The sequence below is a fragment of the Silene latifolia genome, chromosome 2 (genome assembly GCF_048544455.1).
Source record: "Silene latifolia isolate original U9 population chromosome 2, ASM4854445v1, whole genome shotgun sequence".
In the NCBI taxonomy this organism is placed as follows: domain Eukaryota; kingdom Viridiplantae; phylum Streptophyta; class Magnoliopsida; order Caryophyllales; family Caryophyllaceae; genus Silene; species Silene latifolia.
In genome coordinates this window covers 47,002,498-47,074,586 of record NC_133527.1, presented here as the reverse complement: position 1 = coordinate 47,074,586, position 72,089 = coordinate 47,002,498, and the positions used below count along the sequence as shown (strand labels likewise).

The 72,089-nt window shown below is 38.6% G+C and overlaps 2 protein-coding genes across 2 annotated transcripts; one reads left to right on the top strand and one right to left on the bottom strand.

Annotated features, from left to right (window-relative positions):
- Positions 1-39,246: 39,246 nt before the first annotated feature.
- LOC141640731 (uncharacterized) lies at positions 39,247-40,724 on the bottom strand. Its single transcript, XM_074449414.1, has 3 exons — positions 40,645-40,724; positions 39,755-40,404; positions 39,247-39,626 (listed from the first exon to the last, which is right to left on the bottom strand). The coding sequence occupies exons 1-3, from the start codon at positions 40,722-40,724 to the stop codon at positions 39,247-39,249; spliced, it is 1,110 nt and encodes a 369-aa protein (XP_074305515.1).
- A 7,724-nt stretch (positions 40,725-48,448) lies between these two features.
- Positions 48,449-50,995, top strand: LOC141640730 (uncharacterized). The gene is made up of 3 exons (XM_074449413.1): positions 48,449-48,722; positions 48,837-49,717; positions 49,811-50,995. The coding sequence occupies exons 1-3, from the start codon at positions 48,449-48,451 to the stop codon at positions 50,993-50,995; spliced, it is 2,340 nt and encodes a 779-aa protein (XP_074305514.1).
- Positions 50,996-72,089: the final 21,094 nt, after the last annotated feature.

Below are 72,089 nucleotides of genomic sequence, written 5' to 3'. Positions count from 1 at the left end.
TCTATCAACTAAAATGCAATATAATCTAAATGCAACTCTTAACAAAACATAGATACACAAACCGCAGCAACAAAATAAACCACATCCTCCTTGACATGTAAGCCCATCCGCTTCCACCACCGTTATCACAACCCCTACCACCACCGCCACCACCACCACCACTACCCCCACCACCACCACTCCCGCCACCACCATTACCAAGCTGACCTGACTAACACCACACCACTACCACCACCATCCCACAAACAACACCGGCTACATCACCCCCACCACCGCGAACGCCACAACCACCACCACTGCCCCCTACCACCATCACGCTGTTGTAACAGTCACCACACCACTAACAGTCATCATGATCGAGAAAAATCGACCAAATATTAGCACTTAGATTTCTCGTTAACTGTTACCTGACAACGACAACTTCGCTGAACCTTCGCCTTCGTATTCGCACCTCCAAGAGTGGTAGCACAACCTCCGACCACCGCCAAAACCACCACTCTACCTCTGCCACCACTACGACCAACAACAACACCATCACGCCGCCTTACCCACTGTAACACACGCGAATTTCCCATTTTGACATTTAAAATTTATTAAACCGTTTGATTACTTTATTTTATATTTTTGAATTATTCAATTTAATTAATTTTATGTCAAACACAATTTTTATAAAGGTAATATATAAAAGCTCATTTTTGTAATTAGATTATATTTTTGAGGCATAATTTAGATAAGAATATATGTATACGTATTTTGGTCGGATAATAATAGTGACTGTAATAATATTAGTTCCGTCTCAAGTTAATATAGACTCGAGACATTTTTTTCGTCTAGTTATAGACCGTCACATTTTCACATGTGAGCCTAATCTATTCTCGACCTATCCCGTATCAACAACACATCCCTCAATTTTAGTACCCAACTAAAATAATAGTTTTATTTACCCCACACTCACAAAATATGGACCAATCCAATCATCTTACCATTTTCTTCCTTTTCGAAATACCAGCTGAACAAGCAGCAGTACACCAAGCTCAAAAGAAACCCATTAATGGCGACCTTAAAAACCCAGATTTCTCCCTTATTTCTCAACCAAACTCCATTATTTTTGTACCATTAGCTTCCTCGTTCCTTCCTCATTCTTTTAAGGTAAGAAAGTCTTGATTTTGTAGTAGTTTCGAAAGTCGCCGTCTTATGAAAGTATTCGTTTTCTAGCCTCTTTATCTCCTTTTCTTACTCTTTAATGAAGGTTTCGAAGACCCGTGTGTGGTAAAAGGTTTGCTTGAAGATTTAAAGCGTTTCCAAGGTAACGGTGATAGGTTACTCGACAAATGTCGAATTTCCGTCTTAGTGTACTGTTTCGTGTGCCTTACTTGACAAGTTCAGTCCTTTATGTTGTTTCTCACATGTATGCTTTACTTCCGTCTCAATCCTACTTCATTTCCCGTCTGGAAACTAGCTGAAATGGGCTGTCAAACTCAGTTTGAGATCGTATCTGGGGCTATTTTTGGTCACTGTTTCGGGACGGACAAATTAGTTCCCCGAGGTTATGTTGTGCTTATACTATTCATGTAAATGTCATCATATGTTTATTTTAAATCCTTGCTTTAAATTGTTGTGCCCTGAACTTTTGTTTGCTGAGGTTTTCATACTCTGCTCTATGGGTCAGGTTTAGTTCGGCTTGGGTGGTCCATTGGGTGGTTGTCTGGAATGTGTGGGGCAGGTATGGGAAGTTGGTTTGTGTGGGTCGTGTAGGACTGATATGGGTCGGATATGAGTTGGTAGTGGACACGGTCGAATGTGAAGTTACACTCTTGGTTTTTCCTTCCTTTATTTATTATCTTGCTTGTGTTTGTGAAATTGGGCTTATTATATTTTATTATTGGGCCACATTTGTATTATGGGCACCTTCGATGCCAAGTTTGCTTCATTTAAATAGCTTAAACAACCGTCTCGTATTTTATATAACGTAATCCGTTAAATATTGTTCTTTATATATATGTATTTCTCTCACATGATCAAATTGTTGGATTTCACATGATTATATGTTTGTTTTTACATGGGTATTAAGTTGGGTCTAACATATCTTGTTTGTTGGGCTTAATGTGATTTAATCGTTGGACTCCTCATAATTTGTTTATTGGGCTCATAAATGAGTCACTTGGACTTGGTCACATTCTATCCCGTATATTTCATATAACGTAAATTATTCATTATCACTTGTTATATTTTATTTAACCATCATGTGAAATTATGAAATGGAATATTCATTAATTTAATACAAGTATGAGATATTTATTATAAGTAGTTACTTGTAGTGATTCGTCCCCTAGATAATGTCTAGTATTGTTCGGTTGTATGAGTCTTGGTTCTACTGGATACTAGGGGTGAGCCAGAGGCCCTCTAGTTGCGATATGATTCGTCGGGAGTGATGTTCCCATCCGTACTTATGGTGATGCAGGCCATAAGTATGAATGTGTCATTAATCATCCCGTCCCTGAGTCACGGTCCTATCGGATACTAGGGGTGAGCCATAGGCCCTCTAGTTGCGATAAGGTCGTCAGGATTGATGTTCCCATCCGTACTTATGGTGAGATGCAAGCCATAAGTATGAATGTGACATTAATAACCCCGTTCTATGTGCTTGTTTGTTGTACTTGTTTGTTGTATTTGGCCATATTTTAAAGGTAACCGCTGAGCCAGATACTTGTTCGTTGTGTCTCGGACATGTTTTAAAGGTAATCTCTGAGTCGGACACTTGTTTGTTGTATTTGGACATGTTTTAAAGGTAACCGCTGAGCCAGATACTTGTTTGTTGTACCTCGGACATGTTTTAAAGGTAACATGTGAGTCGAGTACTTGTTTGTAGTATTTGGACATGTTTTAAAGGTAACCGCTGAGCCAGATACTTTATGTGTTGTGTCTCGGACATGTTTTAAAGGTAACCTCTGAGCTGGACACTTGTTTATAGTATTTGGACTTGTTTTAAAGGTAACCGCTTAGCCAGATACTTTATGTGTTGTGCCTCGGACATGTTTTAAAGGTAACCTCTGAGTCGGGCACTTGTTTGTAGTATTTGGACATGTTTTAAAAGAAACCGCTGAGCCAGATACTTTAGAGATCGTGCCTTGGACATGTTTTAAAGGTAACCGCTGAGCCAAGGTACTTAAGGACATGTATCTCGGACATGCTTTAAAGGTAGCCTCTGAGCCGGATGTTTTGCTTATTATGTGATGTTAGTAGTCCCAATTCATGAATTGTATGTTGTTTGGTTTTCAAGTTGGATGTATCATATGCCTTGTCTATGATTGACTACGGTTGTTTTGAATGTTAGTCTCATGTCTGAGGTCTTGCATCAAATGGTTATATTTATGATGTTCTAATATGTTCTTGTATATCTGTGTTTCGACATTTTGTGGCTGGGAGAACCTTGAGTTACTCCCCACTGACTGTGGCGTTCATGTTTACATGAATGACAGGTTGTGAAGACACTTACGTGGGGAAGACGTGTGGGCTAGCGAGAACTAAACCCTTGGACCTTAGTTTGTTAGTTTAGAAACCCTTTATTTGTTTATTCGTGGGATATCTTTTCCCCGCCTTCTATACTTGGGTTGTAATAACCTAAGTTTGTCTATTGTAGTACTTGTTTCATTTCATTTTTGGCACCCGCGTGTTAATCTTTAACTAGTAGTAAAAAAAAGGTTTAAAAATATCATAAATTTCCGCTTTAATTTATTAGTTATATTTTCCGCTTTATCGCGGGGTGTCACAGTTGGTATCAGAGCATGTGTTGCTCCCGACGCACACACGTGTACCCCAAATTTAAATGTGAACTTGACCTTGAATAATGAATGAGAGATGGTAGACTTAAAGACCTAAGGTGGTAGTCTGTAGTGTGTTTGGTCTTTGTTAGGTTCTAACATGTTGTTGATTGCCATTTAATATTTGTTGTGCCCTTGGATCAATGACCGTGAGCTTACCTACATGAAGATCAAGATTTGGTGCCTATTGCCAGAAATTGAGGATTTGCTCAACTTTGAAGAACGCTTCTACTTCCTTGAAGATGTTTCTCATTCTTGGTGTACCTTGTCTTATTCCTTATCTCTTCTGTTTATCCTTCTTCTAAACTCTCTTCTATTTTACTTTGAAAGCTACTCTTGTACTCCTAACTTGTCCTTTGTTCCTTGCTTATCCTCCCTTAACGCCTTTTGATGGTACTCTTTCTCGTGAGGAATGTTGACCTTGGTTGGAAAATTTGACTTTTGAGGAGATTGTTGTGTTTGACCCTTAAACCTGGTTTTGAGAGGATTTGATGTTGAAAAAATTTAGGTAGTGCGATGAGACATACTTGATGGTTCTTATACCTAGATCCTTGATAAAGTGAGTATATTTGATTGGTGGATTTTGTGTGTCAAGTGTGAGTTGCATTGGTTACTAAGGTTATAGAACTTGGCTTTGTTGTTTATGTTTGGGATACTAGTGCTTAGTACTTGACCTAAGGTGAATGAAATTGAATGGTGGATTTGAGGATGTAGGATTGACTAAGTACGTCGAGTTTGTGATTGGCTTTCGTAGTTGCTTTGGATAAGAGGGTTTAATGTATATGTTACCATGTGATAAATGCTAATTGTGGGTGTATTAGTTGGTTTAAGTGAGTGATATTGATTACTACTTGAGGTATAGTATGAGAGTGAGAGTAAGATACATTGTTGGGAAGTCTTAGCACTTGTTTTAGTAACTAGAAAGGATAATGGTATGGTTGACACCAATTGTTAGGTTAAAGAACATAGTTTCAATTTATGGTTTTAGGAACTTTGAGGTGGTAAAGCGTTGTTACAACTAAGACCTTGTTTCTTGAGAACTCGATGGTAAGTAAAGTTCTAGGATATCGGATGTGAAAGAATATACCTTGAGATGTTGATGACCATAATGGATTGGTGACGTGATTTGATTTTAGCTGGCTCTTGAGAGTTCTTGAGTTGAGAGAGACTTAGTATTAAGAAGTCTTTGTTAACCCTATAGTTTTATAAACCTTAAGGTTGTATTGAGTACTTGAGATGATGGGATGATGATGTAGTTGAGCGTAGTTCCACTTTTGGGAATTCGTAATAAGTAAAAGGATAGAAGGACTCGAGATCCTATTGATTTTTTAGACTTTGGGTTGGCTTGTTACTACCTTACCTTATATGAGAACCTTGTGGAATATTTGAGGAATCTTTTCTGGGAATTTAGAGCTTAGTATTCGGATCCTTGATTGGGGATTTTACCATTTTGAGAAACCCGTGGTTGACACTAGTTGGATATGAGTATAGCTTTGTTGGAACTTTGACCCTGATCTTGTGGAAGTCGTTTGTAGATGTTTGAGGTTTTGCAGTTGTGAGATCACACTTATAGTGAAGTACCTTGTTTCATGGAATTGCTTAGGATGAAGTAACATGAGTGTTTTGAGGAAATCCTTGGAAGTGTTGTGATTATGAGTTTTGTTGTTAGGAAGTTTTCGAAACCGTTTAGGATGATGTTGTTGTTCGAGGTTTGAGTACCTGGCGTTTCCTTGTTGTCAATTCATCCTCTTATTTGACCATAAGCGTTACCATTCATACCTCTTTTCCTTGCTTCATCATACTCCTCCTTTAATTTTGATGTTGGTAACCTATAAAACCCTATCTTTTACATCGTTGTAAATGTAACTACAATTCTTACCCTATGAAATTCATCATAGCTCTTTGATTAGTTAAGTTGAATCCTTTTAGCATACTTGTATCTATGATGACTAAGTCACCTCCCTTTTGTACAACTTCTAAACTTTTCAAGCTACCATCTTTGATTCGTTGTTAAGAATCTATATTACTCTTACAAAATTTACCTATTTTAAAAGGGTTGAAAATGAAAATTGATTTAGTTTCCTATTTGTTATTTGAAATATAGACTTATTTATCATGATTTTTAATTGCTAAAACTGTGATTTCTTTAAATTTTATCCAATTTCCATTAACTTTGATCTATTTATGACCTTTTGTGAAAGTTTAATATTACATTTTCAGAAATTTGACTCCCTTTCGAGTTTTAAAAGTGAAACCTTCATTTCTATTTTCGCTTTTGCAAAAGAAAATGTGAGTGAATTACCTTTCTCTCTTGATTTTAACGTTGATCGGATGTTAGAACTCGTTATTGGAGACGTTTGATAACTTGTTCTACGCTTGTCGGCGAATGATTTTTGTTTTAAATTTGTCTTTGACTTGGAAAGTAAGCGTTCGTGTGTGCACGACAAGAGCAACTTCGTTCCATGAATGAGACTTATACTTTTGAAAACTCTTCGTTAATATTTTTGAAAGTGTGTTGATTTTGATTTATAAAAATGATTTGCCTTCGACTTGGTTCTGTCGGAAAATTTTAGTTGAAACTTTTGAAAGAATTTTAATTCTTACAAGTAATTAACCTTTTAATGTTTTGGTTATCGATTTTAAAAGTTCAGTTTTATTCTTATAACCCTTCTTTTCTACCTTCAAGTTTCGAGGACAAAACTTTTTAAAAGATGGGGTGATTGTAACGCCCGCGAATTTACCATTTTGACATTTAAAATTTACTAAAACGTTTGATTACTTTATTTTATATTTTTGAATTATTCAATTTAATTAATTTTATGTCAAACACGATTTTTATAAAGGTAATATATAAAAGCTCATTTTTGTAAAAATACGTATTATTAGATTATATTTTTGAGGCATAATTTAGATAAGAATATATGTATACGTATTTTGGTTGGATAATAATAGTGACTGTAATAATATTAGTTCCGTCTCAAGTTAATATAGACTCGAGACATTTTTTCGTCTAGTTATAGACAGTCACATTTTCACATGTGAGCCTAATCTATTCTCGACCTATCCCGTATCAACAACATATCCCACAATTTTAGTACCCAACTAAAATAATAGTTTTATTTACCCCACACTCAAAAAATATGGACCAATCCAATCATCTTACCATTTTCTTCCTTTTCGAAATACCAGCTGAACAAGCAGCAGTACACCAAGCTCAAAACAAACCCATTAATGGCGACCTTAAAAACCCAGATTTCTCCCTTATTTCTCAACCAAACTCCATTATTTTTGTACCATTATCTTCCTCGTTCCTTCCTCATTCTTTTAAGGTAAGAAAGTCTTGATTTTGTAGTAGTTTCGAAAGTCACCGTCTTATGAAAGTATTCGTTTTCTAGCCTCTTTATCTCGTTTTCTTACCCTTTAATGAAGGTTTCGAATACCCGTGTGTGGTAAAAGGTTTGCTTGAAGATTTAAAGCATTTCCAAGGTAACGGTGATAGGTTACTCGACAAATGTCGAATTTTCGTCTTAGTGTACTGTTTCGTGTGCCTTACTTGACAAGTTCAGTCCTTTATGCTGTTTCTCACATGTATGCTTTACTTCCGTCTCAATCCTACTTCATTTCCCGTCTGGAAACTAGCTGAAATGGGCTGTCAAACTCAGTTTGAGATCGTATCTGGGGCTGTTTTTTGTCACTGTTTCGGGCAGACAAATTAGTTCCCCGAGGTTATGTTGTGCTTATTCTATTCGTGTAAATGTCGTCATATGTTTATTTTAAATCTTTGCTTTAAATTGTTGTGCCCTGAACTTTTGTTTGCTGCGGTTTTTATACTCTGCTCTATGGGTCAGGTTTAGTTCGGCTTGGGTGGTCTGTTAGGTGGTTGTCTGGACTGCGTGGGGAAGGTATGGGAAGTTTGTTTGTGTGGGTCGTGTAGGACTGATATAGGTCGGATATGAGTTGGTAGTGGACACGGTCGAATGTGAAGTTACACTCTTGGTTTTTCCTTCCTTTATTTATTATCTTGCTTATGTTTGTTAAATTTGGCTTATTATATTTTATTATTGGGCCACATTTGTATTATGGGCACCTTCGATGCCAAGTTTGCTTCATTTAAATAGCTTAAATAACCGTCTCGTATTTTATATAACGTAATCCGTTAAATATTGTTATTTATATATATGTATTTCTCTCACATGATCAAATTGTTGGATTTCACATGATTATATGTTTGTTTTTACCTGAGTATTAAGTTGGGTCTAACATATCTTGTTTGTTGGGCTTAATGTGATTTAATTGTTGGACTCCTGATAATTTGTTTATTGGGCTCATAAATGAGTCACTTGGACTTGGTCACATTCTATCCCGTATCATATAACGTAAATTATTCATTATCACTTGTTATATTTTATTTAACCAGCATGTGAAATTATGAAATGGAATATTCATTAATTTAATACAAGTATGAGATATTTATTATAAGTAGTTACTTGTAGAGAGTCGTCCTCTAGATAATGTCTAGTATTGTTCGGTTGTGTGAGTCTTGGTTCTACTGGATACTAGGGGTGAGCCAGAGGCCCTCTAGTTGCGATATGATTCGTCGGGAGTGATTTTCCCATCCGTACTTATGGTCATGCAGGCCATAAGTATGAATGTGACATTAATCATCCCGTCCCTGAGTCACGGTCCTATCGGATACTAGGGGTGAGCCATAGGCCCTCTAGTTGCGATAAGGTCGTCGGGATTGATGTTCCCATCCGTACTTATGGTGAGATGCAAGTCATAAGTATGAATGTGACATTAATAATCCCGTTCTATGTGCTTGTTTGTTGTACTTATTTGTTGTATTTGGCCATGTTTTAAAGGTAACCGCTGAGCCATATACTTTTTTGTGTTGTCTCGGACATGTCTTAAAGGTAACCTCTGAGTCGGACACTTGTTTCTTGTATTTGGCCATGTTTTAAAGGTAACCGCTTAGCCATATACTTGTTTGTTGTACCTCGGGCATGTTTTCAAGGTAACCTCTGAGTCGGGTACTTGTTTGTAGTATTTCGACATGTTTTAAACGTAACCGCTGAGCCAGATACTTTATGTGTTATGTCTCGGACATGTTTTAAAGGTAACCTCTGAGCCGGACACTGGTTTGTAGTATTTGGACATGTTTTAAAGGTAACCGCTGAGCCAGATACTTTATCTGTTGTGCCTCGGATATGTTTTAAAGGTAACCTCTGGGTCGTGCACTTGTTTGTAGTATTTGGACATGTTTTAATGGTAACCACTGAGCCAGGTACTTTACAGGTCGTGCCTTGGACATGTTTTAAAGGTAACCGCTGAGCCAAGGTACTTAAGGACTTGTATCTCGGACATGCTTTAAAGGTAGCCTCTGAGCCGGATGCTTTTCTTATTATGTGATGTTAGTAGTCCTAATTCATGTATTATATGTTGTTTGGTTTTCAAGTTGGATGTATCATATGCCTTGTCTATGATTGACTACGCCTGTTTTGAATGTTAGTCTCGTGTTTGAGTCCTTACATCAAATGGTTATATTTATGATGTTATAATATGTTCTTGTATATCTGTGTTTCGACATTTTGTGGCTGGGAGAACCTTGGATTACTCCCCACTGACTGTGGCGTTCATGTTTACATGAATGACAGGTTGTGAAGACGCTTACGTGGGGAAGACGTGTGGGCTAGCGAGAACTAAACCCTTGAACCTTAGTTTGTTAGTTTAGAAACCCTTTATGTGTTTATTCGTGGGATATCTTTTCCCCGCCTTCTAGACTTGGGTTGGAATAACCTAAGTTTGTCTATTGTAGTACTTGTTTTATTTCATTTTTGGCGCCCGCGTGTTAATCTTTAACTAGTAGTAAAAAAAAAAGTTTTAAAAATATCATAAATTTCCGCTTTAATTTATTAGTTATATTTTCCACTTTATCGCGGGGTGTCACACCCACCACCACTACCCACTCAGCCTCGACAACCCCTTAAACCTACTGCCAACACCACCACGGTACACAATTCATATTAGCACTACCACGTACACATCACCGACAAACACCAAACTGACCACCGTTGCCACCAAATAACACCACACTAGTCACCTACTCATCTCCATATCGAATAACTCAATCTGTGAACCATGTGATGCACCACCACCGTCATAGCCGCCTCAGATCCACCACATCTGACACCGAGTGCGCTATTTCTGACTGTCGATAACATTATGTGGTTCGATATACTCAGACATGAACCCCGACGTAATCGATTTTTTGAAAATAATTTTCATTTGTTCTAGATATACAATCTAATCAGAAAAAAAATAAAACCTAAATAAGAAATTAGTCGAGAATCCTAAATTGTTCTTGTAGCGAACGAGTTCTGCTAGCGAGGTCGTGAGGAGGTCACCGACGCCAACGAATAGGGGCGTCGTGGGGTGTTGTTATGTCCTAACAGCAGGGTGTTCGGGTAAAAATATGGTAGGATGTGCGGTTGATGCGACATCCTGATGTTGCGACGATTGGCCACCGTTGACAGGCAGGTGACTGGAAAGATGTTAGGCCACCGACGATGACGTTTTGAGGTGGTTGGTGGAGGATTTGAGTGGAAATGGGAGGAGAGAGAATAAGTGAGGGGGGAGTGATATAGTTATAAGGGGTGTATATTAAGTTGTAATCAGGACCCTTCATTCGTTTAAACCAATGGTTGAGATGAGTTAGTACGGTTCGCAACCTAATTTAGTTCGCATGAGATACTGATTCTATATCTATATGTGTATATAAATATATAAATATAAATATATATATATATATATATATATATATATATATATATATATATATGGAATTAGGATCACATGAGTCCACCCTATCTTTTTGAGTCCGTGAGTCCATGATACAATATCACACGTTATATTAAACAATATCACAGCTTATACTCCAAAAAAAAATTGTGAAATTGTTTTGTAATATAATATCACCTGTTATGCTACACAATATCACAGCTTACAATATCACACGTTATACTAAACAATATCACAGCTGAAAAAAAAAAGTTATTGAAAAAAAATCGTGATATTGTTTTGTAATACAATATCACACGTTATACTAAACAATATCACACGTTATACTAAACAATATCACAACTTACACTAAAAAAAAATTCGAAAAAAAAAATTTGAAAAAAAAAATTTCGAAAAAAAAATTCGTGATATTGTTTTGTATAGTGCGTGATATTGTTTTATGGACTCGTGGACTCAAATATATAGGTGGACTCACCAGATCTTGCCTATATATATATATATATATATATATATATATATATATATATATATATATATATATATATATATATATATATATATATAGAGTCGGGATTCGGTGAGAACTCCTAAATATTTGAGGATTGAGGATTAAAGGCAGCCATCATATTTAACTAATCAACAACGCAAAACTTATGCGCGATTAAAAAAACAGATCTCAACTCTCATTTCTTTCCATATTACTTTCTCTCAACTCCGTACATTTATCTCTCATTGCTGCTCAATTTCAAGAGATTCAAACTTCAAAATTGGTGGAAACCATTTAAATTCAACATCAAGAACATCAAATAAAAGATGAAGAAAATGAGTTTGACGCAATTCATCTTTTAGGTCAATATTGAAAGTTTGAAACAGGTATACTTGGATCTCATTTCTCCATTTTGTCAATTTAAATTTATGGTATTGCATTTGTTCTTCAATATTCATGATTAATTCGGGTATTAGTTTCCTTATTTCAGTTAATTAATATCCTTATTTTGAATTAGGGTTTGATTTTGCAAAATCTGACTTTATCGCCATTCTATTACGATTTTTAATTCAATTTTGTAAGTTTTTTTATTTTAATTGATTATTGTAGAGTTGAAGGTGGATTTAGGTCTAGAATTGATGGAATATATAAGTTTCATTTGTACGATTGATTATAATTAATTAGGTTCTGCTATACTTCTAATTGCTTATCTTGGTTAATAAAGAGGTTACTTTTTGAGATAATAGTAAAAGAGAATGTGACAGTTAGGACCTAAAATATGGGAGATGAGGGTCATCATTTCAAAATCATAGCATTGTTTAGTTTGGGGAGAGTACTTGTTCTGGCTTCTTGCTATGCCGTTTTAATTAGATTGTTACTACTGTGTTATTGTCCCTATTTCCCTTTTCGTTCTCAATTGACCAATGTAATATTAGGATGGGATAAAAGTAGCCATTTATCTCTACTTTAGCCATTACTTAGCTAAGATAATGTACATAGCTGGATATCTTTTATTCAACTTGTTCTGTATCGTTTTCTCAACTCCTTTATACACAAAGTCATGTTTAGAGAAAGGGTATTACAATTTATTAAATTCTTCTATGCGTAGGACCTTAACATGAAGTGATATTATTCCAATGTAATCTATTTGAAAGCACATGTAGATTGGAAGGATTCACAAGCTTCATCTGACAATTAGCCTTTTTATTTGACAAGAGTGTATAAGACATCTTCGATGTTCAGATATTTAGATTGTTCTGCCATCAATTAACAATTTTTCTTATACTTTGTGGCTACATTTTATAACACCTCATCATAAAAGCCTATTAGCTCAATCGGTAGAGCAATGTGCAATGCGCAAAGAATGTGGGTTCAAGTCCCACATAAGCTACTATTAATGTGTTCTTTCAACGTACACGGTAACCATATTGTATACAGGGTGATATTGTTTTACAGATAGTGTGATATTGTTTCTAGTGATTTGTGGTATTTTTATTTTACCGGTGGTGATATTGTTTCATGGGAACACAAAATTGGAGACTCCTTTTAAAATACTTATAAGCAGTGATATTGTTTTCTATAAAGAGTGATATTTTTTATAGGTACATATGAAATTGTATAACAAGATCACACAAGAAGGGATATTGTCTACGACTAAGTGTTATATTGTTTAATATAGAGTGTGATATTCTTTATATGAATAATCTTCAGGATCTAATATTGTATGTTCTTTGTAAAGTGTGATATTCTTTTCAACATTTTGTGATATTTTATACACTAGTTGTGATATAGTTTGACAACATTACAAAAAGGAGAGGCATTTAACATACTTGTGAAACAGTGATATTGTTTTGTATAAGGTGTGATATTATTTCTGATAATGTGTGAGATTGTTTCTTAGTATCACAAAAGTAAAATGGTATACCTTTAGAATTAATAGTCGACGACATGATAAAGTTAAGTGATAAATCTAGTATAAGTTGAATCAGTTATACAAAAACATGATCAACTAACACATTTCCAAGAAGCAGAGTGTGCTACCTTGATACAAATTTAAACAAGCTAAGATAAAAACTTCATCAAACTGTTAATGGCTAGCTTCAAATTGAACTTTTATGGAGTGAACGCTGATACCGCATTGACGTTGTTAAATATTCCTCTACTGGACAAATTCAAGCTACCATTACTTGCCTTTAATTTGCCAATGAACTTGAAAAATGAATGTATTTCCATCACACATCAATCTATAAAACAATTATGTCACTTCATCTTGACAATCATAACTAAAAAAACTCAATTGACAAAGAGAAACATATTTTTACTATTATAACAACACAATTACACTATTAGAATAATACGTGCATAAAGCTTAGCTACAACATTTGAATAACATAATTATAACACCATAATAATAAGCACTTGAAATTAAACCTAGATCAGGAAAAGTTAGTAAATTTATAATGACAGAATCTGAGATTGATGAGGGTTTGGAACGTCGTCTATTCTCCTTATAAAACACTATTTATAATCTCAACAAACTACTCTTAGTAGAGTGGTAAGTAAAGGTCGGATCCCAAAGGACGGGTATTGTATTGATTTGTTGGTTGTAGAAAGCTATGTATTAGGGTGTCACAAATTTGGATTGGGTTTGAGGTTTGCAATCTAAACTACTTAACAAAGGAAATGTAAACAAATGAAAGTAAAGCAAACCAAGCAAATGGGGTTGTAAGCAATTGATTAAGGCACTAGGGTGTCATGGGTTCATAAAGGAATCATGGTGAGATCATACAAACAAGTTTTATAGATGCAAGCAATTTATTGTTGTAGTGGAATCGAGTTATTTATAGCTTACAATTCTTAGAAAGATTTGGGTCTCGGAGCCGAGTCGATCAAGACTTTACAATACCTACAAGTCGACTTAATTTATTCCTATTCAACTATATGCATGGTCTAACAAACCTTGAGTTAGTTTATGTCTTACAAGTCTTGTTGAATGGATAAGAGATTCATGCTAGGTTGTCAATCAAGCATTTCATCAAGCATAACATGTGCATTTATACTAAGTTGGTAATAAACTCTATTAAAACTTGATTAAAGCTTGGTAATAAACTCTATTAAAACTTGTTTAAAGCTTGGTAATAATCTCCTAATACAATGGAGCATTTATACTAAGTACAAGTATTAGGGTAACTAAGGTCTTAAATGACGATTAAGTCCCTAAAATGAAGATTAACGACTTGCAAGTCCTCCATGGAGACGCTCGAACTGCCCTTGTTGGACGCCCATGCTATAAGGGAAAACGCCCGCCCTGCTTGTGGAACGCTCGGGCTGTGTCTTGCGACGCCCATCTCAATCTTCAGGACACTCGGGCCGAGCATGGGATGCCCGTCTCAAGGGTCAATTTGGCTCCTTTTTCAATTGGCTTCCTCAGGATGCGTGGGGATCATTGAGCAGCCTTGGAGGTCCTTCATCATTACCCAAATACTTGTTTTATTGATCTTAGGTATTTAGTATTGATCTCCTCTTTGTTGCATGGTCGTTAGATATGATCCATTTAGCTCCGTTTTGCTCCATATATGCAAGGTTAGCATTCCTCTCCTACCAAGGACACAAAACCTCAAAGAATATGCAAAGTAGGAAGCTAAAGATAAGAAACGACCCTAATGCATGCAAGAAAGCATAAGAACGAGGCTAGTTCGAGAACTAAAAGTGTGTAAATATGAGTCACATCAGAGATACGGATTAAAACATTGATTAAGGAAAGATCACGAATAAATCACAGGAGATACGAATTAAATCTATACATACGAAATTCGATATATATATATATACATACATATATATATATATATATATATATATATATATATACATATATATACATATATATATATATATATATATACATGTATATATATATATATATATATATATATATATATATATATATATATATATATATATATAGAGAGAGAGAGAGAGAGAGAAGGGTTCTTATAAGGCCTTGATACCATATAAGGCCCTAAGTCCTTATAAGAACCCTTGGATGGAAGGGATGGAGGGATGAGATTGCATCTAAATGAAAGGTCACAAATTAATCTCCTCTAATTACCTCCCTTAATCATTCCAACTCCTTAAACTTTACCCTCTCCTAATCTCTCCTCTCATTATCCCACCCTTCCACCCTCTCACTAAATCCCATTTTCTCTGAAATTCCCAACAAAAAAACCCAAAACAAAAAACCCATTTTCCCTAAAATTCCCAACAAATAAAAAAACCACCCTCATCCCGACACCATCCCGTCACTGCATCCTTTTCCCTCCTTCCTTCTCGGCCGCCGTACACCACCATGCCGCCACCTCCACCTCACCAGACCCACCACCACCACCACCACCGAGAACCAACACCACCCAACACCACCAGATCCTTCGTCTCCCTCCATTGAACCGCCACCACCAGCGAACCAACAACAACAACGCCAACAACCAAAGAACAACAACCAAAAATAACAACAAAGACGACAACAACAACAACAACAACAACAACTCCACGACTCCCTCCTCCCTCTACCACCGCAACAACTCCACACCACAAACCACCAGACCCACCACCACCACCGAGAAACCCACACGACAACCCATCTCACAAACCCACCAGATCTAAACCCACCCCCGACAAACTCAACCGACACCCGACTACCCTTAAACACCATCCTCCCTCCTTCACAGCCACCGCAACAACCGACATCAACAACCACTCACTGCCGTACCACCTTTCTCCCTCCCTGCTGCCGCCTAAACACCACGGGTCAGAAAAAATGGTGGTTTCGTGGGTTTGTCGTTGGTGTTGTCGTTGGTGTTGGTGTTGTCGTTGACGTTAGTGTTGTCGTTGGTGTTGGTGTTGTTCAAAATTTGCTTTGTTTTTTGTTTTTTGGTTCTCCCTCCCTGCTGCCGCCTAAACGCCATACTCACTTTGTTTGTTTTTTTTTTCCTGTGTGATTTGGTTACTTTTTGCTTTGTTTGTTTTGTTTTTTATTGTTTAAATTTCAGATTTGTGGTTTTTGGTTTTTATTTGTTTGGTTTTTTTTTTTATTTTTTTGTTATTTGGTTTTTTTTTACTTAGTGGTTAGTTTTTTATTATTGTTATTCAATATTTTTTATTTGTTTGATTTTATGTTATTTGTATATTTTAGATATCATGTTTTATATTTTTTCAAATCTGTCTTGCTAAAGTTATACAATTTACGACTAAAGTTATACACTTAAAACATTAAAGTTATACTATTTACGACTAAAGTTATACCTTTGAAACATTAAAGTTATACTATTTACGACTAAAGTTGTACCATTGAAACATTATGATTTGTGTTATGTTTTTATTTTATTTTTTTTATTGTTTGATTTTTTTTACTATTTACGACTAAAGTTATACATTTTATGACTAAAGTTATACATTTTATGACTAAAGTTATACATTTTATGACTAAAGTTATACCCTTGAAACATTAAAGTTACAATTTTTATGACTAAAGTTATACATATTGTCCATTAAAGTTATACACTGTTAATGTCTAAAGTTATACATTGTATAAATTGAAGTTACACAAATTTTGGACTAAAGTTATACATCTTGTCTATTAAAGTTATACACTGTGTACATTAAAATTATACACACGATATATAAATTTCAATTATTGTTATTGTATTGTATTTCATTGTTATTTGGTTTTTTGTTTTGTTATTGTTATTTGGTTTTTTGTTTTGTTATTGTTATTATGGTTATTGTTATTTGGTTTTTTTTTTGTTATTGTTATTTTGGTTTTAAATTTTTGTTGGTTATTAATTTTTTGTTGGTTTTTTGGACTAAAGTTATACATCTTGTCTATTAAAGTTATACACTGCGTGCATTAAAGTTATACGCACGATATATAAATTTGTCAAATTTAAATATTTAAATGTTTAGATCTGACGTTTTTTATTTCAATTATTGTTATTGTATTGTATTTCATTGTTATTTGGTTTTTTTAGTTATTTGGTTTTTTTCTTAGACGGGTTTTTTTTGTTAGATTGGCGGGTTTTTTTATTTTAGATCTAGTATTGGCGAGATTTGGTTTTTATTTTTTCAGTTTTGTTGGTTTTTTATTTTTGGACTAAAGTTATACAATTTTTGGACTAAAGTTATACAATTTTGGACTAAAGTTATACATTTGGACAAAAGTTATAAGTTTGTTGGATTAAAGTTGGATTTTGGACTAAAGTTATACATATGAAGGACTAAAGATATACAAATAAGGACTAGAGTTATACAAAAATTGACTAAAGTTATACAAATATGGACTAAAGTTATACAAAAATGGACAAAAGTTATACAAAAATGGACTAAAGTCATACAAAAATGGGCTAAAGTTATACAAAAAATTGGACTAAAGTTATACAAAAATGAACCAAAGTTATACAAAAATGAACCAAAGTTATACAAAAATAGACCAGAGTTATACAAAAATGAACCAAAGTTATACAAAAAATTGTCCAATTTTTTGTATAACTTTAGTCCAATTTTTGTATAACTTTGGTCTTTTTTTGTATAACTTTGGTCTATTTTTGTATAACTTTGGTTCATGTTTGTATAACTTTAGTCCATTTTTGTATAACTTTGGTTCATTTTTGTATAACTTTGGTCCATTTTTGTATAACTTTAGTCCTTATTTGTATAACTTTAGCCCATATTTGTATAACTTTAATCCATATTTGTATAACTTTAATCCATTTCTGTATAACTTTGGTTCATTTTTGTATAACTTTGGTTCATTTTTTTGTATAACTTTGGTTCATTTTTGTATAACTTTGGTTCATTTTTGTATAACTTTGGTTCATTTTTGTATAACTTTAGTCCTTATTTGTATAACTTTAGTCCTTATTTGTATAACTTTAGACCATTTTTGTATAACTTTAGTCCATTTTTGTATAACTTTAGTCCATTCTTTGTATAACTTTAGTCAATTTTTGTATAACTTCATACTTTTTTTGTATAACTTTAGTCCATTTTTGTATAACTTTAGTCAATTATAAGATTAAAATCAACAAATTATAAGAATTTTTATATGGCTAAGATTAAAACAACAAGTTTTATGAAAAATATTTTAGTAGATCTTAGATGAAAAAAAAGTATCTCATAAAAAAAACGAGATTTAACACCCGAAATCTTAAAAAAAAAGTATAACAAGAAGAGATTTGAGAAAATGAATAAAAAACGAGAAGTAACAAAATAAAAGAAAATAAAAGACAACAACAAAAAATGAATGGAAAAAACAAGTCAAAACATGAAAATAAACACCAAACGAAAAAAAAAAAAAAAAAAAGGTGGCGGCGGTGCGGTGGCGGCGGTGGTGGGTGGTGAGTTGGTGTCGGGTGGGACAGTGGTGGGTGGTGGTGAATGAGGAAGAGAAGAATGAATGATTTATTTGGGTTTTTTGATTTAATTGGATTTTTTGGGTTTTTTTATTTAATTGGATTTTTTGGGTTTTATTTATTTATTTGGGTTTTGGGTTTTTTATTTATTTGGATTTTTTGGGTTTTTATTTTTTGGGGTTTTAGAGAGAAGATGAGTTGTGTGATATGTGAGATAAGTGGATGAGAGGAAAAGAAGTTATAGTGAATTAGTGATTAATTAGAAGGATTAGTGAAGGAGGAGAGAATGAGTGATATTAGTCCATAAACACACTTTTGGAGGTTGATCATGGCCATCCATCTCCCTCCATCCAATGGCTCACAATAGGACTTATGGACTCAAATATATAAATGGCCTTAGTTGATTTTTTCTCTCTCTATATATATATATACATATATATATATATACATATATATATATGTATACATATATACATATATACATATATATATACATATATACATATATACATGATGCGATCCCACTAAGTGTTCACAAATTAAGATGTGGTCGTTGGTCACGGTCGAATCAAAACACAATTTATAGCTCCACAAACAACTCTACAATTAGTAAAGAGGCAAGTAAAGGTCGGATCCCAAGGAAGAACGGGAGTTGAAATGAGATTTCTATTGTAACTAGTGGTGTCTAAGGGGTGTCACAAATTGGGTTGATGTAGAAGGTTACTAAACTAAAATAGCAATGGAAATAAACAAGCAAGATGAATTAAAGGGGTGTAAACAATTGATTAAAGGCACTAGGGTGTCATGGGATCATAGGGGAATCATAGGATATGATCATACAAACATGTTCTCAATTTATAAGCAAGCAATTATTGTTGTGATGGATTGAGTTGGGTTATATCTTACAATCCTAGGAAAGTTTGGGTCCCGGAGCCGAATCGATTAGATTGTACAACACCTACAAGTCGACTTAATCTTCCCTACTCAACAACATGCATGGTCTAATGAGACTCGAGTTGGGTTATGTCTTACAAGTCTCATTGAAAAGATAGAAGATGATAGTAAATGCAAGGATTCATAGGCTTAGCATTTCATCAAATATAACATGTGTATGAGTTGAGATCAAAACAAGCAAGGAAATAAAACATGAAAGCATATTAATTTAAGCATGAATCATTCCCCAAGTTGGTTTCCCCTAATCACCCATTAACCCTAGCTAAGTGACTACTCACTCATTATCATGTTGATCATGCTAGCAAGGTTGTCAATCATACCAACAATATGAAACATGATGAATAAATGAAAATAATTAACAATAATTAAAAAGGGATTAAGAGATTATACCTACTAATGATTCCAATAATAAAGCAAAGATAAAAGAAGTACTTGAATGCTTGATTGAGAGGTTGTCAATCTCCCAACAATAACCCAAAATAATCTTCAATTACCCAAAATAAAGGATGAACAAAAGAGAGATTAAAGAACCAAAACTTGGATTAAAACTTGATTAATACTTGATTATAATATTAAAGAGAGATTTGATTGATATTAACTACACTAATTATTGATAAGAAGAACATGCTCCTCTAATTAGACTAATGGGGTATTTATAGTGGAAATTAGGGAGGATGCATTAGGGTTAACTAAGGGCTAAACTAGGAATTACACTTTTTAAATTGAGCAAGGAGGAGCCGGTATTTTCTGAGAGAAGGGCTTCTTTCTTCGTAGCTTGGAGAAGACAATCCGTCTTTGTGCTAGAATCCGGCGGAATAGGGTCGGGACGGGCGGATTAAGCGTTGGAATCCGAGCGGATTCAGGGGAATCCGGGCGGATTGTGGAGGGGAATCCGAGCGGTTGTGGCAAAGCCGCTCGGATTGTCTTCTTTGCGGGACGGACGGATTGGTGACAATCCGCTCGGATTGTCAGTCAGCAACAATTTTTCTTCTTTTCTTCCCTTTTCTTCATAAATTCCTTGGGGATTTCCTTGGGGACTCAAGGATCTTTTCTCAACATTGCTCTTCTACTATTATATATACAAAGGCCTTCTAATCTTGTCTCTCCTTGATGCTTGGTCATTGAATTCGATCAATTTAGTCTCGTTTAGCCATGAAAATGCAAGATTCTTACTCCTTTCCTACCAAGGGATCAAAATCTCAAAGAATATGCAAAACAAAGAACTAAAGATAAGAAATGACCCAAATAAGCACTAAAAAGCATGGAAACAAGGCTAATTCGGGGGCTAAATATGCGCCAATTATGGTCACATCAAATATCCCCAAACCGAACCTTTGCTCGTCCCGAGTAAAGAGGTGACAAAGAATAGGACCAATACTAACCTATCCTAATAATATAGCCGATATGAGACAATTAGCGGGTCTCACTCCGCCCCTTCAACTCACAACAAGACAACCATGAGGTAGGATGCCTTCTTGCAAGGCAAGGTGGGTCTTGCCAAAATGGCGACACATCCAAACTTTAAGCACACAAAAACACATAATGGATGCATCTACAAAAAGAATAGCCACTTTCCTCATCTAAGTGGCGGAAATTATCTACAAGGGAAGCAATTCAAGGGTACACACTCCTTCATAGATGCAATTTCTTCAAACTACTAAGCCTAGAAGGATACCAATAAATCACCTCTAAATTGTGTCAAGCTAGGGTACTTTTGTCCTCAATCGTTAAATGCTTTTGTCAAGAGTAGACTCCCTATGGTGTTAGAAACACTGGAGGATCGCGGAATTCCCCCTCTTGCCTAGACAAGAAGAAGGGTCGTCCCCTCTCTACCATGCACAAAAATGGATAAGATGGAAAAGGGATCGATAGTATTTGAGTTTCATTTTGGGAGTTTGCTTTCATTGTTGTTTTTCCCCCCAATTTCTTGTGGCATATAACATTTGAGAACACTTTCTTTTTGCCATTTCTTTTTGATTTTTGGCTTTTCAACACTTGACAATTTTCAACTTTTTGCATTTTCTTTTGAACATTTTCAAAGTCACCCCAATTAGTAACGAGGGTGCCTTATATTTGAAGCTTTAGGAGTTCTATTTTTGCTCCACTTTTCATTTGATGCATTTTTTTTTTTTTTTTTTGCAAACTTTCTTTCACTTTTCATTTCATTGAACTCAAATTGATTTCTTTTTGTGCCCATTCCCTTTGATGACAAAAATATATGGTAGAACATGGATGAATAATGGTTGCATGGTTTCAAGGGTCACCTTGGAATAAACGGTAGCCAAGGAGTTATCACACCACAAGGTACTCTTGACTAGGCCTTAATCCATGGGTCAAAGGATACTAGGATGACACATCCTAGGGTGTTTTACAAGTATTCTAACAAGCAAAGTCTTAATAAGAAAAAGCATCTACTAGGGCCTATATACACTAGTCAAGCTTCCCAAGTAGACGGTTTCGCAAAATTTTTTCTAACATGCAAACTACATGCCATGATGCAACTAACATATATACATCCTAATGCATATGATTCTACCAACTAATATGCCATATAAACTAAATGCAAGTCCTAAGTTCACATTGTTATACCGCATCAATCAAAATAAAGCCACATAGTCATTAACATAAAGAGGAAAAAGGAGATTGGAAAGATCATACCATGCGGTCTTCAATATCCTCATGTCTCGGATGTGGCGTAGTCAATCAATGTGAACAAGGATAGAACAAACACAATATATATACAAAACAATATATACAAGACTACAAAAGGAAATAAACATGTTGTTGGGTTTTCAATTTTCAAATTTTTATGATTTTTGAAATTTTTCAATTTTTTTGGATTTTTGAATAAGAGTTAAATGTTAGAATTCCCATCCCCACACTAATATGGACATTGTCCTCAATGGCCAAAATGATGGAAATTATGCAAAGATGATGCATGATTTCTATACTAAATGCAATCTATACTAAGCTACACTACATGATGCATGGTTTTTGTTATGACGGAGAGGATAATTTAGATTACCTCCCGTTGCGTATGCATTAACTTCCCCAAACCGAGTGAGACACTATTGCTAATGTCCAAGGATGGGTATAGTTCATGCACACACTATGCTATGCATGAAACTAATTTGTCATTTTGTATTTTGAAAATGGGAACAATAGAATGAGAACACCTCAATGGTACCGAGGTGTGAGTCCTCTAATGGGGCTAGGACTACTCCAACAATGATCAAAATGAAATAAAATACAAAGGTACAAGACACAAACTTCTTTTCATGAAAAATAAAGATAAAGAGGAGAGATGAGAAAACTTCACTTGAACTTAGGTGGGTGCTCTTGCTTTGCTCCACCTAGTGATGAAGTGGTCTCCTAGACATCGGCATCATCTCCCTCTATATCGCTATCCCAAATATCCTTTGAAGCATCACTTAAACTTGGATCCATGAATTCGTCTTCCTCACTCTCAAGCTTCACCGTGTCACCTCCACAAGAATTGCCACTCTCCTCCCCTTGTCTACCGTTCGCCCCTTCATTAGCCTTCTCCGAGTTGGGAAAGAGCAATTCCATTTGAGCCCATGAAGGGAAAGCTCCTTCTTCACTAATCCGTCCTTTTTGAGCCATCTCATGGTATTGGGGGTAAAGAGCATAGTAAGTGTCCACGGAGGCCTCATATTGACGGTAGTGTAAATCTTGCAAAATTCCCGTGACAAAGTCGTCACGGGGGAGGATGAAGGGATTTGGATGGTTATATGGTTGGTAGGGAAAGGGGTAGGGAGGCACTTTTATCTTTTCATTTTGGGTTTGTTGTTCTTGTTGTGGTGGTGGTGGTGGATTTTGTGGTGGTGGAGCTTGCTTTGTTTGACTTGGGATGAGGTAGGATGGCATTGGGGACAAGCTTCCTCTTCTTGGGGAGATCCGTGGTAGATCGGTTATTGGGAGATAGATCGGATCGCTCCCTTTTGTCAACCACTTTATCCTCTTATCGACCCCCTCAAGGGTTATCCAATGGTGTTGGACGACAAGGAGATCTTCATTAATTCTCGTGCTCCCCGTAAGTGGAGTGTACTCATTGTTCTCATTGAACCTTGGGTTGAAGTGCTTTGCAAGTCTAGTTATGAGTCCACCATTCACTATGTGCTTCATTCCATCATCATCCCCATTTCTAAACCTTGCCCATTTCTCTAGTAAAACTAGAGGTGCATTAAAGTGATACCCATCTCTCCCTTGAATGTTGAGGTATAATTCCATAAACACAAGGTCCAATTGGTTGACGATGGCCGGATCTCGGCGGGCGAAGAGAGTACCCGAAAGAAATCGATATGTAAGCCTCAAGATCGGGTTTTGGATGTGAAAAGCAAGACATTCCTTGGTAAGAATGAAATCCCGGCCCGTCATGGCCCTCCACAAAGGTGCAACATTATACTTTTTGGGCTTTGATGTTCGGGTAGGCGAAACATCAAGTCCGAACACATTGGCGAACTCTACAAGGGTCATCATCCTAGAAACATTCTCCAACCTAAACTCTATGCATATCACTTTGTTCACGGTTGTAATCTTCAAAAAGCTTAAGAATTCTAGCACAAGGGACCGATAGGTTGGTTCATGCATGCGAAAAAGGGTTGAAAGACCAAAAACCTCAAAGAGGGCTTCCACTTGGTGAAAAATCCCAAGCTTTCTTAAGGTAGCATGACAAAGAAATTTAGTTGGAAGAATATTCTTACTTAGGAGCCGGTGGAAGACTAATCTCTGCACATCATCAAGGAATTCCACATTCGAGAAATCATCGAGCCTTGTGAGATCTACAATCTCTACATGTTCCCTTCTAATGGTGTTGAGATGTGAGGTAGAGGAACTTCCCACCATCCTTGGTCTTCTTGCACTCCTAAAGGTGGATCTCCTTGGTGCCATTCTTGCTTCTTTTGTTGGGTTCTTTTGATTTGAGAATTTCTAAGGATGTTCCTTGTTGATTGAGTGTTGGAAACCCTAAAAGAATTGGGGATTTTTGATTTTGTGGGTAAAGAGAGTGATTTGGATATGTATGGGAGTCATAAGGAGGTGGGTTTTATAGGGTAAGTGGAAGGAATAGTGATGTGTCAATGTATGTGTGGTGGGGGGTATTTTAAATAGGAAGAAGTCGGGTCAAGGCACCGTGAGAAGACGAGCGGATTCGAGGTGAAGACGCTCGGATTATTGCTCCACGGGACGGGCGGATTCTTGACAATCCGCTCGGATTCTGTCACAGAGAAAATTCCCAAAATTTTGACGCCTCAAGACGGGCGTCCCGTGCATAAGATGCTCGGATTCTTTTAAGGTGGGACGAGCGTCTTCTTGAAAAGACGGGCGGATTCTGCTACAGAGATTTTCTTTGAAATGCACAGGTAGAAAGACGGGCGTCTTTCTTCAAATACGGCCGGATTCCTTAGGACGGGCGGATTCTTCACAGGACGCTCGGATTCGACCTCAGTCCAGAAATCTTCAATTTCTCAGCGCAGCTGGACGGACGGTTTTTCCACTAAACGCCCGGATTCCAGCAAGACGGCCGGATTCCAGGGAATCCGCACGGATTCAGGCTGCGAGTTTTGACTTCTTCTCCTTTCTTAGATGCGTCCCCACACTTGAGCATTTGTTCCTTCCTTCATTCAAAAATCATTAGTAACCCTCCCTTACTTACGCTCATGAAAAGAGTTCATGCTATTATTAAAACAAATGCAATAAATACAAGTTAGAGGGTTAGTATATTTACAAGTGGTGGTTTAGGGAGGACTCCACCAACTCTCCCTTAGATGGTCCTTTCAAGGGGGAGGAGGCCCGAGGTAGGTAGCCTCGACCTCTCCAACAAATGCTCCTTCATAGTAGGGCTTCAACCTTTGACCATTTACCTTGAACTTGCTTCCATCTTCTGCCTTGAGTTCGAAATCTCCATATTTCCCAACTTCGGTTATCACATAGAGACCCATCCATCTAGAGTTCAACTTTCCCGGAAAGAGTCGGTAGCGGGAATTGAATAGAAGGACTTTGTCTCCCTTGTGCAAGGCCTTTTGTCTAATTCTTTTGTCATGAAGCAATTTTGTTCTTTCTTTGTAAATCTTTGCATTCTCATAGGATTGTAGTCGGAATTCTTCCAACTCTTGGATTTGAATTATCCTTCTTTGACCGCTCAATTTGAGATCAAGATTAAGTGCTCGGATTGCCCAATAAGCTTTGTACTCCAATTCGATTGGCAAATGACATGCTTTTCCATAGACAAGCTTGTAGGGGGAGGCTCCTATGGGAGTCTTGTAGGCCGTCCTATAAGCCCGAAGAGCATCATCAAGCTTTGTGCTCCAATCTTTCCGAGTCTTATTCACAACTTTTTCAAGGATTTGCTTGATCTCTCTATTTGAAATTTCCACTTGACCGCTTGTTTGAGGATGATATCCCAAGCCGGTTCGATGTTGAACACCATATTTGGTCAAAAGGGATGCAAGCTTCTTCTCATGAAAATGTGTTCCTCCATCACTAATGATTGCTCTAGGAACTCCAAATCTTGGAAAAATTATCTTTTTGAAAAGCTTGGTGACCGTTTTTGCATCATCATTTGGGGTGGCAATTGCCTCCACCCACTTTGAGACATAATCTACGGCCACAAGGATGTACTTATTCCCATTGGATGTCACAAAGGGCCCTTTGTAGTCAATTCCCCAAACATCGAAGATCTCTACCTCTAGAATGCCCCTTTGTGGCATTTCGTTCCTCCAAGATATATTCCCCGTTCTTTGACAAGCATCGCAATGAATGATGAATTCTCTTGTATCTTGGAACATTGTAGGCCAATAGAAGCCCGATTGGAGAATTTTTGCAACGGTTCTCCTTGCTCCATGGTGCCCACCGTAGGGTGATGAATGACATCCTTCCAAGATTCCTTGGATTTCCCATTGAGGGATGCATCTCCGGTAGAGCCCATCACTACACTCCTTGTAGAGGTTTGGGTCATCCCAAAAGTACCTCTTCACTTCGAATAGGAATCTCTTCCTTTGGTTGTGGTTCAAATTTGGAGGGAGCACTTTTCCAACAATATAATTGGCATAATCGGCAAACCATGGAGTGATATGCCTTTCAAGTTGTGTTTGAATAGCCATCAAAATATCGTCGGGAAATGAGTCATTGATCGGGGTTTCTCCATTTTCATCATGAAACCGGATCCTCGACAAGTGATCCGCCACTACATTCTCGGCTCCTTTCTTGTCTCTTATTTCCAAGTCAAATTCTTGAAGAAGCAAAATCCATCTCAACAATCTTGGTTTTGCCTCCTTCTTTATCAAGAGATGTCGAAGAGCACGGTGATCCAAAAATACAATCACTTTGGATCCAAGCAAGTAGGAACGGAATTTATCCAAAGCATAAACAATGGCAAGGAGCTCCTTTTCGGTTGTGTCATAATTCACTTGAGAAGGGTCGAGGGTTTTGCTTATGTAATAGATGGCATGAAGAGCTCTCCCTACCCGTTGGCCAAGAACCGCTCCAACGGCGTAGTTGCTAGCGTCACACATAATCTCAAAAGGTAACTCCCAATTTGGGGGTTGGATGATTGGTGCCGAGATTAATGCCTCCTTGATTCTATTAAAAGCTTCAACACACTCATTAGAAAATTGGAATTGGGCATCTTTAAGCAAAAGTTGAGTGAGGGGTTTTGCTATTTTCGAAAAATCTTTTATGAAACGACGATAAAAACCCGCGTGACCGAGAAAACTTCTCACCCCTCTAACATTCATGGAAGGTGGGAGTTTCTCTATCACCTCAACTTTAGCTTTATCGACCTCGATGCCCTTTTCCGAAATCAAATAACCCAAGACAATTCCTTCATTGACCATGAAGTGACACTTTTCCCAATTTAAAACAAGGCTAACATCTTCACACTTTTGCAATACAAGAGAAAGATTATGCAAACATGAGTCAAAGTCCCTCCCATAAACACTAAAATCATCCATAAAAACTTCCATTATGGCCTCTAAGTAATCGGAGAAGACACTCATCCCAGCTATCCCATACGCGTCATATCATACCTGCTCAATAACTGCTCACCACCCCCGAATGGATCACCACAGTTTTTAAAACATTTAAACGGGGTCAGTACTAATCACACAATTCAATATATATCAACGATAAGATAAACAAACAGCTTAACCGTCACACACACACACAACCACACCAATCCCAACAATCTCAATCACCGATCGTCCACCGGACCCACCACGCCATGGGGGACCGCAGCCGTTCCCACCTAAGCCCCACTCATCATACCGAGCGATAACCCTGTCCATTAATGTGCACATCCCCTTCCGTGGCGGGTTCCACGAAGGGCGAAACTAGGGCGTGAAGCCACTCCCGCAAGTGACTCCACTCAGCCGAGAACGCATCTCGAGAACCAGAGACAACAATCACAATCACAACCACAAACACAATCATCATATCAAACAACTAACTACAGCACATCACCAATATCCCATCATGGGACTAATACTGAGTAGGAAATCCTACCTGGAAAGCAACACAATCATCGGGACGATCTAGCAAAATTGTCTCAAAACCTCTCCTTTACAAATCCTTCTCCTATCACATAATCACATAATCACCATCTAACCTTAACAAATCATAAAAACCCCCAATCCCAAAATTAGGGTTTAAACAAAGTCAACCAAACGCTATAAAATTGGTATGTAGGACTTACCCTTGACGCAAGGAACACTATGATGCAAAGAACAATGAAATCCGACCTCTCAAGCTCCGGGATTTGTCAACAACACGGATGAATGCGAAGAACGTAACTTGAATCTCCTTTTAATGTTATTAGGTTTGTAAAGGTGTATTATGAAAGTGACGGAAAGATTTATATATTAATCCGTGTTATTAACAAAACCCGTCGAATTATCACCCCGTAAACCGGCTACTCGATCGAGTACCCAAGGCTACTCGATCGAGTACCCCTTACTCGATCGAGTACCCTAGTTACTCGATCGAGTACCTAACAGTCGAAACTATTTTATTTCGCAAAACTCCCTTACTCGACCGAGTAAGGCCTACTCGATAGAGTACCCAAAGACTCATAAATACGGAGTATTACAGTCTTCCCTCCTTAAAAAGAACTTCGTCCCCGAAGTTCAACCCATACATAAAAACAACCATACTAGCTCGACCAAGACACAACAACATAACTAAGAACTCAAGAACTCGACCAAACATACAACATGAACTTTTAACACCCACTCCACCAACTATGTTTACTTCCCTAACATGACTCACGATATCGTATCCACCACATATATATCTCTCACGACACCCACTCCATACATAACCAACTACCATCCTCTAACGCTGCTAGCTCCATAATATCATCCACTATCAAATCCAAAATCAAGACACTCATAGACCTCAAACGGAATGTTACATTCTACCACCCTTAAAAGGAACTTCGTCCTCGAAGTTTACTCACACTCATAATCTCATCATCCAACTGTCAACACTATCGAAGTATTCTCGCATTCCTAACATCAAACTACTACAAGCACGTCCGTGACCTTTTAACACTATTAACCACAACATATACAAATCCATATCTTATGCTACACCAACACTCTACTTCCAAATATACTACCATATGAACAATCATCAAAATCTCTTTTATCCCATCCTACTCCTCTTAAGATAAATGTTACGTCCTCGTAACCTACTAATACTATATCCTTAGTTATATCTTCTCATTATTCTCATCATCATCACATGTCATAGATAACCACCTATACTCTAAACACTCGTCATGCATATATCCAAGGCTCTCTTACTTAAACAATTCTCGTACTTCAATTCACTCGTCACACCACCTAACCTATACCTCAAAATCTTTATCTTAACCCAAAGTTTCAACTTTTCCACATTACCGCAATATGGCATACCTCTCTATATAAACTATATGAAACTCCCATCATCAAAAGCATAACTCACGATCCACACTTGTTACGTGCACTCATTCCAGATCCTCAAGTTTTTTCCTTCATTACCGCAAAACTCATACATAACTTAATATGACACTAATTCCCTCAACACCCTACACTCACTGTCCCAACAAAAGATTATGAACCACCTGCATATATCAGATCATTACCACACATGTTCTACGAATCACTTGCCATTATCATATCCACTAAAGCCTTATTTAGAACAAGATCAAAATTACTATAACAACCTCTCACAACCGTGTCCCATCAATAGAACATCATTATACCATGACAACAACGAAAACATATTCAACTCTATTTCATATCATACTCTACCTCATTCTCAACTTAACCTGGTAAAGAAAACATCAATAAGCAAGACAACTGTCTACATGTTCAACCAAAACTCACAAAGAACAACAGCAAACAAAACAACAATCTATGTATAACTGGTATGCACTTTCGAAAACTCGTATCATAATCATCCCGCCTACTCCACCACAACCGGTGACGGCATCACAACACCGCCACCAACAGCCACCGTAGTGCGAAAATACCCGCATCACAACACTATGTACCGTGCCCGGATCACCACCCGAGGCACCACAACCACACCGATAGACATCACAACTGCATACGATTCCCATAAACACTGACTGAGCATAACTTCTCAGACAAGAAAAACTTACTCAAATCCACTTTATTAAATCACCACACAACATTTTATATGGATAAACAGATAAGCATCTCATGAACATCATCTCTACCATTTCACGAAATACACATGTGTTATTAATACACATAAAATTATAACTAGCCATGTCAAATTAATCAAATTATTACCTTTTCGGATATCATTGAATTAAATTACCGTGTCCAACATATATATTACAGAACATTCATAAAACAACTTTATAATTATCACACCATACCACTTCTTATGAGGTCAGAACCTCACACAAACATTTACACATATCATAGACCCGTAATCACAACCAACTAGTCAATCCTGACCACGTAAGTTACCACTCGATAAAGGTTACCTGTCGCCCGAGTTTAACTCATATGCTCCTCATAACATATTCCCCCATTCGCACAACTATCACTTCCTGCCAAATATAACCATACCTTTACTATTCAACTATTAGCATCCGCCTCATCTAACCACATCTTATACCCTCTCACAATCATACACAACAATAAGGTCCCTACCAAATCAACCTCTTTAGAATTGCTACCTTTGTAATATACCATCACCCTTAACCACTAGTGACAACACCACAATACCACCACTGCTCGTATATCAAACCTCTTACACTCATATCAAAATAACACGGTTTTTCTCCTATCTTTGGTTATCATTCCAAATAACGAACATCAAACCCATCCACAAAATTACCTTAACATTATTCCCAATACTATCTTATTTGTGTTGTCATTCAACTCTCCACCAAATACCTCGTATCCTGTCAATACTCCACCAACTTATTACTCCCTTAATTCCTCGAAACTCATTATCAATCATGTTGTCCCAAAACTCCTATATAACCTTTAGCTAACATCCTCGTGACGCTATCACACATTTCAATGATTCCTTACCTTTATATCACATAACTCCGGTGAATATTTTCCTCAGCTTACTTTTATCCTTCTTTTCTCTTTACACTCAATAATACCAATTAATAGTTCAACTCCTTATTCCTTCTAGCTAACTCTTTAGAAATCCAGTTACCCCTTCGTTGCTCCAAAACTCAAATTCCATTATTTTCTACCGACATCATCTCACTCTTTCTTACCATGGATCTTCTCTTATTATGCTATCACTCACACTTGCCACTAATCTATCCATAAAATCCACGTTCACTGTTTAAACGATTGCATCTCCCTTTTTACATCTCTAGAAATCAAAATTCTCTTTTTATACCGTTAATTGCCCAAGGAAATCACACATTAGTTTCGTCTCTCGGTGACACAAATTTCCAAACTCAGTCACTATCTACAAATCCACGTCGCGACATATCCCATTAAGTTCACTATATACCACTCGTCTCAATTCCTCTAAAACGACCTTTCATTACATATATTCTTACTCAACACTATTTCTAACCATCTCCCTCCATAATCCGTTATACATCTCAAGTTGCTACTATCCACATCCTTTATTTCAATACTTTCATTCTCACGTTCCTTAAACTTGCATCATCCCTTGCCCACATTCACTTACATTTTCATTACTCAACATACAAACATGTCACTCATCTCGTCTCACAAAACATGCTCTATGCCTCAATTAAGTCTTACCAATCCCAACACATATAAATCATGTCCTCCCCACCGAACTCATACTCATCATAGGTGCCACTCTTTACACCATAAAATTGGGTAACTTACGCGTCAAGACCAACATACATGTAAAACAATGCATAAAGAAGCAAAATAACGCCTTTGAATTAAACATAATATGCAACGAAGTCAAAAGATAAGCATATGACCCAAAATAGGGGTCACTAGATCGAGTACAGGCCACTCGATCGAGTAAGGGACTTACTCGATCGAGTAGGTGAAGATCAGAAGCACGTAAAACAAATTACCAGGGACACTCGATCGAGTAACTGACGTACTCGATCGAGTACCCCCCTACTCGATCGAGTACCAAGGCTACTCGATCGAGTACCCTATTTCTCAAAGACTTTGTCCGTTTTAAGAAACAGCCATAACTCACTCATTTCTTGGTCGCTTTGGGCGTGTGACCTATCGTTAGAATCGTAAAAGAACAAGCTATCACCTCCAATTGGAATCACATTAAAATCATTTACGCATCTCAAGTTATAACATTTTAAAGACAACTTTGCTGTAATCAGACGACATAACTATTTGATTTTTACTTCCAAACAGCTTAAACAACAACCAAGCAAACAAAACCAGTCCAAAACTCATAAAACCAGTATTCATAATCATATGTTACTATTTTCAAAAACCAAGCAACAACATTCATCATGCACATAATTCATTTAACTTGCCAATCATGGCTTCCCACATGCTTTTATTCTATCACTTTTCATAAACAAAATCACAAATACATGACATCAAGTCCCCTATTCACATGTTACTAGCATAATAACTTTATAAAATAACTTTCATTATATAACATGCTTAATCGGAACCATGTTACCATACCACGATGATTCATCTTTTTCCACTAATTCATCCATCATACCACATATTTATCCACCACATTCGTTCAACATATTCACCCAACACATGTTCAATTCACACTCCCAACCTTCTGTACTTTTACTCAACACGACAACAACAACATGTATACTTACACATCGCTTTATATATATATATAGACAAAACACTTTTCCTTACATAATTATAACATGCCAAATTACATGTATCAATCATTATACTTTCATGCTTTACAATCAACCAACATACAATTCACGTCATCATCATCAATTCATGCAACATACTACTACATAGATACACACAGCACACAATATGCACATAACGATCCCGACACATATCCCATGGTGACCGGTTCAAAATTGTAGGGCGAGTTCGCGACTTTAGGACGTCTCCCAAGTCTTTGCATTAGCTCCTACAACCTTTACCCCGGGTTCATTTTAATTGACTCCCTAGATTCATTAGATTCATTGGTAACAGGTTTCAGGATCGTCGCTCTGATACCATTTGTAACACCCCCATACTCCAAGTGCCTTACCAGGACCACTTAAGGCATGGAAATGCTACCATCTCGGTTACCCAAGGCAATGATATTCATAAGACAATAAAGAAACATATTTAAAAGTAAATAGTTTAAGTGATTACATGATCAAAACCAAAACTAATAAACTGAAATACAACATTCTCAAACGGTCTCATCGCTAACACTATCAAAGCTATAAGACACCGTCCGACACAAATGAAGACTTCTACCGCCACGTGATGACTCATCCCAGCTATCCCATACGCGTCATATCATACCGCTCAATAACCGCTCACCACCCCGAATGGATCACCACAGTTTTTAAAACATTTAAACGGGGTCAGTACTAATCACACAATTCAATATATATCAACGATAAGATAAACAGGCAGCTTAACCGTCACACACACACACACAACCACACCAATCCCAACAATCTCAATCACCGACTGTCCACTGGACCAGCCCTGCCAGTGGGGGACCGCAGCCGTTCCCACCTAAGCCCCGCTCATCATACCGAGCGATAACCCTGTCCATTAATGTGCACATCCCCTTCCGTGGCGGGTTCCACGAAGGGCGAAACTAGGGCGTGAAGCCACTCCCGCAAGTGACTCCACTCAGCCGAGAACGCATCTCGAGAACCAGAGACAACAATCACAATCACAACCACAAACACAATCATCATATCAAACAACTAACTACAGCACATCACCAATATCCCATCATGGGACTAATACTGAGTAGGAAATCCTACCTGGAAAGCAACACAATCATCAGACGATCTAGCAGCTGTCTCAAAACCTCTCCTTTACAAATCCTTCTCCTATCACATAATCACATAATCACCATCTAACCTTAACAAATCATTAAAACCCCCAATCCCAAAATTAGGGTTTAAACAAAGTCAACCAAACGCTATAAAATTGGTATGTAGGACTTACCCTTGACGCAAGGAACACTATGATGCAAAGAACAATGAAATCCGACCTCTCAAGCTCCGGGATTTGTCAACAACACGGATGAATGCGAAGAACGTAACTTGAATCTCCCTTTTAATGTTATTAGGTTTGTAAAGGTGTATTATGAAAGTGACGGAAAGATTTATATATTAATCCGTGTTATTAACAAAACCCGTCGAATTATCACCCCGTAAACCGGCTACTCGATCGAGTACCCAAGGCTACTCGATCGAGTACCCCCTTACTCGATCGAGTACCCTAGTTACTCGATCGAGTACCTAACAGGTCAGAAACTATTTTATTTTGCAAAACTCCCTTACTCGACAGAGTAAGGCCTACTCGATAGAGTACCCCAAGACTCATAAATACGGAGTATTACAACCCGTCAAGGTAACAAAAGAATTTGTTGGAGGTTTGGTCAATGAATGGTAAGGGGAAGTGATCTTTTCTTATTGCGGAGTTTAATTTCCGGTAGTCAATGCACATACGCCAACCGGTGATCATTCTTGTGGGTATTAATTCATTCTTCTCATTTGTCACTACCGTGGTACCTCCTTTCTTAGGTACCACTTGGACGGGGCTAACCCACAAAGAATCCGATATGGGATATATGATTCCCGCATCAAGTAATTTCATGACCTCTCCTTTGACAACTTCTTGCATGTGGGGGTTCAATCTTCTTTGGGGTTGAATGGTAGGTCTATGGTCTTCCTCTAGATGAATTCTATGCATGCAAAAGTCGGGACTTATCCCCTTAAGGTCATCTAGACTATAACCTATAGCCTTCTCATGTTGTTTCAACACATCAAGCAATTTTCCCAATTGGTCATCATCAAGTCTATCATTAACAATCACGGGTTTGGTCTTTGATTCATCAAGGTAAGCATATTTCAAATTTGGGGGAAGGGGTTTCAAAGTAGGAGTTTGTACCTTACTTTCTTCTTTTGGAGTTTCATTGAGAATTTGCTCCATTTCCAATAAACATTCCATTCTCATAGCATACTCAACTTCACTTTCATCAACCTCATCATATTCAAATCCCATGATGGGTTCCTCTTGCTCTTGAGTTTGTAAAATATCCTCTAGGATGGATTGCTCATCCTCTATAGGTTGACATGCTTCTACTAGAATATTATGCACCAATTCGGATTGTGCACGAGTAAGTTCCTTGTTAGCTAGAGCGGCCTCAAAGAGATCCACCTCCAACTCCCAATACATGCTCTTAGCCTCACTTGCTTCTAAGGCTTCTAGTGCTTGCATGGGATCCTTGAAGTAAGGGATACTCAAGTGGTCCTCTACAAAACAGTCTATGAAATCCATCTCGCAAAATATCAAACAACTCGAAAAATGATTAGAACAAACCTTGAGGAGTTTTACTTCCTCAAGGCGAAGAAAGACACAACTAATGACAATAAAAAGAAATCTAAATCAAACAAACACCGTCCCCGGCAACGGCGCCATTTTTTATGGGATCCCGCTAAGTGTTCACAAATTAAGATGTGGTCGTTGGTCACGGTCGAATCAAAACACAATTTATAGCTCCACAAACAACTCTACAATTAGTAAAGAGGCAAGTAAAGGTCGGATCCCAAGGGACGGGAGTTGAAATGAGATTTCTATTGTAACTAGTGGTGTCTAAGGGGTGTCACAAATTGGGTTGATGTAGAAGGTTACTAAACTAAAATAGCAATGGAAATAAACAAGCAATATGAATTAAAGGGGTGTAAACAATTGATTAAAGGCACTAGGGTGTCATGGGATCATAGGGGAATCATGGGATATGATCATACAAACATGTTCTCAATTTATAAGCAAGCAATTATTGTTGTGATGGATTGAGTTGGGTTATATCTTACAATCCTAGGAAAGTTTGGGTCCCGGAGCCGAATCGATTAGATTGTACAACACCTACAAGTCGACTTAATCTTCCCTACTCAACAACATGCATGGTCTAATGAGACTCGAGTTGGGTTATGTCTTACAAGTCTCATTGAAAAGATAGAAGATGATAGTAAATGCAAGGATTCATAGGCTTAGCATTTCATCAAATCTAACATGTGCATGAGTTGAGATCAAAACAAGCAAGCAAATAAAACATGAAAGCATATTAATTTAAGCATGAATCATTCCCCAAGTTGGTTTCCCCTAATCACCCATTAACCCTAGCTAAGAGACTACTCACTCATTATCATGTTGATCATGCTAGCAAGGTTGTCAATCATACCAACAATATGAAACATGATGAATAAATGAAAGTAATTAACAATAATTAAAAAGGGATTAAGAGATTATACCTACTAATGATTCCAATAATAAAGCAAAGATAAAAGAAGTACTTGAATGCTTGATTGAGAGGTTGTCAATCTCCCAACAATAACCCAAAATAATCTTCAATTACCCAAAATAAAGGATGAACAAAAGAGAGATTAAAGAACCAAAACTTGGATTAAAACTTGATTAATACTTGATTACAATATTAAAGAGAGATTTGATTGATATTAACTACACTAATTATTGATAAGAAGAACATGCTCCTCTAATTAGACTAATGGGGTATTTATAGTGGAAATTAGGGAGGATGCATTAGGGTTAACTAAGGGCTAAACTAGTAATTACACTTTTTAAGTTGAGCAAGGAGGAGCCGGTATTTTCTGAGAGAAGGGCTTCTTTCTTCGTAGCTTGGAGAAGACAATCCGTGCTGTGCTAGAATCCGGGCGGAATAGGGTCGGGACGGGCGGATTCTGGCGTTGGAATCCGAGCGGATTCAGGGGAATCCGGGCGGATTGTGGAGGGGGAATCCGAGCGGATTGTGGCAAAGCCGCTCGGATTGTGGCAAAGCCGCTCGGATTGTGCTGCTGCGGGACGGACGGATTGGTGACAATCCGCTCGGATTGTCAGTCAACAACAATTCTTCTTCTTTTCTTCCCTTTTCTTCATAAATTCCTTGGGGATTTCCTTGGGGACTCAAGGATCTTTTCTCAACATTGCTCTTCTACTATGATATATACAAAGGCCTTCTAATCTTGTCTCTCCTTGATGCTTGGTCATTGAATTCGATCAATTTAGTCTCGTTTTGCCATGAAAATGCAAGATTCTTACTCCTTTCCTACCAAGGGATCAAAATCTCAAAGAATATGCAAAACAAAGAACTAAAGATAAGAAATTACCCAAATAAGCACTAAAAAGCATGGAAACAAGGCTAATTCGGGGGCTAAATATGCGCCAATTATGGTCACATCAATACATATATATATATATATACATATATATATATATATATATATATATATATATATAGAATTAGGATCATGTGAGTCTACCCTATCTTTTTGAGTCCGTGATACAATATCACATGTTATACTATACAATATCACACCACTGAACTACTTTCGCCAGCAATTACTAACTTCTTTGTCTCATACTTATTTTCACACCAATCAATTCTAGCGCTGGGGCTCCGACAAACACCACATTCTAATTCCAGATTGAGGGCTGAGAAAAGCATTCAAAGACGGATTCAAAATGGGGATGAAGTGATGGACAATACTTACTTTCCTTTGTAGATGCTACACCTTTTCCACTTGAATCATATGTTTCCGTTGTACATATAAAGCTTAGTTAGGTAGCCAGAAGATTTTAGATGTAGTTCTACTATTATTTGTATAATGCTACTACAAAAATAATGCTCGTGTACTCTATTTGTTTCAAACATTTTTTCAATTATTGATAACATTTGACATCTAAGTGGTTATGTGCATTTTATACCTTTTTTTCAATTATCTTAACAATGATAAAATACTAATACCAGGGTAGGTGGTCGGCGTCGACCGACGAATAGGTCACATAAAACACTTTCAGCCTTTTTTTGTGTTTAATTTTCATGATATTATTTAGTATTCCTCGTGATATTGTTTTGTATAACTTGTGATACTTTGACTGGACTCACAGACTCAAATCTATAGATGGGCTCACCAGATCTTGACTCTAAATTAACGAAATAACGATGATCAGCTATAAAGGAAAAATGCATTAACAAAAATAACAATTTAAGAAATTAAAAATTGCTGTAAATTATGCTTTTTTACAAATCAGAGGTGAAGCACAAATTAAAAATGAAAAAAGAAATAGAAAACAAACATGAGATTGCAAACAGGAAATAATGAAGTTGCTGACTGAAAGTTGGAGGAGATGAAGAGGAGAACAAAAAGACAAAAACGTTCAAGAGTGCGCACATAATTTAGGGAAAATAGAGATAGGAACTGATTGAAGAAAAACTACAATCAAATAACAACTGGACAATATGAAATATTTTAATTGAAAATATGAATCGAAACCGAAGAAAACATAGAAACATGTGCAATTGAACATAAATCAGGCAAAAGATGATAAAGTTATAACAAATTCGAAACAGATTCGAATTAACCCTAGATTTATAAGTGAGGCACCCATAAATCACATGAAAGCCAAATTAAACCTAGATTTAAGGTAGACAACAGTTAAAGCATGAAAATCACGATAAATTGATATAAAATTGAGAATGAACAATAAAATTGCATCAAGAATAGTTATAATAAAAGATTATCATCCTAAACAATCAATTGTTAACAAAATCAAAAGAGGAAGTAAATTGAAACAAACCTGAAATTACAATCGCAAGACAATAATAAATTTTGTTGATGGAAAATGGAATGAGACAAAGAAGAGAAAACAGAGACGAACAGTGAGTGTGTCACGCGATTGTTTGAGGGAAATCAGAGAGTTTTTTTTTTGAAGAGAAGTTAGAGAGAGAAGTGAATCAATAAAAAATGAAGGAGAAACTTGTGTGGGTGGATTATATAAGCAAACAAAATGACTATCTCGCCCTTAATGACGCGTGTCAATCTCAAGTCGTTGGATCTCTTAGATCTTACAGGTCTGAATTAATCCTCGATCCTCAAATATATGACCTCTCTCTCTCTCTCTCTCTCTATATATATATATATATATATATATATATATATATATATATATATATATATATATATATATATTACGATATTACAATATAATAAAATGTCTAAGATAATAACGTCGTTCTCTGTAGGTTTGACCTCTACTTACCATGTCTACCAATAGAGTTGGTAGTGTTTATGAGTTTAATTTTGACTGCGAAAACGACACGCATCAATCTTTTCATGTGAATGAGTTGTCTCCCCACTGAATCCCACCAGTGGAATAATCTTCTTCTGTAGGTCTTTTTCGCTGAATCCCATGTTTCTTATGGTTTCTAGCATGGCCAGGTTGGCTGAACTTCCAGTATCCACCAGAACTGTCTTCACTGTGCAGTTTGCCATGAAAAGCATTATGATGAGCGCGTCATGGTGTTCATCGCTATCATGGATGTCCACCTCGTCGAAGGTAACAGTTGGAAGGTTGCTATGGGTGACCAAGCAAGAGGCTTGTGTCCTGTTACCCTTGACTTTAGTGGCGTGCCTTTTTGCAGTTGAATATGTTAAACCACTCAGGTCTGAGCCACCTGTTATCACGTTTATTATCTTTGTGTAGGTAGGTGGTACAGAAGGCTGAGTCTAACTCGTGGAGCCTACCTTGTCCTACTGTCTGCCCCCGCGTGGTAATAGGTGGCTCAAGTTTCCCAGATTATACTGGCGTTTGATCTCCTTTTGTAGGGTGTAGCAGTCTTCTGTTTTAAGCCCAATGTCACCGTGGAACTCACATTTCTTTTTGTTATCTTTCCCCATGCTTGTCCTTCTGTTGGTAGCCTAGGCCACTTCACCTTGTCTCCTAACTCCCTTAACGCTCGCAGAAGTCCTTCCATCCCCGTCGTGAATCCGTATTCACTCAATCTAGGAAATGATTGAGTATCTTCCCTGTCTTTAACTTTATTCACTATCCTGCTATAAGGTTTTGTTCTTTCCTCCTTCTCTAGCGCAGATTTCTTGCTTGTCCTTTCCATACTTGGAAGGCTTCTTCTAGCTAATACGTCTTCTTCCAACCTCATTACTATTGTTGCCTTGGCTTGAACATCTTCAAAGGTTCGGCATGGATGCCTGGTCAATTCTTTGTACATGTCTGAATCTTGATGGAGTCCCTGTCTGAATGCTTCTACTGTTGTTGGCACATCACATCCCCGTATTGTCACCTTTTCTTTATTGAATCTGGTGATGAAATTTCTGATCTTTTCGTCGAACCCTTGAACTACCCTGTAGAGGTCGTTTGTATGCTTCTCAGGTTTCCTACTGCTGGCAAACTGTTGAGTGGACGTGTTTACCAAGTCAGCGAAGGTTATTATGGACCTGTTTGGCAAACCAACGAACCATTGCAGAGCTGCTCTAGACAGTGTTGCCCCGAATCCTTTGCACATGCAGGCTTATTTCAGATGTCCATTCGATGTTATCACCATCATCTTTTGCTTATACTATCTAACATGATCAAAGGGGTCTGTTGTACCATCAAAGAATGTCATCGTGGGGGCATTGAAACTCTTTGGCACGGTAACCAGTGATATGACGTCTATGAATGGAGAATCCGCATACCTGTCAGAGGTTGCCTTCTCCAGGGGAGCAGACATCCCTGGGATCCTGCTTAGCATGTCCTTGATATCCAGATATTGCATGTCTCTAATTCTATCTTAAGCAGCATGGGGATCGTGGGCATGCTATTGCTTTTGGATGCTGCCCCCTTGCCAAATCATTATGGTATTATGGTGCTTGGTGATCAGGGGGGTCGCTCTCATTAAGAATCCTGGTTGCCAGCCTGTTTCCTGTCAACTGACAAATTTTACACCAGGTGTCTGATTAGTGATAAAAAAATTACTAGGTGGGACGTTACCTACCCTTGGTTCCGTACTGCTTGTTGCCGGCCAGCCATCAGGTGTCAGATATCCTAGACCGCGTGAAATTATTCCTGTTTCTGGCGGTGTCCCTGATATATCTAGCCTGGTAACCAGCTCCGTGGGAATGAGCGCGTTTGTTCCCTACTACCTGACGCCTCGTCCTGGCGACTTGTTGTTGGAGTCTAACTCCTGATTGTCATAGGTGTTGGAGTAACCCTTCGCTGTTGCAAGGCGTCTATCTGTGCCTAGAGTGCACTGTTGTCCTTCGCCGCCTGTGTCCTTTGCCTTTCTGTTCTCCTCCCTCATGCTGGCAATCGTCTTCTGTAGAGATTATCCATCCCATTGATTATAATTTGGGTTGGATTAGGGGGGAGTCTAGTGCCTGACGTGGCTTGCTGAGCGAGTAACCTGCTCTTACTGAACATGCCCTGTTTTCCTCTCAGTTCTCTTTTGGACTTCCATCTCTCTAGACACCTTTGGATGACTGATTTTGGGTGAAAAATTATCTTTTGGCGAAGGCCCTGATGCTGAGGCCTGCACTCCTACTACTGGTGGTGGGCTTGACGACAAGTGTGGCGACCGGCTCCCCTCGGATCTTGGTACAATGTTTTGATTATTTCCCGACATGGTGTTTTACTTCTTGTAATACGATTAACAATAACGACCACTATGCTCCACGGTGGGCGCTAAACTGTTTTGGTATTTTTTTTTTTTACCGAGTTAGTTAATTTAGGGTTAAATTGGTCTTATATCTTAATCGTGTGGTTTTGTTTGCGTTTGATTGATTGTGTAACACCCCCCATACATCAACGTGCCTTACCAAGGACCACCCCAGTGTATAAAGGTACTACCATCTCGGTTGCTCGAGGTAGTAGATCAAATAAATAATAGAAGAACATTTATTAAATAGCTTAAGACTTTACATCGTAGAACAGCGTGACAGGACACAACATGAATAACTATAAAGACTACTAAGAGTGAGTGACGGTGACATTTACTTCGGTAGCACGATGACTCGATTCCCTTCCATATCCCGCAAGCATCAAGACTAGCTGTACCTGTTAAGCCAACTACACACCATCCCCGAATGGATCACCACCATTTTGAAAACACAACACGGGTCAGTTCACTGAACAATCAAGATAAGACAAGGTAAGAAAAAGATAAACAGTTGTTACACAATCCACCTCTAACTCCCAATCACATCTCGTAACTGGCTACACACTTTAGTGTGTAGCCCTACCAGTGGGGGACCGTACCCTTGCCCACCTAAGCTCCTGCTCATCAACGAGCGATAACCTTGTTCATTAATATGCACATCCCCTTCTGTGGCGGGTTCAACAAAGGGCAAAACTAGGGCGTGAAGCCACTCCCACAAGTGACTGCACTCAGCCGAGGATGCACCTCGCGAACATCATCAACCATCTCAATACCAACACCAAACTCCAACCTAACAACAACAATTAATTATAATATAATCGTACAAACAATTACAACACATATCTTAAATCAATTAAACAGTAAACCGAGTAGGGAAACCCTACCTTATCGTTAATCCGTGAAAGTGCATCCAACAACTAGCCAGGCAAAACTCCGAGGCAAATCCTACAAGTAGTAACCATATCCTATTACTCGACCACCCCAAAAACTATTGAAAGACAACAACGACTTACCTTGAGACGCGGACCGAAGTCGACAATGATGACATCCCGACTCGAAGACTCCAAGCATGAACCATCCCTCCCCCCCCCCCCCCTTTTTGTTGGGTTAGTGTCTAGGCTAGATGAGAGAGTTTAGAGAGGTGGCTGATAGGTAGGAGAGAGAGATTAGGGTTAGAAAGATAAGGAACCGTCAAAAAATAAAATAAGGTTTACAATCTCGCGTTTTATAATAACGCGTTAACAGACGCGCTACTCGATCGAGTATCTTCATACTCGGCCGAGTAGGCTATGCTCGGTCGAGTGTTACCACTACTCGGCCGAGTAACCCCTTCTAGGTTGAGTAAACAGATACGCATGTCTCCTATTTTCTCTCATATCCATTGTTACGGGTCTCTTCGGTCAAAAGGTCGGGTCAACGGGTCCTTAAACAGGGCGGGTATTATAGTCTTCCCCCCTTAACAGGAACTTCGTCCCCAAAGTTCGTCTCATACTTCCCCAACACAACGGGCGACATACCTAAGGAAGGACCTATCGCGTCACGACAATAAACACCACACAAACGTTTAAGACATATATGACACATCTGATATTAGGTTTTTAAACATCATAGACCAAGCTTCGGCGACCACAGCGCATCACTATACTGTTACTGTATACAACTACCCAGTTAATTACGTAGCAAAGTTAAATTCAAAGGTACGTGTTACATAAGTTTGTGACGACGTGGAACTTGAAAGTTAAAATGAAGATGAAGCATAGAAGAACTATGTCAACTTGTTAGAACATTTACCAGAACTTTTGCCGCGATGTTATCTACCCCTCTAAATAGGAACTTCGTCCCCGAAGTTCATTCTACCCATCCACCAAACTTATAAGTACGCAAGAAAACAGCAATCATGGGATATATATCATGTCACAAGACAAGTACGACACGCCCATATTGTATGTAAACAACCACCCTATTCATGAAATTTAAGAAGACAAGACATGTAACATAAACAAAGAGATGCGAATAGTATGTACATGGACCATGATAATACCATTGCCATTTAGTCAACACTGATTACCGCCAACACTCACATTTCGGATCTTATATTACTATTACCGTCTCGTCTCAAATTCGATCATATATCGTTATCATATAAACAAAGTGCATATCATGAAGTGTGAACACGACACTAAGGCATTAAAGCATGCACGTACCAAAATAGTTACCCAATTAATTCTATAACAATTTAAAACAACGAGGGCTGTAATATACGGATATTCGGTCGAGTATTGAAGAGTACTCGGTCGAGTACGCGATACTCGGCCGAATATTGCAGGGCAGAATGCAATTTTCGGCATCTAAAACACACAACGCCAAAGTTAAGTCTTGCAAACAGTGAGATGTCTAACACCGACTCAACATCCCGGTCCAAGAGACTCAAACGTAGTACAGAAAACAAGTAGTGGCCTTATGGCCAATTACAATCATCTAAAATAAAAGAGTAAGATAAAGTGTATCAAATATCCAACAACAAACCGATAAACAAGTCTAGAAACAAAGCGGAAATCAAATATCCGCACCCTCCTCCATCTCCTCCCCACCTCCAATGCTAGATGTACCTGCTCCAGATGCACGCGCTCTCTGATAAGCTCCAGGTGAATAACCTCCACCACCGGTCCATCTCCCTGCCTCGTCCAACTGACTGCCGTAGTTGGCTCCCAACGGTCCCGCGAGGCAGCTAAACTCAATTTCCTCTGCTGGTCTCCAAAAGCTGGGATCAACTCCGTAACTATAGAAGACTCCAGTGTCAACCCCGGGTCCTCTTCACCAAATAGGCTGCGCCAACTCTGTTCCTATACCCTGGTTGTAGGCCATCTCGTGCATATTTTGGAGCACCAAGGTAGTGGAGATCTGCTCAGTTAGGTTACTAACCTGCATCCTGGGGTCGTGGACGGTGGGGTATGGCGAGTACTATGATGGGTAAAAGCTCGGTGTAGAGAAAGAAGGCTCGGTCTCAACCTCATCCACCCTAGATGCTCTCCCTCTACGGCGCTCACGTGGCGAGGGAGCGATCGGCTGCTTCGCCGTCACGGAGATAGGCTCGGGTAGGTTTCGGAGGATGGTGGGATCGATTAAGTAAAACTGAGGCTCAGGTCTAGACTCACCACTCCCCGAGTCATACTCAGCCAGATGGTCAATCACGGGTAGGTGCTCGGGATCAGGGAGCACCATCCACATGGATCCCCTCACTCTCCACACATACGACCCATCCTCTAACTTCCTAAGCCACCTGTTATGACACCAGTACCTCTCATCCATTGTAGGGATGGACTCAAACAACCCAGTACTCGACGCATGTGAAGCCTCAAAGTCAGTCAACCTCTGAGCCAAACGGGTCACTATAGCCCCACAAGAAAGATGACGGCTCGGAGATCATACCATGAGGTCCAAACTAGAGCATACGACTCCGGGAGAATTATAGTAAAAGGGAGTCCCCCGACGAAGGTTAAGATAGGACATCAACAACATGACCTCATGAGAGTTCAACTTACTCACATCCTCCCTTCCGAACAAAAGGCAAGTCATTATCCTAAGAAACATATGAAGTGACACATGCTGAACGGCATTGATCAATATGGCACTCGCACTAGGAACAGGTTGGCCAGTCAGGTAAGGTAGGTAGTGGGGTGCCCCACTATTCTTTTCCACATCACTAATGTACCCCTCTTTCTCCATCTCTAGGACAAGGTGGTCGGCAAACTCATCAAGGGTTAGGTCATGATCCTCGTTCATAAGGCGGAAAGAAACGGTTTTCCCCTTTACTTCATACACACAAAGGAGCTCAAAAACTCCAGGGTCAGATACGGGTAGGACTTATTGCATAGGTGGTAGAGTCCCTCCATTTCCAAAATCTCAAAAATGTGCACAATATCCCCTTTTACCCCCAAGGTCTCCAAGATGTTCGGGTATATACAACGAGTCGGCCTCATGGTCTGACCCATCACAAAAGCAGCTCGCTGCTTAAAGTCAGAGAAAATTAGCGATGGGTGTTCCTTCACCGGAGGAACAACGGGTTCTTGGCTAGATTGACGCGTTTCCAAGTGAACATTGGTGCGAGTTCGCTTCTTAGCTGGGGCTTTTGCTTTCGGCATGCTGTAAAAAGATGAATTCAACAAGGATTTTTCCAAAATTTTGCAATAGTAAGGACTATTTTTGGAATTATACATATTTAAGACGAAGTTTTATGACGGATCTTTCTCACAAAATACATGTCATACTAACAAAGAAAAGCATTATCTTTAGTAAGCCACTCCCAAGGAACCTCCTAAGGCAACCTAGGTGACCAAAAATCAAAACTTGAAGCAAACCCTAGAAAAATTTTGTAACATAAGATGGGCGATTTCAAGCATAAAACCGTTTTAGAACATACATAGACGGTGTTTAAGTGAAATTAGGACCCAAAATATCAAGGTAGGAGCATAAAAAATTGGACTACAAGAGTTAAAGGCTCGAAATTTTGGGGTAAATTTGACCATAGATTGAATGGAAAGTTGAGGAAATTGATTAAATACTTTACCTTGATTGGAGATTTGAACAAGCAAGAAGAGATCTAAGAGTAGCCACAACCAAGAATCACCCAAGTGCTTTGAGAAAAAAAGAATTTTTGAAGAGTTTTGAGTAGAATGAATGGCAATGAGGCGGAAATAAGAAAGGAAGAGTAGTTATAGGGTTTTCGGAATTAACCGAGCTGGACCGCGATAAACAGGTACTCGGTCGAGTATCGGTTTTACTCGGCCAAGTATGGCTTAATCGGTCGCGTATTTGGTCTACTCGGTCGAGTATTCAGAGATCAATAGCAAATGTAATCTGCCATTCTAAATACTCGGCCGAGTGTGGCCTACTCGGTCGAGTGTCAACTTTACTCGGCTGAGTTCAACAGATCAGTAACGGAATCTACAAGATATAAAGAGTATTTCCTGCAAAACAATAAACGTCGTTCGGAGCTCCACTTAATCGGGCTCAACACCGTTAGACCCTATTTCTAGCACAACAAGGCACGTCTTAAATCACAAAGTTCATTACGATATTCTTAAGTGACACCTGTTACTATGTACATAACCGGTAGTGAAACAACTCATGCCACATCACATATGCACAACCAATCTTAACTACATAGCAGGTAGAAACGAGTTATAAACTTACGTCAACATACTTTATCATGCAACTCTATTTATATTCGATACTTCATTACCCTTTTGGAAGCCACATAATACGCACATATCATGCGCGAGGTCTATCATGTTAAACTACGCAATTCACTTTTCATATATCTCCACATTAAAATTACGCAATTCAATTATCATTTCATCCAACAGCTTCACGAGATTCATAATCTACAATTTCTACACCCATAGCTTTAAACACACAATGGTTCCCTGCAGCAGGAGCTGTTAGCCATGGTAGAAATATTTTAGAGGATGGCCATGGACAAACCAAGCACACCCTTATCTTGCCAGGGACACCAAGAACAAACCAGGCCAACAACAGTCACAGCAACAACACCCAGGCATCACCAACTGTCAGTCCAAGTTCATTAGGTCATAAGTGCACGATTCAGGCTAGCCACCAGCTGCCACCTTAGCCAGCTGAATCTTGTTCAACTAATCATAAGTTAATCCTAAGGAGCCAGGCTCAATTCCTAATGCATTGCACAGAAAATCAGACTAAAAAGCTAGTTGCAGGAGGGTAATTCAGATAAAGCAAAGGTTCCATTTTTGGCTAAACAAGGGAAAAACTCTCAAAAAAGAAACTCTTGGCCTATTTCAGCATTCATCAAATAGAGCCTTGAGCCACAGATGGTGCCTGGACTAAGGTCATTTGACCTTCAACAACCAGCCAAAGAAATACAACAACCAAGGACAGCCTGTCACTATCAACCTGTAGCTCTTTTGTTCTTGTTCAGTTTGCTTTAATTTCCTTTTGTATCCATTGTAAAATAATTCCACTAATCTGTTTTGCTTCCTAATATTAATCCTGGCCCTTAGATGGAGATATCTAGGGTTTATTTGTACTGAAACTTCACAGGAAAGGCCTATATAAGGACCCTTCCTCAGTCTGTTTTACTCAGACTTTGGTTAATGAAAAAAAACCTTGAGATTTCTCTCAAAAATTACAAATCTTATTAATTTTGCTAAGTCTTAGTTGTAAGTCAGACTTAATATCTTCTGGTGCTTGCTTAGAAGGTGATTAAGGATTTGTGTTGTTACTTAGAACATGTCTGTGCTTGCTTGAGCTGTTTTAGGTGCATTGTCTGTCTGTTTTGGATTTGCTCTGTGCTTGCTTGAGTAAATTCATTCCAGGCTCCCCAAATTATTAAGTTTAACCTCTGTGCTTGCTTGAGGGTGAATTTTATAATTAAATCCTGGTTTCTAGTCACAAAAAGAGTCATTCAATTCAACTGAGAAAACTGTCTGAGAATCAATCTGTGTCAGCCTGGTTTTCTAATTGTTAAAAATACTTAGATTATTTGTAAAACTGTGAATTTTGGCACAGTTTAATTTTACCATCTTATCTAAATTGTCACCAATTTTCTTAATTTTTCAAGTCCATTTACTATTTTAAAAAAAATCCTCAAGTTTATTGCATTCCCTGAGAATTGCGCATTTGTCCGTTTCAGGGTTTGTCCAAATTGTGTCTGTCCCCATAGTTTACACTGCAAATTCTGGTAATCAGAGCAAGGTTTTAACACAATCTTATATTGTGTTAGTCTTGGGTTGAGAGAAATTGTGAGTCCATTTTCCTAGCTACATTAAAAATACAAAAAACAACAATGCGTGAAGAGAGAGTTAGCAAGAATGGAAGTAAAGATGGATCAGTTAACCACCCTGGTTAATGTGACCCTGGAAGCTGTGAATGATGTCATGATAAACATTCCCACTCCAGAAAGAGGAAGACCACCACCCTATAGAGGAAGAGGCAGGGGTAGAGGTCTCTTTGGAGCAGGATGGGGCCAACCACAACATGAGAATGAAGAAGAGCTCAACTCAGAATCAGAAGAATCCATGATGGAAGAAGGTAACTACTTAGCTAGAGATAAGGATGTTAAATTAGAGATCCCTGATTTCCATGGTAATTTAAATCCTGAGGATTTGTTAGACTGGCTTAGATCTGTTGAGAGAGTCTTTGAGTTTAAAGGTAATGATGACAGAAAAGCTTTTAAAGTTGCCATCTTAAAACTCAAAGGATATGCATCTCTTTGGTATGAAAGCATGAAACACCAAAGGATTAGAGATGGTAAGGAACAAGTCAGGTCTTGGGCTAAGTTGAAAAAGAAATTAAAAGAGAAATTTATAGCCAAAGACTATACCAAGGATATCTTCATTAAACTGACTCAGTTGAGACAAGAGCAGTTATTTGTTGAGGCCTACCTTAGAAGCTTTGAACAGCTAACCCTGCAATGTGAGGTTACTGAGAAACCTGAGCAAAAGATTGCTAGATTTATTGAGGGTTTGGATCCTAAGATAGCTAGCAGAGTAAGGATGCAACAGGTTTGGTCATTTGATGAGGCAGCTAACCTAGCCTTAAGAATTAAGAAACTGGGAAAAGTGAAGCCTGTAACACTCAAATTTCCCACCAGACCAACATTCAAACCTTATACTGGTGTTAAGATCACTAAGACACCTAAACCAGCTACCCAACCCACAACAGACAAAGAAAAGGCACCCATGCATCTAAAAGCCAACCCACCTATGTCCAAGGATAAGATCAAGTGCTTTCAGAGCCAAGGCTTTGGCCATTTTAAGAAGGATTGTCCTTCTAACAGGGCTCTCACAGCTATGGAGATTGAAGAGTGGGAAAGGGAAGGTCTAGTTGAGTATAAGGAAGATGAGACACTGATCCTAGAAGAAGTAGAAACTGAAGGGGGAACTGATCAAGGACAAGTTGTAGCCCACCCTGACACAGGGCACAGTTTGGTCCTATGGAGGGTTATACACCCTCAACCAGCTCCTCTAGAAGCTGACCATAGATCCATGATATTCATAAGCATATGTACTGTCCAAGGGAGGGTGTGTAATCTGATCATTGATGGAGGTATTTGTACCAATGTAGCTTCCACCAATATGGTCAGCAGGATGAGTTTTCCCACCTAGGAGCACCCCAGTCCATACAAGTTAAAGTGGTTAAACAAAGGATCTGAATTAAGAGTTGACAAGCAGTGCATTGTTCCTTTCTCAATTGGAAAAGTGTATAAATATGAAGTGTTATGTGATGTGGTCCCTATGGATGCCTGCCACATACTGTTAGGGAGGCCATGGGAGTTTGACAAGAACACCACTCACCAGGGAAAAGAAAATGTCTATAGTTTCAGGCACAATGGCAAGAAAGTCACCCTGACTCCCTTGCCACCAAACCAAAGAGACTATGGAAGTCCTAATATGCCTAAGGAAATCAATGGAGTGTTGTTTCTATCTGAGGCAGTCGTGATCGAAGAGCTAAAGCAAGAGCAGCCTGTGATGTTTCTGCTGACAAAAGAAGTCACCACTGAAGGGGAGAACATTGGTGTGCCTGCAGAGGTTGAACCTCTAATTCAGAAGTACAAAGAAGTTTTTCCAACTGAGTTGCCTAGTGAAGTACCACCCCTGAGAGGAATTGAGCATCACATAGACCTTGTACCTGGTTTTGTGCTTCCTAACATACCAGCTTACAGATGTGATCCCACAGCAACTAAGGAACTGCAACACCAAATTGAGGAGTTGATGACAAAGGGCTTTGTAAGGGAGTCATTGAGCCTATGTGCAGTGCCTGCTTTACTGGTACCTAAGAAAGATGGAACATTGAAGATGTGTACTGATAGCAGGGCTATAAACAACATCACAGTCAAGTACAGATTCCCTATTCCAAGGTTGGATGATATGTTAGATGAGCTCAGTGGGGCTCAGATCTTTTCAAAAATAGATCTCAGGCAAGGGTATCATCAGGTGAGAATAAGAGAAGGAGATGAGTGGAAGATAGCTTTCAAAACCAATCATGGCTTGTATGAGTGGCTTGTTATGCCATTTGGCATGTCCAATGCCCCAAGCACCTTTATGAGGCTAATGACTGAAGTTTTAAGGCCTTACCTTGGAAAATTTGTTGTAGTATACTTTGATGACATACTCATCTACAGAAGCAGTCCAAGTGAACATCTGTTACATCTGGAAGCAGTTTTCAAAATACTCAGGGAACAGAAGTTGTATGAGAAGCTTGAGAAATGTACCTTCATGGTCAATGAGGTAGCATTTTTAGGGTATATTATATCTGGGAGAGGAATATCAGTTGATCAGGAGAAGATCAAGGCTATGAAGCCATGGCCAGTCCCACAAACAATCACAAAAGTAAGGGGATTCCATGGCTTAGTGTAGATACCTCATTTATGAACCTCCCGCAAACCACCCGGTGATGATTGGGCCGCATATTTGGTATACGGAATGATTTATGATAGTTCGTAAGTTTATCATCAAGTGATAGCTCAAATACTTGTGTCTACCCCTTGGTTGTCATCTACGCGCCATTACGGTCGTTTTGACAGTAATTAGAGTACGTTTGGAGTCCGGGTCAAAAAACCGCTTCGTTTTCTAATAAACTGTTATAAAATGCCGAGTCGGAATGTTCTGGATTATTCCGGATATTTCTATTCCATAATTTTAATCTTTTTAATCTTTTGGTATAATATTTCCCGAAAATCATATTTTAAAAGAATAAGGAAGTCAAGATCTACCGCAATTCCATAAAAGAAATGCGGTAATCTTTCTTCCGCAGGAGGAAACCTCTGGGGAAAGTACGCAGCACCTGTTGCGCCTCTTCCAAGAGTCGCAGTGGCTGCTAGGCCTCTTCCCCGGCCCTTTTCTGCGTATTTTCATATCTTTTCGAGAGTTGTTTCCAAAGTTTCACTTCTACTATAATTCCTCCGTGTGATTAGTATAAATAGGAACCTTCGTTCCTCATATTTCTCACGCGAGCGTCCGCCCTTCTCTTCTCTCTTTGCATTCTAAGACCGTGCTCTAAGCTTATTGACGTCTACGTGCTTGATCAATCGACCACGTAAGCTCGGATCCTTCTGAGTACCAGTCACGTTGCATGACCGACCAATTTGACCAACTCCACCTCAATTAATCAATCAATTCAATATAATCCTCTAACGAGGGCATTTTCATCATACATTCGAGTCGAGCAATCAGTAATCGTAAACTTAGTTAATCTCGTTTCGTCAAACATGTAAGTCTGAGGGTGTAAATCCCATCTTTTATTATTATATTTTATTATTTTATAAATTAATGTAAGGTTTACGTCAAAAATATGCTTAAAACCGATTTATAAAACCTTTTATCAAACCTATTTTTAGGGATTAACAGCAGACAGATGTCGAGAAGAAACGCAGCAACTGCTGCGCCTCTTCGAAGAGTTGCAGCATCTGCTGCGCCTCTTCCTGAGGCTGTCGTAGTTCCTGCTTTTCTTCTTCTTCCTCCGTCCACTGTTAATTCGTCCTTTGTTTTCTTTTTCTTATTTTATTCTTATTCATTCACATGTAATAATTATAATTCATTGTTCTTAATAATTTATCACCTTTAAATTTCGACTTAAATCCCTAATAATCAATATTTGCGGGTTTTCGTCATTAAAATCAAACCCGGTATTTGGAGATTCGCTTTGTTCATGTCAAATCTTTGGAATTCGACTTTTGTATATGTTTTCATCTGTTTATCACAACCTTCTTAATAGTTTGACCTAAATAAACCTAATTAACATGTAATAATTTGACCTAAATAATTTGTAATTAATCTCTTATTAATCTTATTCGTTTTAATTCGTTTTAATTCGCTTTTACGACCAATTCACATGTAAATAACCTGTTAAATCACTTTCGTCTGAGTCAAACATCAATAATCAATCATTAAGTCCACCAACAAACATTAACAATCGCAGTTCTGACTTCACAGCCAGAACTCACCTCAGGAACAGACGCAGTGACCATTGCGCCTCTTCCAAGGGACGCAGCATTGCTGCGCCTGTTCCGGGTTGAGCTCTGTCTCTGAACTTCCGTTCGTGCTTTGACCTAATTCGTTAATTATGTATTAATCGGCTATTAATCCTAATATCACCTCTAATCTGTTCGTTTTAACCTAATTTATTTCCTCTTTCTTTTCTCAAATCATCCGTCTTAAATATATTTTTAACGTAAATCATTAATCTGTTGTAATTATTGTAATTTTAGATATCGTTATTTATTTATTGTATTTTATTGTTTTGTATGGTTCATTTATTTGTTCTCACATGTAATTAATTTTAAACCCTACTTCGACATCATTGAGTGCTAAATTACATGTTCACCGACTTAGTTAACTATCACATGCTAGGTTTAAAACGTTGTTTGTTGCATTGCATGCATATAATCGACAACATATCAAGTATGAATAACTTCCCTAATCATTAGTAGAGGCCGCTATCGAGGCGGGCGGGATTAGGTGTTCGATTAAAGAGCTTCCAGATCTCTGTGAACATCCGTGTTCATTGGCATCCACGAGAGTCATTCTAGACATAGAATGCTAAGGGTAACGAGTTCTTAGTGTTCATGTCACTACTTTGTGTCTTGACATGACACGAGGTATTAGAACGGTTCCAATTTCCCATAAAAATTGTTGACGACTCCACAAATGCAAACGCTTGTTTCCCAAGCGACACCCGCGGGCCCCCCGTTGTCCACAGTTTGGCGACTCCGCTGGGGAGTAATACACTTACGTGTTGCCAAGGGTGAAACTTGAACAAGGTTAGGGAATAGTTTATAAGAGACAGTTGTCGGTTTTCATTACTCGATCTTCTTAGATCGTTTTATTCGGCCTTCCTAGGCCCAACCCAACCTATTCGACCAATCGTCCAGTCTGGACGGTCCAAATTCTTATCTGGGCCTAAAGATGGATAGCGATTGACGTCAACCATAACATGATGCTTACTCGTGTTTGTATCAAGGGCTTTCACTACTCGAGAAAATGGACTAGGAACCGACCTTACTCATGTTTGGCACGGGCCTCTCCACAGACCCGGGTTTGATTGCTCGGTATGGCAACCCACCCTTTTAAACCAAAACCCTTCTAAATGCACTCAGCATACCGTTATAATGCCCGTATGAATGCTTGTTTTATACGTGATCACCATTTTATAAACAAAACCATGACAAAAATTTTTAAAATAAAAAAAACTTTTCAAAATAAAAATATTTTCGAAAAATGGCCCAAATTAGCGCAAAATGAGTCAAAACTCTGTCCAGATGTCGAGTTAGAATTCGGGCCTCTAAACTCATTTCAAAATCTCACTTCGAGTCAACACTCCTGCAACTACACCACAGTTGACTAGGACAAATATTTCAAACCTTTGTCATTTTCAAAACCACACTTGACACAAGTGACACACTCCCACTTCACAAGTCAAGTCTCTTTGCTTTGAGTAAGTGTGCTAGAGTGGTCGATCGTGTTGTGATTCATTGTCGATCTCTTATCCAGTTTCCAAGATGCCTGAAACTAGTACCACAAGCGCCAGCGGTCAACCCCCAAATGGTAATGCTCAAATCCTAGATGTGCTCGCTCGTCTCCAAACAAGCCAAGACTAAGTTTACGATCGCCTCAACACAATTGAAGGCCGAATTGTTGCTGTAGAGACTAGACTCCCTCCTGCAGAAGATGATATTCCTAGCGAATTTGTGCATGATAACCTCCCACCTTTTGTTGGACAACAAGAACTCAACCCTCCTACTGAAGCTGAGAAGCGACTCCAATACTTGGAGGAGCAACTAATGTACCTCAAAGGAGATGACATTTATAGGGAGAACAATCGTAAGTATGAGGCCGTGAACACCAAATTTCCAACCAACTTCAATATGATTGATATCCCAAAGTTCAAGGGACATGAAAATCCTTTGAACCACATTCGTGCTTTCAAAGACTACATGTCTATCAAAGGCATCAAACCTGAGATGTTCCTAAGGATATTTCCTTCATCTCTCGACATCATTCCTAAGCAATGGTTCTACTCTTTGGAGCACAAGAAGATTGCCACATGGGATGATACTGCAATCGAGTTCGCTAAACAATACGTGGATAATGCTGAGATCTAAGTCAACATGCCTACTCTAGAGGTTCTTACCCAAAATGAGAAAGAAGGCTTCACCGACTTCCTAAGTAGGTGGAGGAAGACTAGCACACAACTTGTCGAGCGTCCAGATGAAGCTACCCTTATAGAAAAATTCGTGGATAACTTGAGACCCATTTATGCAAACCACTTGAGGTACCAAAACATAAAGACCTTCAAAGATCTAACTGTGCTAGGGACAAGAATTGAAGATGGCATCCGTAAAGGGCTCTTGTCCAAAACGGTAGGTCGTGGATATCAAGGTTCAACGAGTCGTTCTTATGGCTCTTCTAGTAAGACTGATGAGGTTAACCTTCTCGAATCATTCAAGAAAAATAACCTGCAAAGGAAATTCACGAACATTGGCGATACATACTCCAATGTTCTTAAAAGGTTGATGAAATAGGGTAAGCTCCAACCCATAAGGCCTACACCTGACCCAGAAAAGAAGTCCAAGTTCTGGGACAAAAAATCATACTGCGAATATCATAGAGGTAAGGGACACGATACAGATAAGTGTTACAAGCTAAAGCATGTCCTTCAAGATATGATCGAAGATGGTCGCCTACCCATACCTCCTGAAGGTAAGCCTAACAATACTCAGAATCCTCTTGGAGTTCTGATGATTACAAATGAAGAATCTATCTTAGATTGTTCACATCTCATTTGTCCAATCGAAGATGAGATCCATGTGTTAGAATATGAGGGGAGTTATTCCACCATTTCTCCTACCATCGCCAACTTTATTGCATGGGCAAAGAGTGTGAATAGGCAAGTTTCAGAACTGGAAGATATAGTAGCATCCCTCCATAATCCAAGCACCATACCCAGAGAGAGTGTGCCACTAAACCTATCTCTAAATTCTACAATGCAAGAGGTAGTCACTGTGGTTGACAGTCTAGTCGACCAAATAATCAATTTAGAAGCTGAGATCATCAGAATAAGAGAGCTTGTTACCGTCAACGGAATATGGGCCGACGACGATGAAGATAAACACCTCACTGAGCACTACCTAGTCAATTAGTGAGGAAATAGTCAAAGGTAGTGAAGACTAAGATATAGACCACCTTACTCGTTCAGGGCGTCCATATCAAAACATTTCTCAAAATGGTCCTATAGCTAGTGGTCCAATTACTAACATCAACGTCGTCATACCAAATGATGGCGAAGATACATCTACTTACCACTTGTTAAAATAACTACAGAAGACAAAGGCTGATCTTTCAGTCTGGAAACTAGTGGCAAGTTCATTTCCTCATCGCCAAGCTTTATTGCAAGCATGGCCAAGTTAAATATAGCACACAACTCTACGCCTGACGACGTAGTCAACTTGGTCTTCCAAGATTCAACTAAGCTAAGTAACCCAGTTACTTTCTCAGATGAGGATTTGCCTCCCTTCGGCGCCAATCACAACCTAGCTCTATACATCACCGTCATATGCTTAAAGAAAAATGTGCATGGCTCTGCAGTCAATGTCATACCATTGAAAACAGCCTATAATTTGGGCATGAAAGAATCGGATTGGACTCCTACCAACCAAGATGTTCGAGCATACGATGGAACATGGCGTAAAGTGGTAGGACTAGTCAATCTCACCATAACTACAAGACCAATTGAGCGAAAGGTTAAATTTCAAATAGTGGATATCGAAGCATCATTCAACATACTTCTGGGAAGGCCTTGGATTCACGCTTCCAAAGCAGTAGCATCCACCTTCCACCAGAAAATCAAGATCCCACTAGATTGCAAAGTAGTGACGATCACTTCGTCACCTATCAAGGCAGTGATAGAGAACATGTCAAGCAACCAAATAGTTACAGATCCAGTATATGAGCTTGGGGGCTTCCATAGCATAAACCTTATAGAAAGTGAACTAGCAGCTCTATACTTCGATCCATACTCCAATTTAGTGGTCAACCACATACTCAAATCTCAGGGATACTTACCGGGAATGCCACTGAATCCTGCCCAGAAGAATACCTTTGCACCTTACAAAGAAGGAAACTCTAAAAGGATACCGTTAGGGCCGGGATCATTGTTGTCAGAATCCCGATTTGATTCTATGATTCTACGATTTTACGATCCAAAAATGCTTGACCGATCCTGGATCCTACGATTTTATCATGGTTGTAGAATCTTACGATCCTGGTCATTTGAAAATTTCTAAAGGTAGGATCATAATACGATCCCACGATCTTACGATCCTATGATCCGATTCCATGGTAAAAAATTTAATATATATATATATATTTTTATATAATGACATCGTAAAACCCAAATTTCGTGTAATTTATAAAAACATGTTCATGAAATGATATAAAATCATTATTATCAATATTTTTTGGATAAATAAGTATTTTGATATTCAATTATATGTTTTTACAAAATAAAAAACGGTATTTAGTAAGTTGGTAGAATCTTACGATTCTACGATTCGATTCTACCGATTCGATCCTACCCCTCCCGTCGATCCAAAGTAGAATCCCGATCCAAACAACGTTGGCTGGGACACAAACCCACCAAAGAAGAAGCTCTAGAAATGCTCACTCAGTTTCAAAATCGTAAGAATGTGGGAATCCAAATGCGACCTTATCTCCCCACCCTAAACGGATACTTCGTCAGAGAAGAGAGTCAAGAATACTTTCATGGGTTTCCCGAACCTTGGCACTATAAAGGAATGCAACTAGCTGGAATCGAGATCTTTCACGATTACTACTTCATTATATTCCTTCAGAAACGGTTCTGTTAGGCCTGGAAATCCACAGACCGCCATGATCAGTATTTCATCTAAACATGACTGCCAGGTTGTCAGGGTGCCAGGCTATCAGGGCACATGAAGATAGGCACCAGGCCATGGAGAGGACAACGGTCAAATTATCAGGACGATATTAGATCATATTCGCGTATATTAAATGAATTAAATGCGCAGCATTAAGTGTGAAGATTATGCAGTAAATACGATAATTAAGAGAGAAATATTCGGTGATTATTACTGGCAATTATGGATAATATTCTGCCTTTAATACCAGATCAAGCAGTCGTTCAGGGAAGAAGACTATATAAGGAACACTTTGAAGATTTCAGAAGGATCCCATTCATACGCAAGAAGAAGCATACGCAATACTTAGAGAAATACAAAGATTGTTATTATCATATAATTATTCTCTCAAATTACATAGTGAAATCCTCTCTTGGCTTGGTGCCCGTGGTTTTTCCCATTCAAGGGTTTTCCACGTACAAAATTGCTTATCTTGTTATTGTTGTTATTTCATTTACGTCTTGTTATTGCACCCTGACGACCTGACCAACTGACTACCTAGAGCTAGTTAACCCTACACAGTTTCATCCTGACCTGATTTCGCCTTGCGCAAAATCCACACAAAACAGGTTCCTACCGTCAAGACTCGCCAAGCACCTTGCTTAGACGAACAAGCTGTCAGTCTTCTGTTTGGAGAGGACCGATTTGTTAGAGCTGCACAGGACGAGATCATTACCATGATACTTAAGGATGACCACTTCAATCCTACAGCGTTAATCACCGAAACCAGTTTAAATCAGCAAAAAGAATGGAGAAAATCGATAAAATGGACAAACAACTAAGGAAAGCTCTTCAAGGTCACCACTGGAGAAGGAGAGATGTTCAAAGGAGAACAAGAAGACAACTAATTCGAGTCAGAGTCGGAGTCGGAGTCAGAATCAGAGTCAGAGTCTAGAGAAATCCCTAGAGAGTCTCCTCATGTCGTCACTCTCAATCCCCGGTTTCTCCTAGCATAGCATCGAGTAGTAACAGTAGCTTGGGAAATGTCCCAGCAGTTGTCCCTTTTACCGCCACTGACTACAGAACAGATGGCTTCTTTGTTTCAACTCTTTTCAAAATTTGGTATGAATAAATCAAATTCTTCTTACTCTTTGCGTTATTCTGAATGCAATTCTATTTACGATGATAATGAGGATGATCATGACCCAGACTCAATTGAATTACCTCCCTACATAGCTAAAGAAATATTACAAGAGGGGGAAGGGGCGCCAGTTATAGAGAACACTGAACCCATCAACGTAGGAAACGAACTAGAACCCCAAGAACTTAGGATAGGGACGACCTTAAGCCCAACCGAAAGGGCCAGTTTCATAGACCTCCTACATGATTTCAAAGACGTTTTTGCTTGGTCCTACAAAGACATGCCAGGGATCGACAAGGTTATTACGGAACACAGAATTCCAATCAAACCAGGTTTCAAACGTGTAAAGCAGAAACTCCGTCGAATGAGGACAGAATGGGCTCTTAAAATCAAAGAAGAAGTCGATAAACAATTCAAAGCCGGGTTCATCAAAGTTTCTGAGTATTCAGACTGGGTGGCTAACATAGTACCCGTGCCCAAAAAGGATGGGCGAATCCGAGTTTGTGTTGATTTTCGAGACTTAAACAAAGCAAGTCCCAAAGACGATTTCCCTCTACCACACATCGACATATTGGTAGACAATACAGCAGACCACGCATTGTTGTCCTTCATGGACGGATACGCAAGGTACAATCAGATCAAGATGGCCATAGAAGATATGCATAAGAGTGCCTTTGTCACTCAGTGGGGCACCTATTGCTATACTGTTATGCCATTCGGGCTAATCAATGCTGGAGCTACCTATCAACGAACTGCGACCACATTGCTGCATGACATGATGCACAAAGCGGTTAAAGTGTACGTCGACGATATGATTGTCAAGTCCAAGGATAGGAAGGGGCACATTGACAACCTTTGTAAGTTCTTCCTGAGATTGCGAAAATACAACATGAGGCGCAATCCTCAGAAGTGCGCATTCGGGGTAACATCAGGCAAACTTCTAGGATATGTCGTTAGTCACAGAGGAATAGAAATTGATCCATCCAAAATCAAGGCTCTTTTTGAGTTGCCACAACCTCAAATAGAGAAGGAGGTTAGAGGATTCCTAGGCAAGGTGCAATATATAAGTCGATTCATATCGAAGCTTACTATGATCTGCGAACCCATTTTCAAAAAGCTCAAGAAAACAGACCACACCATATGGGACGATGACTGTCAAAAGACGTTTGACAAAATTAAGGAGATACTAGCCAAGCCGCCAGTGCTCATGCCTCCTCAACGAGATCAACCTCTTGGTTTATATCTCACAGTAACTGAAACATCCATGGGAGCTATGCTAGCACAAACTGTAGGAAAAGAAGAAAGAGTTATCTACTACCTTAGTAAGAAGTTCTCGGAGTATGAATGCAAGTACACACCTCTCGAAAAGACATGCCTCGCTCTTGTGTGGGCAACGAAGAAACTACGCCACTACATGCTTAGTTACTATGTCAAGCTGTATTCCAAAATGGATCCTGTCAAATACCTCTTTGAAAAACCCGTCCTCAACGGACGCTTGGCAAGATGGACATTAATTCTCTCAGAGTTCGATCTCAAATACGTACCTCTGAAGGTTATAAAGGGGCGTGCCGTTGCCGAGTTCTTCGCAGATAATCCCATCAATGACACCCAAGCAATAGACATGTGGTCATTTCCAGACGAGGATATACTACAAACTAATGTAGATTCTTGGGACCTTTATTTTGATGGAGCATCGAATCTAAGAGGATTTGGAATAGGAGTATTGCTCATTTCTCCTGAAGGTGAGCATACGCCACTCTCTGTCAAACTCGACTTCGAGGTGACAAATAACGCAGCAGAATATGAAGCTTGCCTAATTGGGCTACAAGCCGCTGTAAGTTTAGGCATCAAAAATCTTCGAGTTCACGAAGACTCATCCTTGATCATCAACCAAATTACTGGATCTTGGAAAATTCAAAGTGAAAGTCTAGCACCCTATCATGCTAGGATGTATCAAGTTGCTCAATTCTTCAATCAGGTCACTTATCTACACCTACCTCGCGAACAAAATCAGTTTGCAGACGCTCTTGCAAAACTTGCATCTCTGATTAACATGCCAGACGACATGGTAGAAATGACTTTATGCATCGAACGACGATCAGAACCAGCCTATATACACCAAATTACAGATGAGGAGGAAAACCTAGGGGAACCTTGGTTTCAAGCCATTCTAAACTTCAAGCTTAATGGTACATATCGTCCAGATATGGATAAGAGAGGACAACGTGCCATACGCCGACTAGCCTCTCAATATCTCCTCATGCGAGGAGAATTATACAAAATAACACCTCTTGGTGTAGTCTTACATTGCCTTGATCATTCACAGGCACGAAAAGTGATGGAAGAAGTTCATGATGGAGAGTGTGGCCCTCAGATGAGTGGGCCAATGATGGCAAAGAAAATCACGCGTCTGGGATATTATTGGACCACGATGGAATCCGATTGCATCAAGTATGTGAGACATTGCCATAACTGCCAAATCTTAGGGAATGTGCAACATGTCCCTCCTTCACTAATCTACACCATGACATCTCCTTGGCCATTTTCTGCTTGGGGAATCGACATCATCGGAAAGATTACTCCAGCCGGAACAGGAGACCATTGTTTCATCTTGGTAGCCATCAACTATTTTACTAAATGGGTCGAAGCGGCATCTTACACTAGTCTCACAGCCAAAAACGTGGCAAAGTTCATACAAACCAATATCATCTGTCCATATGGTTGCCCACACGAGATCATCAGTGACAATGGATCACATTTCCAGGCTGAGACTGAACAATTTCTAGCCAAGTACAAAATCAAACACCACCATTCCTCACCATACAGACCACAAACTAATGGCGCGGTAGACGCAGCTAACAAGAATGTCATTACGATCCTCATGAAAATGATCGACAATTATCGCGATTGGCCCAGTAAGATACCGTTCGCATTATGGGGTTATCGCACATCAGTTAGGACGCCCACTGGGGCTACTCCTTTCTATTTAACTTGCGGCATGGAAGTCGTACAACCAGTTTAGCTAGAAATCCCGTCCTTACGCATTCTGCTCGAAAGCAAATTCCAGAAGCTGATCGGAAGATAGATAGATATGAAGAACTCATCCTCTTGGATGAACGAAGATTGTGCGCATTGCATAATGTGCAAACATATCAGGCACGTATCAAATGAGCCTTCAACAAAAGGGTTAAGCCCTGAAACATCAAAGAAGGAGACTTAGTCCTCAAATCAGTTAGAGCTCTTCTACCTGTTGATCCACGAGGAAAGTTCAAACCCAACTGGGCCGGACCATTCTTAGTCAAGTCCATACTCTCGGGGGTGCGGTTAGGATCACAAACCTAGATGGGAATAAATTTGCTAATCCAACTAATCTCGACCAACTGAAACGATATTATGCTTAGGGTAGGACAAGACACGCGCCTCGCGTAACACCCACGTGCCGCTCATGCGACACGAAATAAAAACGGCCCTTGGCCCGCTGAAATAAAGCTTATGTCACATTGCTCTTGCATTTTGACAATTCGTCATCCTCATATCATCAAATAACTTGAGTTTTATTTTAGGAGTAAGTAAAGCTCATGCTTATTTTCTAGTTCCTTGCAAGCTCTTACTTAGAACATTTATTCTTTTACATTGACTCGAACTACGCGCAAGAGTTTGATTTCATTTTTTTAATGAATACATAAGCAATCCTTCACAGGATACAACCCATTATTTTAAAATGTAAATAGAAGGACATTTGCATTTGCATTTGAAATTCGACAAGAATAATGAAAAGAAAATACAATAGTCTTTTATTCATTTGCCTCATAAGTAATAATAATACGCCACATAATAAAAAATGCTAAAAAATAAATGCTAGGCTAGGATTCTAAAAACCACGCCATAATAATAATAATAATAATAATAATAATAATAATAATAATAATAATAATAATAATAATAATAATAATAATAATAATAATAATAATAATAATAATATTAATATTAATATTAATATTAATATTAATAATAATAATAATAATAATAATAATAATAATATTAATATTAATAATAATAATAATAATAATAATAATAATAATAATAATAATAATAATAATAATAATAATAATAATAATAATAATAATAATAATAATAATAATAATAATAATAATAATAATAATAATAATAATAATAATAATAATAATAATAATAATAATAATAATAATAATGTTGGGGCTGGTGTCCTTTACAGTTAGTGCAAGGACTTATAAATCTCTAAAAGGATCAAAGGGTATACTTTTGTATCTTAATCAGTTGGTCCACGTTTATCAATAACGTTTGGCTTGCTAGATAAGTTTGACGTTATTGTCATACAGATGGCGGTGATCAACTGGTCCCTAAAAGTCACACCTATAGGATACGTTTGAGAGATGTGACGGTATGAAAATACAATCATGTAGATGCCAAATTTGACTAACCAGATTAGTTCGAGTTACTTGACTAATAATTAGTCAAAAATGTGATGTTGAGATATTTTATTTAATACGGATTAAATAATAATGACTAAGGCGAATTAAGCGATTAATTCGTAAAATTGAATATAAACGATTTATATTTGATTAATGTATATTGAATAAATATAATTATACAATATCGTCTTTGTCGGACATGTATTAATGTTTCAACTAATCCGTATTATTAGTTGATGCTTTAATAACCGATAACCGATGACGATTTATAATTGGACCGCGTCATATACATTTAGCGAATTGTATGTCGGACTACGAGTTAAGATGAAGAGGAAATGAAAGCCCATTCCTCTCCCTTGGACTCGGTTTGGCCGAATCAACAAGAACAAAAGAGAGGCTTTCTCTCTTTTGTTAACCTAAGCATTTCATTTGAAAAACAACTAGGGTTTTGGAGATTATTTTTCTCTGAAACCTAGATCTCTCATCTAAGCAAAAACTCACAAATAATCCTCTCAATATTGCAAGGCAATTAGAGGATTCCTTCTAGCACAAGGGCATTTCTCGGACAATCTTGGGTGCATCATTTAGGAGGAGATCTACTTTGATCTCTCATTGCCATTTTGCACTAGGACCGAAGGTTAATCCTTAAACTTTATCGTTTCATCATTGTATTTCGTTTATGACAATAATTTGCATATAAAAGTTGCGTTATAATCCTATAATTAAAGGGTCTTATACGGATATTACCCTTCAAGTGGTATCAGAGCGAGGCCACGTAATTTTTCTATGTGATTTTCATGAAACGGATTTTGAATCGATAATTTTTTGTTTAAATTCCTTGCGGCACAATTTTTTTTACCTCGGCAATTTTTTTTTATTGCTGCGTTTTTTTTTGTTTTTGTGCCTTGGGATCCGTATCTTGATTACACGGTGATGGTTGTTTTTGTTTTGTTTTCATTTTGATCTTTGCATATTGTTTTGTAATCGATATTCATCGCAATATGTTAAAGATCTATCAAAATGATTGCATAAAATTGAGTGTGGCATTTTTTTTGTCTCGGCCAGATTTTATTTTGGAAAACCGTGTGGCCTTCATGTATCACGGCCTGTTTTTTCCTGTTTTTGCATTGATTTGCGTGCCACACAATTTTGTTAGATCGTTCGATCTCTTGTTTTCAATCATTCTTTACATGTCGTAATTTTAATCGATCATTGTTGCAATATGTTAAAGATGTATCAATTGTAATTTCAATTCTATACGGATTAGATTAATTTGCAATTGGATTTTTACAAATCGTTTTGTTGTTTGATCTTTTGTTGATCACGTAATGTTTGAGCCGTTTTTGTTCCTTTTGTTGCTCACGTTTTCAGCAGCAATTTAAAAAAAAAAAAAAAAAAAAAATTTTACGGGTACTGTTCACGCCCAGCAGTGAAAAAAAAAAATTCTTTTTTTTTTTCGGCCAATTTTTGCATAATACGGATTTATGCACTCGCTTGATAGTGAAACGGTTCACCCACGAACAATTTAGTTACTTTAAAACGATTTAAAGTAACGGATTATCATGAATTAAAATTAAGTTGATGAAGCGGTTTTGTCACATAATTTTATTTATCTTTGGTGGTTTGGATAATTTAACATAATTACGGAATTATGTCACGAATAAATTTAATTTAGTTGATGCATTTTATTTATCGTTTTTGACTATTTTGAATGCTTTTAATTACGTATTTATTTATTTTTTACAAACGGTTGTAACTTAGTGTGGCCTTAGTAGAACGTGTTACCGTAATGATGGAACACGGTCTTGGTTGTATTTTGAGATCTCGTATCTCCATTTTTTTTTTCTTTTAATTACAGTTTTTATTTAGAATGTAAATAGGTTTATATTTGTAAATTTTAAATTGTAATTTTTGAGAAGACCAAAGATGGAGACCGGATGCTCACTCCCGCTACATGGATCAAGATGGAACATCAAGACAAGCTTCTCGGGTCCAACGGTGGATTCCAAAGTTGTTTTATGTTCTTTTTATTAGGATAGGCCACACTAGGAATTTTTATTTACGTATTGCATTCTTTCATTTATTTTTCGTAACGATAATATGCATCATATTCCGCCTAAAAACCAAACCACCTAATTATTGCATGAAAACTGACACATATAGAGGTCACGAGTTAGTTTTCTTTGACATTCTCATGTCACATGATTTTAAGCCATCACCCAAATTAATTCATTCACGCAGACGCTAGTTATTCGTTCACTTAATATGAATTATAATTTAGTTAATGGGATCTTCCTCGTATAAACCAAAATTGAGAACGGTCTTTATAGGTCAAACTCCAATGAGTCCCTTCTTCGTCGGTAGGCATAACATGACCCCTTCTACGTCGGGTAAGTTGGAACCGATTGACCTATTTTATCTCAACACTATGGTCACTCGTACGATCCTGTGATCATGGTGGACTATAGATAGGATTTACGGAAATCTATCGACCAAGAGTTCTTACGGAAGAATTAGCTAAACAGTTGGCTTATCAATTTACAGAAATTGAGTCTTGGGATCACTTGTATTGTTCTTGAGGGAGATCAATTATGCAAGTGCTTGAGTCTACACGTTAATATAAATTAAATAGACTTAAATCACCTCGATGAGTTGCTTATTTCGTTTTTGTTTTTCTTTCTTTTTCGATGTAGAACACGAATTTTTAAACTCGCTATAACGAAATGGTCAAGTCCAACTAACGACCCAATGCCAAGTGCCACATTGGACCGTGAGTCCCGGCTTCGGATCTTCATGAATCGGATGAATCGCCTACTCGATCAAGAATGATGGATCAAACTTCGCGGACCGGGAGGCGGCATTACGGAATGCGTCGGCTGACGGAAAGCTCAAATATCTAATTGAGCCCATCCCGCCAAACCCAGGTCCCACGGCTAGAGCTAATGAGATCGCCAAGTTTAACGATTTCTGTATGGAAGCGGGTGCGATTAAAAACGTACTCATTTTTGCAATGGAACCCAATTTGCAGAAACGCTTCATAGCCCATGGTGCAAACAAGATTTTCACCACGCTCACTAAGGAATTCTCGAAAGCACCGAGAATCGTGACCTATGAGCATACCACTCGCTTCTTTGATGCGAGACTCGAAAGGGCCAACCAAGTTAGCCCACACATTCTCGGATGATTGAGAATGTCGAGAAGTCGGAGACGTTTGATTGTAAAATCAGCGAGAACATTGTGATTGACCGCATGCTTCATTCACTCCACGATGGTTTTGCGCTCTTTAGAGCGAATTACTATATGAATGATTTGAAGAAAACTCCCCATGAACTGCACTCCCTTCTCGTACAGACCGAGAAGGACATGAAGTTCAGTGGGAGCATGAAACAGGATGTTCTCGTTGTGTCAAACAAAGGCAAGGGTAAGGGCAAAGCTAAAGCGAGACCTAGCAAAGAGGTAAGGCGAAGTTTAAGAAGTCGGGTTCAGGTAAGAGTGGTCCTGGTGAATCGAGCAACTCATCAGGCACGACAAAGAGCAAGGATGGTAACATGGAGTGTCACCATTGCCACAAGACTGGGCATTGGAGGCGTACATGTCCCGTATACCATGAGGACATAAAGGCAGGTCGTGTTAAACTTGTTGGTATGTTTTCTTCCTCTTCTAATTTTATTCATATGATTGAGATTAACCACGCAAGTTACGGAACTTGGGTACTAGATACTGGTTGTGGTTCTCATCTGTGTAATCATGTGCAGGGGCTCCGAAACATCGAACCCCTCGTAAAGGGTGAGGTGGACCTGCGTGTTGGGAATGGAGCACGAGTGGCTGCCGTCTCAAGGGGAACATATGTGATCCAGCTTCCTAGCGGATTTGAGTTATTTTTATATAACTGCTATTATGTACCCAGTCTTTCGAAAAACATTATTTCAGTTTCTGCACTTGACAAACTTGGTTTTTCATTTGTAATAGAGAATAATACTTGCATTTTCTCTTTACACGATATGATTTATGGCAAGGCAGTCTCCATGAACGGAATTTATGTTTTAGATCAGACCACCGAAATATTACACGTAATGAATAAAAGGTTTAAGGTTGGTGACAAAGATCAAATGTATCTATGGCAATCGCCGTATATGGGACACATTAATGAGAAACGCGTAAAACAGCTCATCAAAAATGGAGCTATCTCGGCCTTTGATTTTCAATCATTTGGCACGTGTGAATCATGTCTCATCGGTAAAATGACTCGTATTTCCTTCAAAGGTGTTGGAATGCGCGCTGCTGACCTATTAGGACTCATACACACGGATGTATGTGGTCCTATGTCAATCACCGCACGAGAAGGCTATAGGTATTTCATCACTTTCTTGGACGATTTAAGTAGATATGGCTATGTCTACTTAATGAAGCACAAAAGTGAATCCTTTGAGAAATTCAAGGAATACCAGAATAGGGTACAGAACCTATTGGGTAGAAAGATTAAAACACTGCGTTCGGATCGTGGTGGCGAGTATCTTTCTCACGAGTTTGATCAACACCTTAAAGATCGTGGGATTGCCCTACGCTTAACTCCACCGAACACCTCACTGAATGGTGTGTCCGAACGGAGAAATCGAACACTACTTGATATGGTTCGATCCATGATGAGTCACACCGTGTTGCCCGACTCATTGTGGGGTTATGCTCTTCCTGTCACCGCTCTAATACTTAACCAAGTCCGTCTAAAGTCATTGACAAGACTCCATATGAACTATGGAAGGGAACGGTCCCTAACTTGTCCTTTATACGGGTTTGGGGCTGCGAGGCTTATGTCAAGTGGAGACACGAGGATAAGCTCGGCCCGCGATCGGTCAAGACATACTTTATAGGTTATCCTAAAGGGACACTTGGTCATTACTTCTATTCGCCAACCGAACAACGTGTTTTTGTTGCGGCTAGTGCGACATTCTTGGAGAAGGAATTTCTCGAGAATGCAAAGAGTGATAGAACCTTCGACCTGTCGGAGGTTCCAGAACCAAATACCGAGCAACCATTGGAGGAACCAATTCCTTCAATCCCTATTTATGTTAATATTCCCGAGGAACCTAGGAGGTCGGGAAGAGTCTCTATTCCTCCAGACAGATACATTGGTATGGTCGAGGAACATGACATAGATGACGTTCTACTCTTAACGAGTATTGAACCCGCAACCTATAAAGGTGCCATGACTAGTTCCGACTCAAAGCTATGGCTTGAGGCCATGCAATCCGAGATGGACTCTATGTATGAGAACAACGTGTGGGATCTTGTTGACTTACCTGCTAAGGTTCGTCCCCTTCAATGCAAATGGCTTTACAAGATAAAGCATTCTGTGGAAGGTCAACAAGATATCTACAAAGCACGACTAGTTGCTAAAGGTTTCACCCAAGTGCCAGGTTTGCACTACGATGAAATTTTTGCACCCGTAGTCATGTTGCGTTCCATTCGGATTATCTTAGCGATTGCCGCTTTTCATGACTATGAAATTTGGCAAATGGATGTGAAACCCGCCTTCTTAAACGGTTTTTTGGAGGAAGAGTTGTACATGGTACAACCCGAAGGTTTCATCGATCCACAACATCCTAAGAAAGTGTGCAAGCTTAAGCGTTCCATTTATGGACTTAAGCAAGCATCTCGGAGTTGGAATCATAGCTTCGACCAAGTGATTAAAGAAAATGGATTTACTCGATCGGTCGAGGAACCATGTCTTTATATCAAGTCGAGTGGGAGCAAGATTGTCTTTCTAATATTGTATGTTGACGACATACTCCTGATTGGAAATGGCATACCTCTCTTAACTTCGGTGAAAGTATGGTTGAAAAACCATTTCCAGATGAAAGATCTGGGTGAGGCGCAAAGAATTTTGGGCATCCGTATCTATCGAGATAGATCACGTCGGATGTTATCTCTCAGTTAGGAGTCTTACATAGACAAAGTCCTAGAGAGATTCAGCATGACTAACTCCAAAAAGGGGTTTCTTCCTATGGCTCCAGGGGTGCATTTGAGCAAGTCTCAGTCACCAGAGACACCGGAAGAGAAAGAGCGCATGGCACGGATCCCTTATGCCTCGGCTATAGGATCAATCATGTATGCCATGATATGCACACGTCCAGACGTGGCATATGCATTGAGTATGACAAGTCGATTCCAACAAAGATCCGGGTGATTCACATTGGATGGTCTGTCAAGAACATTCTTAAGTACCTACGGAGGACTAAAGATTGGGCATTGACTTATGGAGGCCCTCAAAAGCTATGCGCAACCGATTCTGTGATGCTAGCTTCCAAACGGATCGAGATGACTCGAAATCTCGATCTGGATTCGTTTTTACTCTTAATGGCGCTGCAGCTTAGCCGGAAGAGTTCCAAACAAATCTGTTACAAAAGATTCTACGACGAGTCCGAGTACTATGTCGCGTCGAAGCTACAAAGGAAGCGATATGGATGCGTCAATTCTTACATGGACTATCTGTAGTGCCTAGTTCGAATGACCCGATCACCATCTATTGCGACAATAGTGGTGCCATCTTCCAAGCTAAGGAGCCAAAGTCTAGCAACAAGTCTAGACATGTACAACGGAAAGCTCATCTAATCCGAGATTACGTGGAGCAAAAGGAAGTAGTGATAGAAAAGATTGCTACAGATGATAACATAGCAGATCCTCTCACTAAACCATTACGACAAGATAAGCATGAAGGGCACGTTAATTCCATGGGAATTAAACGTGTTCCCAAGTTGTAGTACTCTGTTATGGATTAGATTCATTCCCTTATGTACTCTATACGACATCATCGTTTTGATATTTATATATTTTGTTTTTCATGTGGAATTGTACGACAATTTTGAACACCACAAAGTGAATCAACAAACATTATATTTGTAGTCCTTAATTGCCCACATGAGCTGATAACTCGGCAATTATTTTGTGACGTTGGTTGATGGTGGGTTCAACGAGCCATAAGTCAACCGGTTGATGACCAATCACAGAGGCGAGTTATACGGATATCTCGTAGGACACCATTGTGACATCGACGTGGAGTCCTAAATGTTTTATAACATTCGCTGCCCCTTGGTCGTGGATAGGACCTCCATGGTGATCCTAAGAGTCGATTCTTTTGACTATCGACTGTCTCTTGAGACTACGGCCGATTTTGGGTGACTTTGGTTTCTTTCTCACGGTCATCCGTAACGGGGGGCCAAGTAGATTTTTTCTCGGTCATTTCATGCTGTGCTTAGATCGGAAGGAGTCGAGTTGTAGGAAATATTCACCTTTATCGTGTACTCGATATTTCTCGGGGCCACTCGAGGAGTCAGAATCGAAATGCATGGCCATGCTCGGATACGGATTCGCTTTATCGCTTAAGTTACTCTCTAGTCGGGGAAACCACTCTTGATACAGATCGATTGTAAAATACGACCTTTGCGGATCCGGATCCGCAAATTGTTTTACATTGAGTGGGAGAAATTTTAAATGAATATGAGAATCGGTTATCGCACATACACTTGTACGGACAAGTGGGAGTTTGTTGAGCCGTGTCCTCCGCTTAGTGCGGATAACGTCATTGCACATACACTTGTACGGACAAGTGGGAGCTTGTTGGGGCTGGTGTCCTTTATAGTTAGTGCAAGGACTTATAAATCTCTAAAAGGATCAAAGGGTATACTTTTGTATCTTAATCAGTTGGTCCACGTTTATCAATAACGGTTGGTTTGCTAGATAAGTTTGACGTTATTGTCATACTGATGGCGGTGATCAACTATGGTCCCTAAAAGTCACACCTATAGGATACGTTTGAGAGATGTGACGGTATGAAAATACAGTCATGTAGATGCCAAATTTGACTAACCAGTTAGTCTGAGTTACTTGACTAATAATTAGTCAAAAATGTGATGTTGAGATATTTTATTTAATACGGATTAAATAATAACAGCTAAAGCGAATTAAGCAGTTAATTCGTAAAATTGAATATAAACGATTTATATTTGATTAATGTATATTGAATAAATATAATTATACAATATCGTCTTTGTCGGACATGTATTAATGTTTCAACTAATCCGTATTATTAGTTGATGCTTTAATAACCGATAACCGATGACGATTTATAATTGGACCGCGTCATATACATTTAGCGAATTGTATGTCGGACTACGAGTTAAGATGAAGAGGAAATGAAAGCCCATTCCTCTCCCTTGGACTCGGTTTGGCCGAATCAACAAGAACAAAAGAGAGGCTTTCTCTCTTTTGTTAACCTAAGCATTTCATTTGAAAAACAACTAGGGTTTTGGAGATTATTTTTCTCTGAAACCTAGAGCTCTCATCTAAGCAAAAACTCACAAATAATCCTCTCAATATTGCAAGGCAATTAGAGGATTCCTTCTAGCACAAGGGCATTTCTCGGACAATCTTGGGTGCATCATTTAGGAGGAGATCTACTTTGATCTCTCATTGCCATTTTGCACTAGGACCGAAGGTTAATCCTTAAACTTTATCGTTTCATCATTGTATTTCGTTTATGACAATAATTTGCATATAAAAGTTGCGTTATAATCCTATAATTAAAGGGTCTTATACGGATATTACCCTTCAAATAATAATAAATAATAATAATAATAATACTATGACTTAGGCTACTCTTCCATCTTCCCTTTGCCTTTGTCATTTTCATCATACTTCTTATCTCGGCCACGAGCCGGGCGCTCCTCCTGCGCTATCTCTGACCTAATCACCAAAGGTCTCTCTCGTGGTCTAGCCTTACCATTTTGATCCACCGCCATCTCTCTGGCAGGAGCGGTCTTCGGTTTCTTCGACGGATGAACGACTCGGAAACTGGCCTCTTCCTACCCCTCAGTCAAATACTTCTGGTTCTCTTTCGCTACCTCACGAATCTTGTAGTCAACAGGCTCGCGCTTCTTCAATTTCTCGCGCTCCTCAGGAGTAGTAGCCTTCCTCCATTGCAAGTATGAATC

What these genes read in the sequence shown, in the direction of transcription:
- LOC141640731 (XM_074449414.1), bottom strand. Translation starts at nt 40,724, where the DNA reads ATGCAATATCTGGATATCAAGGACATGCTAAGCAGGATCCCAGGGATG. An exon ending in GAGAAGGCAACCTCTGACAG is followed by an intron (nt 40,405 to 40,644) that starts GTATGCGGATTC and finishes TTTGCCAAACAG; the next exon opens with GTCCATAATAACCTTCGCTG. An exon ending in CAAAAGGAGATCAAACGCCA is followed by an intron (nt 39,627 to 39,754) that starts GTATAATCTGGG and finishes ACGTGATAACAG; the next exon opens with GTGGCTCAGACCTGAGTGGT.
- LOC141640730 (XM_074449413.1), top strand. Translation starts at nt 48,449, where the DNA reads ATGGAAGTAAAGATGGATCAGTTAACCACCCTGGTTAATGTGACCCTG. An exon ending in AGAGATCCCTGATTTCCATG is followed by an intron (nt 48,723 to 48,836) that starts GTAATTTAAATC and finishes TAAAACTCAAAG; the next exon opens with GATATGCATCTCTTTGGTAT. An exon ending in ATGTAGCTTCCACCAATATG is followed by an intron (nt 49,718 to 49,810) that starts GTCAGCAGGATG and finishes GTTGACAAGCAG; the next exon opens with TGCATTGTTCCTTTCTCAAT.